Raw genomic sequence first — 72,089 nt, forward strand, 5'->3', positions numbered from 1 at the left:
CTTCACCTTTGCCAGGCCTGCCTAAGGCCTACCAGGACTTTTCTGATGTTTTTTGTAAAAAGCAAGCCGAGGTCTTACCTCCACACAGACCCTTTGACTGCCCTATTGACTTGCTTCCTGGTACTTCTCCGCCTCGTGGCAGGATTTATCCACTCTCTGCTCCAGAGACCCAAGCCATGTCCGAGTATGTTCAAGAAAATCTAAAAAAAGGATTTATCAGAAAATCTTCTTCTCCTGCTGGAGCAGGGTTCTTCTTCGTTGCTAAGAAAGATGGATCCCTACGTCCATGCATCGACTACCGTGGTTTAAATAAAATTACAGTTAAGAACCGTCATCCACTCCCCCTTATCTCAGAACTGTTTGACCGTCTGCGGGGAGCAAAAATTTTTACCAAACTCGATCTAAGAGGGGCTTATAATCTTATCCGTATACGTGAAGGAGACGAGTGGAAGACTGCATTCAACACCCGTGACGGACATTTTGAATATCTTGTCATGCCTTTCGGCCTTTGCAATGCCCCTGCAGTTTTCCAGGACTTCGTCAATGACATTTTTCATGACATGCTGTATACCTGTGTAGTAGTCTATCTGGATGACATTCTTATTTTTTCTTCCAACTCAGAGGAACATTGCCTCCATGTCCGTCTGGTGTTACAGCGCCTACGCAAGAATCATCTTTATGCTAAGAATGAAAAATGTCTCTTTGAACGTAGCAGTCTACCTTTCCTGGGATACATAGTGTCCAGCCAAGGCCTTCAAATGGATCCTGACAAGCTTTCTGCGGTTCTGGACTGGCCACGCCCCTCTGGACTGCGAGCTATCCAACATTTCCTTGGGTTCGCTAACTACTATCGTCAATTTATTCCCCACTTCTCCACCATCGTTGCACCTATTGTAGCATTGACCAAGAAAGACGCAAACCCGAGGTCCTGGCCACCAATGGCGGAGGAGGCCTTTAACCATCTCAAGGCTGCCTTCGCTTCTGCTCCTGTTCTGTCCAGGCCTGATCCCTCGAAGCCTTTTATCCTCGAAGTGGACGCTTCTTCTGTCGGTGCAAGTGCCGTTTTAACTTAAAAAAAGCGCTACTGGAAAAAATTGCACTTGCGTTTTTTTCTCCAAGACTTTCTCTCCGGCAGAAAAAAAATTAGATGGACTTTGTTTTTTGCCCGCTTCAATTTTGACATTCATTTTCGTCCAGCCGACAAGAACGTCAGAGCTGACGCACTATCGCGTTCCACCGATGTCTCCGAATCTGAAGCTCCTCCACAGCACATAATACCTCCTGAGTGTCTGATCTCCTCCGCTCCAACCACTCTTGTGCAAGTTCCTCCAGGGAAGACCTTTGTACCTCCACGCCTTCGCCTCAAAATTCTTAAATGGGGTCACTCTTCTCTTTTGGCCGGACATGCTGGTGCAGGTGCAGAAGTCTGTGCAGTTGATTTCCAGACACTATTGGTGGCCTTCCTTGGAGAAGAAGGTAACGGATTTTGTTCGGGCTTGTGCTACCTGTGCCCTTAACAAGACTCCACGCCAGAAGCCGGCAGGTCTCCTCTTTTCTTTACCTGTACCTGAACAGCCATGGTCCCATATTGTTATGGACTTCATCACCGATCTGCCAACATCCCGCAATAATAGTCATCTGGGTGGTCGTTGATCGTTTTTCTAAAATGGCTCATTTTGTCCCTCGGAAGGGACTTCCTTTTTTTCTTCATATTTTTCGCTTCCACGGGCTTCCCACACACATCGTCTCAGACAGAGGCGTCCAATTTGTTTCTAAATTTTGGAGGGCACACTGCAGTCAATTGAAAATCAAACTACATTTTTCTTCTGCCTACCACCCTCAATCCAACGGTCAAGTGGAGAGAGTAAATCAGATACTTGGTGACCACCTGCGACATTTTGTCTCCTCTCGCCAAGATGATTGGGTCGACCTTCTGCCCTGGGCTGAATTTTCATACAATTTTAAAAACTCTGAGTCTTCTTCCAAATCCCCATTTTTTGTGGTGTACGGCCGTCACAAGCTTCCCCCCCCTCCCCATCCCCACTCCCTCTGGGGTTCCTGCCGTGGATGAATTGATGCAAGATTTTTCTTCCATCTGGCGTGAGACTCAAAAGTCGCTTCTACTGGCCTCATCTCGTATGAAGAGACATGCTGACAAAAAGAGAAGGGTTCCTCCTGTATTCTCCCCTGGTGACAAGGTATGGCTTTCTGCTAAGTACATTCGATTCCGTGTACCCAGTTACAAGTTGGGCCCCCGATTTTTAGGCCCTTTCAAAGTAAAAAAACAAATTAACCCTGTCTCTTACCAACTTCACCTTCCCCCCCTCTCTCCGTATTCCTAACTCTTTCCATGTTTCTCTACTCAAGCCTGTTGTTTTTATCCATTATTCTCCCAAGGTCGTGGTCCCTACCCCTGTCTCCGGTTCCTCCGACATCTTTGCTGTAAAAGAAATTCTGGCATCCAAAACTGTCAGAGGTAAAAAAAAAATATATATATATTTTGATCAATTGGGAGAATTGCGGTCCTGAGGAGAGGTCCTGGGAGCCTGAGGCCAATATTCTTGATAAGGAGCTCATCCATAAGTTCCTAGAATCCAAAAAGAGGGGGAGACCTAAGGGGGGGTACTGTAACGCCGAGCGCTCCGGTTCCCGCATCCATCCCGGAGCGCTCACGCCTGCAGCGCCCCGGTCTGTCCCTCTGACCGGGAGCGCTGCTACAGTGCCGCCGGCGGGGATGCGATCCGCGTGGCGGCACAAGTCCGCCCCCAGGCCGCATCCCGTTCCACTTACCTCCCTCTGTCTTCTGTGTCCTCCCCACTCTTTAGGGCACGCCCGCGCCGGCTCTCTTAAATTTAAAGGGCCAGTGCACCATTAATTGGTGCCTGGCCCAATTACTGTAAAACGTATAAAACACCACTTCCTCTTCCTGTCCTTTGCCGAATCTTGTTGCCTAGTGCCTTGAGAAAGAGTTTCCTGAGTGTTCATTGCCTTTGTTCCCAGAACCCTTGCTGTTGCCCCTGATTACAAACTTTGCCGCCTGCCCTCACCTTCTTCTACGTCTGACCTTGCCTTGCCTTGTCCTTTTGTACCGTGCCATCTCAGCAGCCAGAGAGGTTAAGTCGCTACCGGGTGGAACTACCTGGGGGTTACCGCCGCAGCAAGTCCATTCCGCTCTGGTAAATACCAGTAACCCCTTAGACTCCGTTCCCCTGGTATGGCCCACGCCATCACCTCTCTAGCACAGAGGATCCACCTCCAGTGTCCTCACCATCCGCCAGCCCGGATCCTGACAACTAATTTGGGCCAGTTACTGTGAAAGGCCAGCCAAAGCTACACACTTGTTTTTGTAGCCTAAAACTGTTCTATGCCTAGTGGATTGTATTGTCCTCCTCTCATTAGTGTAAACTGAATGTACACCTACATGGTGTACAATTTTTTTTCCTGTTAAACTAATTTGGGCCAGTTACTGTGAAAGGCAAGCCAAAGCTACACACTTGTGACGCCGCATATGTTGACGCAGGGCTGTGGTGTCAACATTGGGACCCTGGTCATGCTTCACCTTCTGCTGACACATCTTGCATGTCGCCAGGTTAACATCCTCCGGATGCTTGATAAAAAACTGCCACACCACCGAGTAGCTTATTTTCCCCCCAACAGTCCACACTGACTGACTGTTACTGCCACCGACTCCAGGAACCCCAGCTCCACTACCTCCTGGGCACGTAGGCTGCAAAGCAGGTGGTCTACCCCGGGCATGTTAGGCTCCAGACTACCTACTGCTGCAACTATGCTTACTCCCAACCATGCTACCACCTTGCTGGCTCATCTGCTGCCTCACAGGCAACCTGCAACCCTCTTCTCCTGATGATGATGAAACCCCTTATTCACCCGACTCCCAAGTGCGATTGGCTTCATCATCATCGAGTTGTGCCTGCATGTCACTGATGTCCTCCTCCGATTCCTCAAAGGTGTCTGCTTCAAGAGCCTGAACGCTCGCAACACAACCTCCCACGCCACTCTTCTCATCACTACTTGGAAGCAGCAGATGTCCCCTCCAATTCTTGGCTGGGCAGTAGCTGTTGACTGTCCTCTAGTAGATTGTCCTCACTAAATAGTTGAGCTTAACCCACAGTATACGATACTTTTGTGGGGGAGGGAACAGCATAAAACAGAGGTAATTAGAGGACAGGGACTGCTCCCGAGCCACTTACTTTTGGGTGTACTACTCAGCGACTCTGTAGTGTTGCACAACAACTCTAAAGCTAATAGGAGCCAGTTAGAGTGAGCACTAAGAGCCATAGTCACCTGCTTTTAGTGCTTAATAATACTGTACTGGGCTGTACTACACAGCGATTCTGTACTGCAGCACTGGTGTGTACTACAACTCTCAAGTTAATAGGGGCCATTTAGGATGAGCACTATAAGCCATAATCACCAGCTTTTAGTGCCTAATAATACTGTACTGGGCTGTACTACACAGCGACTCTGTACTGTAGCACTGGTGTGTACTACAACTCTCAAGCTAATAGGGGCCAGTTAGGGTCACCTGATTTTAGTGCCTAATACAGGTTGTGGAACGTATTGTCGTCTCATAAGTGTAACCTTCTACTTACCTGGCAGGGGAGATACCATGATCACCAAGGTTTGAAAAATTCCCAGCATGTGGTAGAGATTTTGCATAGTATGATTGCAGTACTTTTCATTCTTATTAGAACCCTAATTCTCAAAAGAAAACCACCTTCTTCTGGAACTGCCTCGGAACATCGGAAGAAGGAGAAGATCTTGAAGACTCCAGCTCCGGGAGAAGCCGACGAAGACCTTCGAAGAAGCAAATCGGCGGTGAATTCCAGATCTTGGCGAAGACGAAAGCGGCGCAGAATCTCTTCAAAGAAGCTCGGCTCCTCTGAAGAAGATTTGCATATCTCCTCCCACCAGGAACAAATTTGCATAGCTACTCCCACCTGGGAAAGAAGACTTTACGAAGACTCTCCAAAAGAAGAAAAGAGCCTTCTGGCTGAAGCCATGGCCTCAACCAGCAAGTTGACCAAGAAGGAAGCTGCAGGGCAAAGCCTGGAGGCCCAACCCCAGCCACCTTCAACCTCAACCCCAGCAAGGCAGAAGAGCAGCAGAACCCCAATGAAGAAGCTTAAGCCCTGGAGCCCTGAAGCTCAAGCCAGTGGATGGAGGGTGCCGGACATGTTCCACTATGTGTTCTGCAAGAAGATGCTTGTGGAGCATGGCTTTTCCTCAGTGGACACCCTCGGCACAGCAACATTCATGTTCGGGATCTTTTACATTACCATCAGCACCTGTAGAAGATACTAGGAGGTGGTGAAAGCAGTGAGTCCTGGATCCCCTTTCTCTTGCTTTGTGGGCAACTGCCCTATCCAAAGAGAGGAGAGGCAGGTGATGGTCTCAATGCAGAACCCAGACCCCCCCGGCAAGGACATTTCAACGTTTCTGAGGCGCTTCTGCACCATGGTGACGGAGCCTACTCACATCCTGAAATCCCTCGGATTCTGGACCTGGACCTGCAAGTGGTCGTGGTCATCGGACTCAACAAGGACCCTTCCCCTCCAGAAGGATTACAACACCTTCCACCGACATTTTCCTTGGGCAACTCCACAGGACTTATTTTCTACCAGGACATGCCGTAGACCTGCAGGAGATGTGGCAAGAAGGGCCACGAGAGTAAGGACTGTAAGGAACATGCCTGCAGGTTTTGCCGAGTGACAGGTCACATGACGAAGGATTGTCCGGAGAGCAAGACTTGCAACCTCTGCGGACTGGCGGCTCACAGCTATAAGGGCTGCCCCCAGAGGGAGAGAAGATGGGCATTTGTGGCAGCGAAAGCACCAATGCCAGCCCCAGCTCCGGAGCCAGAGGCATATAAGTCCATATTTACCAAGGAGGTTAAGAAGGCGAAAGCCACCACTCCTGCCCCGGCCCACCCCTGGCCCGGCCCCTCCCGCCCCTGCCCTGTCCTGGCCCACTCCTGCCCCGGCCTCCCCTTCTCTGGCCTACCCTGCACGGCTCAACCCTGCCTGGCCCACCCCTGTGCCAGCCTCTCCCACCCCCACCCAGCCTCCTTTCTCTCCTGGCCCAGCAGCAACTAACCCCCCCCCTCCAGCTGCTGGTGCCTGCTCTTTGGAGGATTGTCCTGTACTTCCTCCCCCAGGTACCCAGCAGAGGAAAAGGAAAGGAAGGGACAACGCATCAGCCGAGTGCTACAAGAGGAAGATCATTGAGGCCTGCAAGAACCCCCAGTCTTCAGATTTTAGAAGAGGAAATGGAGCAGGTCCAAGTGGAGCAGGTCCAAGCAGAATCTATGGAGGAATTGCTGCAGGACCCAGAGGTCAAGGAAATTTTAGACACACCGGCCAATCCGGTCTACAACGTGTTCTTGGAAGGGTGCTGTGAGGAGCAGCAGGCTATGACAGGCACCAGAGAAGAGGATCCGCCCACCGGAGTGGTAACTAGGTATCTCTAACCTCTCTTTTTCATTCCCATGGCTGATCTTAACATCATTAATATTAATGTGAGGAGTATTAGAGATAATTTTAGATTTCAGACTGTGCTTACTTTCTTAGACTCTAAGAGGTGTGTTGTTTACATGCTGCAGGAATGTGCTTTGTCCTCTTCTAGGTCTTACAACTATCCGGTCAGGCAGTGGTCCCACGGCCCTTTCTACTGGTCTGGGGGGGGGGTGACTGTAGGTCTGCGGGGTAGGCCATCCTGATCAGGGGAGGAAACTTTGCACTCTGTGGCAGACTTCTTGTCGCAGATGGTTCCTGGGCGGGTGAGTACGTGTGGCTCATCAACGTGTATGCCTCCCCTGAGAAGAATGTTCGACTGGAGGTTCACCAGACCCTGTGAGTTCAGCTTTCCACCACTAGGGCAGTAGTGTTGGGTGGTGACTTCAACTGCCCCATTGAGGTGGACGGGCACAGTTCTGGAACATCCGCCAACCTGGACGTGATGTCCAAGCTGCTAATCGAGTTGGTGACAGAGGCATCCTTGCAGGACATTGTAGGGTTCACCGAGAATGGCTCCGTAAACTATATGTAGAGCCGGCCTGTTGGCTCGCTCGTTCTGGGATAGACTTCATCTTCACTTGGAGAGCAGTTAGAAAGGTGCCATACTCTGTGGTCCCCTGCTTCTTCTCTGACCACAGGGCCATTCGATTTCTGGGGACTCTGGGCTATGGATTTCCACCTGGCCCAGGCTCCTGGAAGTTGTATTGTGCCCTTTTGGCACAAAGGGAGGTCATGGAGGTACTTAGGGATGCGTACCTTGTATGGCGTAATTATAAATGTCTGTTTAACTGCCTCAGCGATTGGTGGGAATATGTTAAAGTCGAGTTTCGTGGTTTCTTTAAGGCAAATGGCAGACAACAGGCGTGTGAGAAGAAGTGGGACTTCAGGAGGCTGCAGCTTGAGTTGCGGTCACTGCAAGACCTGATCCAGTGCGTCTGGGACGTCAGGGAGGAGCTGGAGGAGACCAAAAAGAGCTTGAAAAGGGATCACCGCACCAGGACCAGATCACTACCAGGTCAAGTGCTCGCTCTACATGGAAGACGTGACCATCTTCTGCGCTGACCGGCGTTCGGTGACTGAACTCGTCCAGACCTGCGAGGACTTAGGCAAAGCTTTGGGGGCAAAAGTCAACTGCGGGAAGTTGGAAGCTATGCTCTTCGGGGAATGGCACCTGGCTTCTTCTGCCCCTTTACTGTTAAACCAGACTTCATCCAAATCTTGAGAGTCTGGTTCGGGAAGGAAGGAGCGGCCCTTAAGTCTTGGCAAAATCGACTGGCAAAAATGAACTCTAAGATCGGACTGTGGAGTTCTAGAAAGCTCTTGTTGGAGGGCAAAACACTGGTCTTGCGGAGTGAAGTTTTGCCTCTGCTCCAATACACTGCACAGGCCTGGCCTCCCCATGCCACCGTTTGCAAGGCCATAACTTGGACCGTGTTTCACTTCATCAGGGGAAAAGTGGACAGAGTCAAGCAGACTATGATGTATAAGGAGCCCCTCAAGGCTGGGAAAGAAATCCCTGATATCCCCACTTTGCTTTGGACTTCCTTTGCATGTGTCAGCGTGCAGCAGACTCTTGCAGAAAAGACTGGCTTAGCTGGCAGGTCCATGTCTCGTTTGTTTCTCTTGCTCCTCTGGAGACAGCTCAACTAGGACAAGGGGAGAGCTCCATTCCTTACAACTGGAACACTCCCTGGTTCTATGGGGACGTTGTCTGGTTTGTGAGGGAACACCAGCTGGACGGACTGAAACCTGATCTGTGGAAGCCAAAGATCATCTACAAGCTCATCCGAGCTAAGGATTTGTTGGAGCTCATTCCGGGGCTCCCCATGGCCACGGCAGAGACTGTCTGGACCAATGTGGCTTCAAAGCGTCTTACCAATGGACAGCCATTAGGGGAGGACTATCTCTTAGGTCGTTCATTCATGTTTGCGACCTGTGTAGAACCTGGTACTGCCCCCGGTGCCCCTATGTGGAGGAAACATCTTTGCACTTGTTTTGGCAGTGCCCCTTTGCGCAGGGTGTGTTGGATGCCCTGGAACACAAAGTCAAAGACTATGTACCTACGAACTGCCTATCGTACCATTCGAGGCTTTACGGTCTGTTTCCTGGGACCCACGACATGGAGGCCATCCAGGAGGCGTGGCGCCTTATGAACTGTTTTAACAACGCTGTGTGGCTTGCCAGGAACCGCCTCGTGATCAGCAGGGAGAATATGTCCATCCGGGACTGCCGCATGTTCATTCTGAGCCTGCTGAGAGACTATTCCATCTTGGACCCCTCTCCTTCCCCCATGTCCCCCTGAAGTTATAGCCCGGTAGTTTGGCCCTGTGATATGCCCTCTCCCTACCCCACATAGTCGCCCACTCCCCCTTGCCCCCAGCCCCGCCCCATAGCCCACGCCCCTACCCCGATCATGGATTGTATTGTTTGGTTTTCTCGATTTCTTGTGCTTTTCTCTTACAGGATTGAGCGGAGTGTTAGAGTAGCATGCTGTGCGATTTATAGCTTAGGGAAATTTTGCTGTGTATTGTACTGTCATGCTTTGTGTGATTGTAATTTATTGTATGACTTGTAATGACTGAATGATCAATAAAGCTCTTTCAATAACACTTGTTTTTGTAGCCTTATACAGTTTTAGGCGTAGTGGAGTGTATTGTCATCCTCTCATAAGTGTAAACTGTACGTACCCCTACTTGGTGTATGATTTTTTTTACATGTTAAACTAATTTGGGCCAGTTACTGTGAAAGGCCAGGCAAAGCTACACACTTGGTTTTGTAGCCTAATACAGTTGTAAGCATAGTGGAGTGTACTGTCCACCCCTCATAAGTGTGAACGGTAAGTACACCTACGTGGTGTACACTTTTTTTTTTCCTGTTAAACTAATTTTGGCCAGTTAATGTGAAAGGCCAGCCAAAGCTACACACTTGTTTTTGTAGCCTGATACAGTTGTAAGCGTAGTGGAATGTATTGTTCTCCTCTCATAAGCATAACATATACGCACTCAGCTGATGTATAAGTATGTCAGATAGAGAAGTGCCAGGGCGTGCACGCAGAGGTCGCAGCAGACTAGGGGCGTGTGCCAGCAGAAATAGCAACGAGAGGCCTGAGCTCAGCTAGCGGTTGTGTCTCGGCCAAAAACCCATCTGCCGTTATTGCTTGGTTAACTCGGTCATCCACTTCATCCCAAGTGACATCTGACACCCCCAGTCAACAGTTGGTCGGTTCCACAGACACAACCCTCAGTTGGCATGGCTCAGGAGCAGTCCCTGTCCTCCAATTGCCTCCTTACTATGCTGTTCCCTCCCCCACAGAAGTATTGTATGCTGTGGGTTCAGCTCCACTATTTAGTGAGGATGATCTACTAGAGGAAAGTCAGCAGTTACTGTCCAGCCCAGAATTGGAGGAGACATCTGCTGCTTCCTCCGCTAGGCGGGCAAGTAGTGAGGAGGAGAGTGGCGTGGTAGGTGGTGTTGCGATCATTAAGGAACCGGAGGAGGACATCAGTGACATTGCAGACACAACTCGATGATGATGAAGCCGATCGCACTTGGGAGTCGGGTGCAGAAGGGGCTTCATACTCATCAGGAGAAGAGGGTTGGAGGTTGCCTGTGAGGCAGCAGCTGAGCCAGCAAGGTGGTAGCATGGTTGGGAGTCAGCATGGTAGCAGCAGTAGGAAGTCTGGAGCCAAACATGCGCGGGGTAGACCACCTGCTTTGCGGCAGCCTACCTGCCCAGGAAGGAGTCGGCAGCAGTAGCAGTCAGTCAGTGCGGACTGTTGGGGGAAAAATCTGCTACTTGTCGGTATGGCAGTTTTTCATTAAGCATCAGGAGGATGTTAACCTGGCCACATGCAATATGTGTCAGCAGAAGGTGAAGTAAGACCAGGGTCCCAATGTTGACACCACGGCCCTGCGTCAACATATGCAGTGTCACCATAAAGCGGCCTGGGAGAACCATGGCTCCTATGTGGTGGTCCAGCCTGCTGCATCACCCAGTGGCACTCCGCTCCCTGTTTTAGCCAGCCAAGGCTCCACCACCTCAGCCGAAGGGAGCTGTCTGTCATACCCATCTTCTGTCGGTCCAGATGCTCCTGCTACTCCTACTTTGAGTCAGTCATTCCGGCAGCAATCCATCAGAGAAGCCATGTCCAAGGGACAGCAGTATGCGCCCATTTATCCAACAGTGCAGAAGCTGAATGTGCTCCTGTATAAATTGCTGGTGCTGCAGTCCCTCCCTTTTCAAGTGGTGGACTCTGCACCTTTTAGAGAACTGATAGCTTGTGCCGAGCCAAGGTGGAGAGTCCCAAGCCGTCATTTATTTGTGAAAAAGGCAGTACCAGCCCTCCACAATTATCCTTGAGCCTGTCGATGTGTACCAAAGTGCATGGCAGTGCTGACGTGTGGAGCTGTAACTATGGTCAGGAACAATACATGTCCTTTTCGGTCCACTGGGTGAATGTGGTTCCTGCACAGCCACACCAGCAACTTGGACAGGTCACGCCACTTTCGCATTCATGCTCTCCGTCCTGCAACAGTGTGCGACTCCTCATCCTCCGTGTCTTCAGCCTTCACTGCACAGACAAGTCTCAGTGCCCCTCCAGCATACGATGTGTGCAGGGCACAGCGGTGTCACACTGTTCTTCACATGGTTTGTCTTGGCAAACTAAGTCACACAGGGGAGGAAATGCTAAAAGCGATTCATCAAGAAATAGAATCATGGCTTTCTCCAAAAAAACTGGAAATGGGAACCATGGTGACCGACAACAGGAAGAACATATTGTCTGCGCTGCATCAAGGAAGCCTGCGTGGCACACGTGTTCAATCTGGTTGTCATGCAGTTCCTGAAGTGTTCCTCCCATCTGCAAGACATCCTAAAAATGGGAAGGAAACTTTGCATGCACTTCAGCCACTTATACACCGCAAAGCACACCCTCCGTGAGCTACAGCGTCAGAACAGAATCCCCAGCATAGTCTGATATGCGACGTTTACACCCATTGGAATTCCACCCTCCATATGTTGGACCAACTATAGGAACAGAGAAAGGCCATCAACGATTTCTTGATGATCCAAGCGGAAGGGGGACCCCCTGTGCAACCTGCCGTTTGTTCAGGTCCTTTGAGGAACCCACATTATTAGTCAGTCGCCAGGATTACAGGATGAATTACATCATTTCACTGCTTCATTTCCTATAACAGATGGTGGCGCCTACATCTCATGGCCACATGAGGCCTGTGGGGGCTGAACTGGAAGAGGACAGTGGAGCACAGGCAATGTGTAGCGAAATTGGGGATTTTCATAGTCATCTGACAGTAGAGGAGGAGCAGGAGTAACCTGTGGAGCTACAGGGTGATGAGGAAGACGCGACAGAGGACCCAGACACACTGTGGCAGTATGCAGTGGAGATAGAGGCACGGAGTCCCTCTGAGTCACTTGCACAAATGGCATGATGCATGCTCATTTGCTTGCGCAGTGACCGCTGAATTGTCACCATTCTGCAGCGGGATGACTTCTGGCTCTCCACCTCATTGGACCCTCGCTTCTGGCACAAAATGGGGGCCTTTTTTTTACACCCACTGAGAGGGAGGGCAAACTGACCTACTAAAGAGACATCCTACGTAGTCAGTTGGCCAATGCCTAGCTGCACCATCGTCCATCCTCTTGCCGGTCTGACTCCGGGGGGGGGGGGGGGGGGGGGCCCTCTGCACTCACATTCCACTGCCATGGCTGCTGGGGAGGGGTAAGCTGGCAGGAGCAGTACCAGCTCCATCAGCAGCAGCCTGAGTCTACAGTCGGTGATGAGTAGCTTTCTTTACCCACATAGTGAAGCAACTCATCAGCAGCAAGTTTGCCTTGAGCAGGACCTGAACCAGCAGGTGGTGGCATACCTTGATGTGACCCTGCCAACACACTTTTAAGATCTGCAGACAAGCTGGATTTGTGGACACAACTAGCAGAGTTTTCCCTGGAAAAGCTGTCCTGCCCGGCCAGTAGTGTGCCATCAGAGCAGGTGTTTAGTGTGGCGGGGCCATAGCAACCCCAATGAGAACTCGTCTGTCCACCAAAAATGTGGAAAGACTGACCTACTGACCTTTGTCAAGATGAATCAGGCTTGTATCAGCCAGGATTTCCACGCACCAATGTCTGATGCATGAGAGTAGATTAACCATGGTGCCTCACCAACACTTCACAAATGTGGATACTGCAAAATAAATTTAAGGTGCTGCTCCCCAGTTACAGAAATTCCTCCGCATCAGACCACAAGTAAATATTGAGGATTTGCACTAGCTAAAACTTTTTTTTAGGATAAAATATATGGACCCAATTTTTTTTTTTAATCTAACAAAAGGAAAGGTGTGCAAAAAACACCATGTGCCACCTACACCACCAAGTATTGATGTGATACGAAAGACCTCTAAAAGGTGGAAGGGAACAACATATGGTCCATTGTAACAGGTGGGAGTAAAAACTTTCCCTGTAAGGCCCCACTCTCACCCTATTAATTCCCTTCTTGCCAAGTGTTACTCGTCTTAAAAAGGGAGGCCCCACACAGGAACCTCTCCCTATTTCCATCTAAAAACACTGCAATTTCCCAGGGTTTTTAGGTGGAAATAGGGAGAGGTTCCTGTGTGGGGCTGTTCTTTATAGGGTGAGTAATACTTGCCAAGAAGGGAATTAATAGGGGGAGAATAATATAAAAGTTATATTTTAGTAATTCATACCCTCTATACTTGCACACCAACACTTTGACAAAAGAGACCATTTTCTTCTGCCCACATGCCTCAGCTACTATTCTGATCCTGCCACCCGCCTGATGCCACACATTTGATACCAAGTGCTCCTTCTTTCACCCACCTTCGTCACCGGGTACTGGTATTGCCAGCCACCACCCCACTCTGTCACCGGGTCACTTTCAGGACTCCTGATGCCGCGGATGCCTCCTCCAGGCTGTGTAATTCTGCTACTATATGTTCTACTCATGCTGATGCCACCTCCAGGCTGTGTCATTCTGCTATCATATGTTCTCCTCTTGCTGCCGCTACCTCCAGGTTGTGTTATTCTACCAACATATGTTCTCCTCTTGCTGCTGCTACCTCCAGGCTGTGTCATTCTGCCACTATATGGTCTCATCATGCTTCTGCCACCTCCAGGCTGTGTCATTCAGCCACTAAATGGTCTCCTCATGCTTCCACCACCTCCATGTTGTGTCATTCAGCCACTATGTGGTATCCTCATGCTTCCACCACCTCCAGACTGTGTAATTCTGCCACTATATGGTCTCCTCATGCTTCGTCCTCATCCAGGCTGTGTCGTTCTGCCTTCATGTGGTCTCCTCATGCTGCTGGCACATTAAATTAAAAATGTTATCTTCATCATGTACATAAAATCTTCAATTTACATTTAAAAAAAATATCTTTAATCTTTTCAATTGTGAGTCCCTGTGGTCTCGTCAGGCTGCTGCCACCTCTTGGCTCTGTCATTGTGCTGCCATGTGGTATCCTTGTTATATTGATCTTGTAGTCGTAATTATACACTATTGTAGCTGGAATTACCACGACTGCTGCTGCCACCTCTAGGCTCTGTAATTGTACTGCCATGTGATATCCTTGTTATATTGATCTTGTAGTCGTAATTATACACTATTGTAGCTGGAATTACCATGACTGCTCCCAACTCTAGGCTCTGTCAGTGTGCCGCCATGTGATATCCTTGTTATATTGATCTTGTAGTAGTAATTATACACTATTGGAACTGGAATTACCGAGACTGCTGCTGCCACCTCCAGACTGTGTCATTATGCCACCATTCGGTCTCCACTGGCTCATGTCAGCTTTTGTATAGCTATTCGACCCAAATAAATTCACATCAAACAAAAACATTTCAGAAAATTCAGCAATTGGGATAAATGAAATTTTTTCTAAAATTTGATCATCGCTAGTCCTCATATGTTATCTCTGGAATTACCACAAGAATGCAAAAAAGCTGGTTGGAGTAAGAAAATTAAGCCATATATGATTAAATGAAAACATTCAAAGTTTCATACGCAGTTTCGCAGTACCAGCCGTGTTTACTTACACGTGCATGGCTTGATATTTTCGACAAGCATTTCATACTGGCAGGATCTACAAAGTAGCCCAGGCCTGCACCACTGAGAGGGAGTACAAACTGACACACTACTCTAAAAGTGTGCCGTTCTGCGGCCTACATAGGCTGTTGCCACCTCCAGACTGGGTTGTAGTGTAGCCATATGGTCTCCTCATACTGCTGCCACATCCAGGCTCTATCATAGTGCCGCCCTATGGTCCCCTCATGCTGCTGCCACCTCCAGGCTGTGTCATTCTGCCACCATTTGGTCTCCACTGGCTCATGTCAATTTTTTATAGCTATTCGACCCAAATAAATTCATATCAAACTAAATTTTTGTCTGAAAATTCTGCTAATGGGACAAATGAAATTTTTTATAAAACTTGAGCATCGCTAGTCCTCATATGTTATCTATGGAATTACCACAAGAATCCAAAGAAACAGGTTGGAACAAGAAAATTAATCCATAACCGATTAAATGAAATATTTAAAGTTTAATACACAGTTTCGCAGTACCTGCCGTGTTTACTTCTACGTGCATGGCTTGATATTTTCGACAAGCATTTCATACTGGCAGGATCTACCCAGTAGCCCTCCCGTGTCAGGCCTGCACCACTGAGAGGGAGTACAAACTGGCACACTACTCTAAAATTGTGCTGGTCTACTTCATAAGGCCACCCTAGTGTGTCCCCATGCTGCTGCCATCTCTAGGTACTGTCATTGTGCCCCCATGTGATCTCCTTGTTATATTGATCTTGTAGTTTGACAGTAAACACTTTGGGCACCCGGGACACTCAGTCATGAGCCTGATGGGGGGGGGGCACTGAGAGGCACGGGCTGGGACAGGCGATAGCTGGCCTTGCGGCAGACCACCAGCTTGGTTTTAAGATACAAGTATGAGCTTTTTCACTGCAGCAACTTTTAGCAGTATGTGCATAGTCATCCAATGGCACAGAAGCTGAATGTACTCCTGTCCTAAGTTGCTGGTGCGGCAGTCCCTCCCTTTTCAAGTGGACACTCTGTGATGAACATGGGTTTGCGCTGAGAAACAGGGGCTGGGACAGGTGGTAGCTGGCTTCGCAGTGGACTGCCAGCTCGATTTTAAGATACAAGTGCAAGCTTTATCACTGCAGCAACTTATAGCAGTATGCGCCCACTCATCCAACAGCACAGAAGCTGATTGTGCTCCTGTCCCAAGTTGCTGGTGTTGCAGTCCCTCCCTTTTCAAGTCGACACTCCGTCATGAGCATGGGTGAGCGCTGAGAGGTAGGGGCTGGGACAGGCGGTAGCTGGCCTCGCGGCGGACCGCAGCTTGATTTTAAGATACAAGTATGAGCTTTTTCACTGCAGCAACTTATACACTGCAGCAATTATACACTATTGGAGCTGGAATTACCACAGCTGCTGGCACCAGACTTACCCTCCAATGGGTCCTCAAAAAATGATTTAAAGTTTGCTCATTCCAGTTACAAGGCTCTGTCATTGTGCCGCTGTGCGGCAGTGATTCTAATAGTGATCCCTGTAATCTGCATGTCACACTGAATAACAGTATTATATCACTAACACAGCACACTCCCTATGCGTGTTACAACAAGGCAAAGTGTTCTACACCCCTATTGAGGCTCTCTGTAACCCAGAAATAGCTGTTTTTAATAGCGATTTGCCGCAAATAAATTCGGATCAAACTAAAAAAAAAATGAAAATTCGACGAATCAGCAGAATTGAATTTTTATTCATCTCTAATGAGCATATCAGTGTTTACTCCCTACAGGTTTCCCCAGACTGACCTATTCATAAAGAAAGGCTGGATTCCTAGAGAGAACCATTTCAAGGGTGACAGTAAACTTATATCACTTTAGTGACAGCCTACACAAAACACTGCAAGTCACCCTTCTCTCCTAGACCCCCAAAAATAGCACTCACTCCTCTAGCTTACCATCTGCTCTGTATCTCTTCCCCATGAGACCAGGGCTTGGTGAAGCAGCCAAACAGCTTTACCCTCAGAGACATATGCCACACTCAATAGGTAACCCTCTTGTTGCACAGGACATTACCATTATCGCTAGCATCTTATATGGCCTTAACCAAAACCTGCACCACTCCTTGAGCCAATAGTGTTGAGCGCATATATTCGAATAGGGAATTTTTTCACTAATATCGGCACTTCGCGATTTCACGAATATTTTGCATATCGCTAATTATATTCGTTATGATGAATATTCATATTTTTTTCCTTTTTTTTTCACGGTACACATCAATGTTGTGTACTGTGCAAATAAAAAGTGATCATCCCTCCCTGCTTCCAGCTTGTGGTCCAAAGAAGGCGAATATGCAAATGTGAATTTTATGCGAATATTGGTACTGCCAGAGGACACTGTTCCCTCCCTCCCTTTTGCTTGTAGGCCAATGAGAAGGATGCAAATACAGTTGTCAGAGGTTAGCAACATCCCTAGCAACCAATAGGAAAGTAGTTAGTTGAAAGATATAATCGCACATGCGCATTTTGGGAATTTTATTACGATTATTGCATGGAAAAAAAGTTTACGAATATGCGAAATTCCCAATGACAGGCAGGGGGAAAATTTAAGGGAGATTATACAGTTCACCCCCCTCAACATGTTATCCAGCTCCCAGAAGCCCCTCTCTGCAGTATGTGAACTTACTAGATTGACCCCATTGTAAACAATTCCAGGTAATACGAGTATTTACGGTTTTATCTTAATATGCCTACAGTATACCTATATTCACTTTTTGTTTCTTTTATGTTTAGGGAGTTGACAGGCATGATTATATCATCTTAGAATAGACGTTTTCTCCATTGTAAGATACTATCTAAGTGCATGTGCAAATGGCTGAAGTTCTGCTGAACCAGGGGCATGAAAATATAGAGCATTTTACCATCTGCTCACCATGTATAATGAAGTCTAAGAGACCTGTACACAAAGTCTAGCACTTACAAGCTCTCAGAAAATTGGACCCTAATGTAAAGTGATTGCTAAAACACATTTCCTTCACTTGGAGCTATATTTTACATTTTTCACCATAAGGAAACATGTTAACGTTTTTTTTTTTTCATTCCGAGAAACCATTATATATCCCTGATTACCGCATATCTATTGTGGACTAAATCAGCAGGGAACTTTCCTAAAATAAAAAAATGCTCCTTCCAAAATGTACTTTGTAGTCACTGCCATTTGTGGGAAATTGAACAGCTATTTTCATTATCAGAAGAAAAGCCAAGGATAACAATAGGCAGCAGCTAAATGAGGATAATGGAAAGATAATAGGTGTCAGCACACATTTTCTACTCTATATCCGCTATGTAAACTGGATGATGTAAGATTATGTAAAATAAACTGCATTGTAATTACTACATATATTCATACTGCAGTGCAGCACAATGTATGTTTGTCGCCTTTCATTTTACATTTGTTTATGCTTCTCATCCTCACAAAAATATATTATTGGACAAACAGAACCCAGATCAGTACTTAAGACAGATTTGTAATACTATTGCATTTACGCCCCCATGATCATGGAAAGGGGACCCCTGCTCTCAGTGAGGAGAGTGTGCAGTAGATGGCACAGGCTTCATTCATTTCTATGGGAGCGCCAAAGAGAGCAGAGTAAAGCACTTGGTAATCTCCGGCGCTCCCATAGAAATGAATGGAATGCATGCAATCTACCGCACATGCTCCTGACTGAGAGCCGTGGTCCTGTTCCAGAGATCGCGGTGGTCCCAGTTTTCAAAAGGATAGGGGATAAGTTAGTTTTGACTGGACAATCCCTTTAACCCCTTAACGACGCAGGACGTATATTTACGTCCTGCGCCGGCTCCCGCGATATGAAGCGGGATCGCGCCGCGATCCCGCATCATATCGCGTGGGTCCCGGCGCTAATCAACGGCCGGGACCCGCGGCTAATACCACACATCGCCGATCGCGGCGATGTGCGGTATTAACCCTTTAGAAGCGGCGGTCAAAGCTGACCGCCGCTTCTAAAGTGAAAGTGAAAGTGACCCGGCTGCTCAGTCGGGCTGTTCGGGACCGCCGCGGTGAAATCGCGGCGTCCCGAACAGCTGATCGGACACCGGGAGGGCTCTTACCTGCCTCCCCGGTGTCCGATCGACGAATGACTGCTCCGTGCCTGAGATCCAGGCAGGAGCAGTCAAGCGCCGATAATGCTGATCACAGGCGTGTTAATGCACGCCAGTGATCAGCATTAGAGATCAGTGTGTGCAGTGTTATAGGTCCCTATGGGACCTATAACACTGCAAAAAAAATGTAAAAAAAAAGTGTTAATAAAGGTCATTTAACCCCTTCCCTAATAAAAGTTTGAATCACCCCCCTTTTCCCATAAAAAAAATAAAACAGTGTAAAAAAAATAAAAAATAAACATATGTGGTATCGCCGCGTGCGTAAATGTCCGAACTATAAAAATATATCATTAATTAAGCCGTACGGTCAATGGCGTACGCGCAAAAAAATTCCAAAGTCCAAAAAAGCGTATTTTGGTCACTTTTTATATCATTAAAAAATGAATAAAAAGTGATCAAAAAGTCTGATCAAAACAAAAATCATACCGATAAAAACTTCAGATCACGGCGCAAAAAATGAGTCCTCATACCACCCCATACATGGAAAAATAAAAAAGTTATAGGGGTCAGAAGATGACATTTTTAAACGTATAAATTTTCCTGCATGTAGTTATGATTTTTTCCAGAAGTGTGACAAAATCAAACCTATATAAGTAGGATATCATTTTAACCGTATGGACCTACAGAATAATGATAAGGTGTAATTTTTACCGAAATATGCACTGCGTAGAAACGAAAGCCCCCAAAAGTTACAAAATGGCGTTTTTTTTTCGATTTTGTCGCACAATGATTTTTTTTTCCGTTTCGCCGTGCATTTTTGGGTAAAATGACTAATGTCACTGCAAAGTAGAATTGGCGACGCAAAAAATAAGCCATAATATGGATTTTTAGGTGGAAAATTGAAAGGGTTATGATTTTTAAAAGGTAAGGAGGAAAAAACGAAAGTGCAAAAACGGAAAAACCCTGAGTCCTTAAGGGGTTAAATCAACTGGTGCCAGAAAGTTAAATTTGTAAATCACTTCAATTAAAAAATCTTAATCCTTCCAGTACTTTTTAGGGGCTGTATACTAAAGAGAAATCCCAAAAATAAATGCATTTCTTCTGATGTCATGACCACAGTGCTCTCTTCTCAATACAAATCACGGCATCTGTGGCATTGCAGTACTTCGAATGGATGATCGGATCGACCGCAGCGCTGCCGCGGTGATCCGATCATCCAGCATGGCGGCCGGAGGTCCCCTTACCTAGCTCCGGCCGTCTCCTGGGCTCTTCTGCTCTGGTCTGAGATTGAGCAGACCAGAGCAGAAGATCACCGATAATACTGAGCAGTGCTGTGTCCTATACATTGCACTGCACAGTATTAGCAATCAAAGGATTGCTATAGATAGTCCCCTATGGGGACATAAAAAGTGTTAAAAAAAAAAAGTTGAAAAATGTAAAAATAAAAAGTTAAAAAAAGGGAAAAATCCCCTCCCCCAATAAAAATGAAAATTGTCTGTTTTTCCCATTTTACCCCCAAAAAGCATACATTTTTTTTTAATAAACATATTTGGTATCGTCGTGTGTGTAAATGTCCAAACTATCAAAATATAATGTTAATGATCCCGTACGGTGAATGGCATAAACGTAAAAAATAAAAAAAGGGCCAAAATGCTGCTTTTTTGTCACATTTTATTCAAAAAAAATTTATAAAAAATGATCTAAAAGTTTTATATATGCAAATGTGACATCTAAAAAAAGTAGAGATGACGGCGCAAAAAATTTGCCCTCATACCGCCCTATATAGGGAAAAATGAAAAAGTTATAGGTGGTCAAAATAGGGAGATTTTAGATTACTGATTTTGTACAAAAAGTTTTAGATTTTTTTTAAGCGGTACAAAAATATAAAAGCATCTAGCCATGGGTATCATTTTAATCGTATTGACCCACAGAATAAAGAACACATGTCATTTTTACCGTAAATTGTACAGTGTGAAAACGAAACCCTCCAAAATGTGCAAAATTTTGGTTTTCATTGAAATTTCCTACCTAAAAAATTTTTTGGGGGGGTTCGCCATACATTTTATGATAAAATGAGAGGTTTCATTACAAAGTACAATTGGTCACACAAAAAAACAAGCCCTTATATGGGTCTGTAGATTGAAATATAAAAAAGTTATGAATTTTAGAAGGCGAGGAGGAAAAAACGAAAACGCAAAAATAAAATTGGCCTGGTCCTTAAGGTGAAAATGGGCTTGGTCATTAAGGGGTTAAGAAAACAGTAATTGACCCCTTAAACCTGATTGGAATGTCTTCATCAGACAAGACAAGCTTTTTTTAAATACCATATGAAGCCAATTTGAGGTACAGACTGCTTCCGGATTGTGGCACTTATTTAAACAGCAGAGTAAAGACCTACTGCTAAGAAAAACACTCTGGAGGTTAGCCTATTGTTTTGAAAGGTGTGCTTTGTAATACTGCTTCCCCACTTGCAGCAAATAGTGTTCATGCTGAGCTCTGCTGCTTGAACACTAGGTCGTAATGTTCTTAATATTCCAGATTTTTTTTTTACAGTGTGGCAAAGTGCATTATCATGCTAAAGGAGGCCACTGCTGTTAGAGAATACTGTTGCCATCATGGGGTGTACTTAGTCTGTACAATACTAAGGTAGGTGATGTGTGTCAAAATAACATCCCCATGAAAACCAATTAAGGGGATAGTTTTAAATTAGAGGGGAAAAGGTTTATGCAGTAATATCCAGAAGTATTACTTTACTGGGAGTTTAAAGGGGTACTCTGGTGGAAAACATATGTTTTTAAATCAACTGGTGCTGGAAAGTTAAACAGATTTGTAAATTACTTCTTTAAAAAAATCATAAGCCTTCCAGTACTTATCAGCTGCTGTATGTTCTAGAGGAAGTTGTATAGTTCTTTTCTGTCTGACCACAGTGCTCTCTGCTGACGCTCTTTTTATTATAAATATATAAAACTTAACAAAACAGAAAAACAAGCTTAACTAGCAATTACAAAACACAACACAACAAAACCTGCCTAACTGGCCAGCCCAACTTAACTAAACTAACAAAACACATAACATTATACCTACATATAAATTATCAAAAATACTATCACACACACACACATACCCACGCATTCTTTACATAAACATAAGCTTTACTTAGCTTTAACTAAAAACAACCAGACTTGGTAAAAACTCAACCGCACATTACATTCACAACTAACACACACCCCACCACCACCACCATCACCCCTTTATATATATATATATATATATATATATATATATATATATATATATACACTTTTTTTTTTACTAAATTAACATTTTTTTCCCTACACACATATATACACATATACACATATACATATATATATATATATATATATATATATATATACATACATATACACACCTTTTGTACACTACCATAATATAACCAATATTAAATTAAAGTAATATAAAAATGCTAACTAAATCTGATCTGACTGCCTATCCCCATCCCCTCAAATACAATAACCAATCCATACTATATAATAATATATACAATACGAATATTTAATTTATTTATCAATGATATAGAGGATGGCATTAACAGCTCTGTTTCTATCTTTGCAGATGACACCAAGCTTTGTAGCACGGTACAGTCTATAGAGGATGTGCATAAGTTACAGGATGACTTGGATAGACTAAGTGTCTGGGCATCCACTTGGCAAATGAGGTTCAATGTGGATAAATGTAAAGTTATGCATCTGGGTACTAATAACCTGCATGCATCGTATGTCTTAGGGGGGATTAAACTGGTAGAGTCACTGGTAGAGAAGGATCTGGGTGTACTTGTAGATCACAGACTACAGAATAGCATGCAATGTCAGGCTGCTGCTTCCAAAGCCGGCAGGATATTGTCATGTATCAAAAGAGGCATGGACTCAAGGGACAGGGACATAATACTCCCCCTTTATAAAGCATTGGTACGGCCTCACCTGGAATATGCTGTTCAGTTTTGGTCGCCTGTTCATAAAAGGGACACTGCGGAGTTGGAAAGGGTGCAGAGACGCGCGACTAAACTAATATGGGGCATGGAACATCTTAGCTATGAGGAGCGATTAAAGGAGTTACAATTGTTTAGTCTTGAGAAGAGACGTTTAAGGGGGGATATGATAAACGTATATAAGTGTATAAATGGCCCATACAAAAAATATGGAGAAAAACTGTTCCAGGTTAAACCCCCCCAAAGGACGAGGGGGCACTCCCTCCGTCTGGAGAAGAAAAGGTTTAGTCTAAAGGGGCGACACGCCTTCTTTACCGTGAGGACTGTGAATTTATTGAACGGTCTACCTCAGGAACTGGTCATATCAGGAACAATTAACAGCTTTAAAACAGGGTTAGATACATTCCTGGAACAAAATAACATTAATGCTTATGCAGAATTATAAAACTATATCCCTTTCCCTTATCCCCTTACACCCTTCCCTTCAATCCCCTGGTTGGACTTGATGGACGTATGTCTTTTTTTCAACCATACTAACTATGTAACTATGTAACCTAAATGCAAATACTTACATAAACTATATACACCAACAAATAAAATGATACACCTACAAAACACATGACATCCTACACTAGACTAACCCATCACCCACACAACCACCCACCTTGACATGGGTCAGAGTCCATAGTCCATGGATATCCAGTCCAGTCCACAACTGACCCATGCCATCCCCTCCAAACATCCACCAACCCCCCAATTCCCCCACCCAACCTAATCTATACCCAAACCAACTATACAAATACAACTTCATAACATAACATATACAAAACAATACAACCAACCTTAGGCCCAAGTTCGGTCGCCTGTAAGCCCTTTACGCAATCCATATTCTAAAAACAAAACAAAAAGACTAGGGTGTACATGCATAGCCCACCACCAGGAAGAAGGATGGCAATCCTGATGTTACTTTTTAAACTCTCTCCACTAACTTTTGGACTGACCCTGCACTCACCCTCTCTCTGTCCCTACATTGCTATCCCTAACCAGAAAAAGGGGTACTCTACCCAAGAGGTCTGGTACATAGGGCACATCAAATGAAAAACCTCTCCACAGGAGAGAAGCCCTGCTGGTACCAAGACTGCCATACTCCAAAGACCTGATCTTCCCGAGGTCACCGGTGATGTTCCTACAGACCTCCACCTCGGAGAGGACTTTCCGCTGTGTATATACTAGACACCGTGTGTTCCACGTTTAGTACCCAACTACTAAGCTGACTACAAATAAAGTGCCCTGGTCTCGGCCACCCAGTGTCCTGAATGCGCCATAAGCCCACTCCGGATAGGTAAGGCCGGCAAGTTGACTCCAGCCAATGGAAGTGCCCACCCGGTTGTAGACCCCTATATTTAAGGACAATGAAGCAGGAAGTGGTCCATGCTTTCCAGCGTGTCCTCGCACTCTTCTCAGGGACATCCCCGGTCATCAGAGCTCCTACACTTCAAATTGTCCTTTACATATAGCTTCCCCTGAAAGCAGCGCCAGGCCAAGTCCCAAAACTTCTGGGGGATCCTTTTCATGTTTAAAAGGTACAACCCCACCATCAGATCCCGACCTGGGCAGTCCCTGAGCACCAGAGGCTTCTGGAAGTGGGTCAACAGAACCCGTTTGTCAAGGAACTGCCTTGACTGGATCCTGATCTCCCACACTCCCAGACCCCACCGACATATCGCCTTCAGAGTTGGGGTAGCATAAGCCGGAAGATATCCGTGTGGTGTACGGAGGTCCTTCACTCGCCCTCCTGTTTCCTCCCATTCCTGGAAGAAAGGCTGAAACCATTCCCTGCAGGAGAGTACCCACGGAGGAGCCCTCTCTGACCAGAGGTTTGAGATGTTAGCTTTCAAGAAAGTGTTTGTTAAGAACACCACAGGGTGTACCACTCGGATGTTAATCCATCTGGACCTGGCGACTTCTTAGGGGCAAGCCCCTCGATCGATAATCTCACTTCCTCTTCCCTGATTTATTCTGCCAAAACATCAAAAGAGGGGTCTACCCCTGGCTCAGGAATGATTTCAGCCAGGAAAACCGACATCCTGTCTCTATCTAGATCCTTCCTTCCCAAGAGGTGCGAGTAGAAGGATCTGATGAACTCCAAGATCCCCGATCTGGACCGATTCAGAGATCCTGTACTATCAATCAGTCCTGAAATGAATTTACTACTCACTGACATCTTACAGTTTCTGTAAGGGTTGGGCGAGCGGTACTTCCCGAAATCATTCTCAAAAACCAAAGATGCGTGCCTATCGTACTGACACCTCATCAGCAAGGATTTCACTCAGGAGCTACCTCCAGTCGAGACGAGAAGCTCGAGTTTCCTCCTCAGACCCTGATACAAGCGATACCTGTTCAGGGACCTGAGGCTCGAGAGTTGGCGGAAGAACCCAGCAACCCACTTCTTGAATATCTCCCACCACTCCAGCTTATTACTACAAGAATCCAGTAAAGGTACCTGACTCTGAAGAAAATTCTCAAAGGACTGTCTTACCTCAGCTTCCACCAGGAGGGACAAATTCAGCTTCCAATAACCTTTACCCATCCGGGGGATCTCTGAAACATTTAGGGAAAACAAAATCATACAGTAATCGGAGAGCTCCACCTCAACCACGGACACTGCGGAAGAGACGGCTTCCTCCTTTTAATAAAACCTGTCTATTCTAGACCTGCGGCTACCTTGATGATAGGTGAAACCCGCGTGGCCCGAGGGGCTCCGGATGTGGGCGTCCTCTAGGCGAGCTTCTCTAGTTATGCTAATCAGTGCCACACTATCGCAAGTCAGTGGACCATTGGAGCCTCTCCTATCCTGGGACCTTGTGACATTTTTGAAGTCCCCTCCAAAGATCGCCTGCCGACTCGTAAAAAGAAAGGGCTTAATCCAGATAGGTCCATCTCCTTTCCCTCTACCTGGAGCGTCCTTTCTCCTCTCTTTAGTGCCTCCAGGAGGCGCCATTGCAACTGACCGTCACCATATCCAGGAAGTAAAGATCCCACTGAACCCCCAGCCGACATGCTGGCATGACTCCTGGCGACCGAGGGGGCAGTCGGACCAGACCCTGTCCCTACGGCCCCACCTAAACCACCTGCACTGCCACAAACATCACTATTATCCACACCACTACTACTCCTCTCATTCACTCCACTATCACTCCTCCCATCTGCACCACTCCCACTCATTCCACTACCACCCCGCCCATTCACTCCACTACCACTCCTCCCATCTGCCCCACCACCACTCCTCCCATTCAATCCACCACTACCACTCCCACTCACTCCACTACCACCCCTCCCATCTGCACCACTGCCACCCCGCCCATTCACTCCACTACCACTCCTCCCATTCACTCCACCATCACTCCCACATACACCCCTCTCATCCACAGCACTACTACTCCCATCCTTCACACACTTTGTAATGATATTGCTTTTGGTTTTATTAGCAGTGTTTTTGGGATCAGCCGCTGCTTCACCCACTACCTCTGGGCTGGCTAGGACATGCTTTAGCTAGATCTCTGTCGGCAATGCTGATTCCTCCTCCATACGGGATGTCACCGCAGATGTTAAATCCCAAGGCCGAGGCTGCCCCTCCAAGCGCACCTCTGCCCCTCCACCTGCCACTGACTTGCAGGGACCCCCCTCCCTCACAGGGGAAATCCCTACAGCGTCCACGCCACACACTGCGCCTGACTGCACGGGCTCAGCAGCGGGTCCCAGTGCCCGGACACTCCCCCCACCCTCTCAGGGGAGTGCCCCGCAGAGCTGATAACAACGCCAGGGACACCCACCATTAACCCATCCTGCTCTTCCCTACCAGCAAGATTCGTGACTGTAGCACCCATGGCCATGTTGGATGAAGCACTGTGCCCCCGTGCTGGTCCCGTTCCACAGCAGAAACGGGATCTGGCAGGGTGGGGGGCCCAGCAGTCTTACCAACTTTTCAGGTGGCCTAGACTTTTCCGGTGGCCCAGACTGTATAGGGGAGAAAACAAACATGACTTGCTCCTCAGCCTTTTTCTTCTTCCTGTTCTTTTTCTTCTTCTGGCTCTCCTCAGGGCCCAGGTCCTGGACAAAACTGAAATTTTCCAGACGGGTGGGGGACTCCTGCATCACTATGGACCGCAGGAGCCCCCCACCGACTGGGCCGCTGTCACCGCCATCACTACTGTCACTTTCCTCTGAGGTGGTTGGTAAGGCGACTTGGGCAGGGTTAATATATTCTGCACTTGGGGTGACAGAGGTCTTAGGGGTACACGGGGTATCACACATATCCCCCTCACTCTCATCACCCTCACTGCCACCATCTCCCTCACTACCTTCCTCCATCTTCTCCTCTGTATCACACAGGTGTTCTTCCTCCCCCTGGCTATCCTCTTCCACCTTCACAGGGGTCTGCATGATTTTATAGCGGTCCTCGTTTTTTAAGTCAAATAAATAAAATTCCTGGAATACCCCTTTAATGCTATGGCCAATCAGGGCTTTCTCAGCTCCACATTCTATGGGTTACATTTCAGTTTTGTTTTTTTAATCAATAGTTTGCTATTAGTATTTCCTATGGATCTTATCTACTACAAGTAAACGATTAGAAATTAAAAAAACAATAATTAAAAATAATATTATGTCATGAAAATTGTCTACATCATTACTTACTCTAAAAAAAATCATATTACAGATCAGATATTAGTGGCATTAGATATCACTGTCTTCTAAGCACCAGATGGGAGTTCTGTGTAGATCAGGAAGCAATTAGTGCCCAATTAAACCTAAGGAGTGGCATCCTCATGGGGTGGTCTCTAGAGGAATCCTATGTACACAGCCTGTCTGATACACGCAGAGGTGTTAATGTTATGGTCCAGCAGCTAGAAAGACATGATGATCCTCGTGTGCACAGGAGGTGACAGCTCATCCCATTAATAGAAGACATATATGAATTGCACCATTCTGTGGCTGATTCCAACCAGATGAGATGCAGACATAATGAAGTTCATCACCTGATCCCAGACAGCCGGCCAGCTGCACACGTATAGGTCCCTCGAGGAGATCTGATCCCAGGGATGGTTTTTTGTTACACCGAAGGCCGTAGTTGCGGAAGCTAACATGGATAACCTGATACAAAGAAAGAATTCCAAAGTCAACTATTTACATCTTTATTAACATTTGTGTCTGTTACTGATATGTCTCTAATTTTATTGTAAAACATCATATAAAACTACAGTCTCCATTTTTAAATATGTGGTGGCTCTAATAGAACATACAGTATGTTTGCAAAACTCTACTCCACATAGTACAGAGGCCTTTAAATGTATTACATATATAGTGCTCTATTTCCATTTTTTATACATAGATTTTACATGAGCCACCTTACCAGTTATCAGTAAACCTGCCATCCAGTACAACATTTGGACCCTTTGCTCTACAATGGCTTTTCTTTCAATAGCCCCCATAAGGCCTGTCTAGTAATTGTGAGCATTCAAACATATTAGCTCAATCCGTTACATATAATGGGATAACAGTAGCTGATTTAGGGGGAATTCACACGTACAGTATCCTGCGCATATTTAATGCACAGGATTTGATACACAGGATTTTATGCTGCAATTTCAAAGCAAACAAACATCCTACGCATTAAATCCAGGATACTGTATGTCTGAATAGACCCTTAAAGTGTATTCCCATCTCCAATAATTATTTTCCATTCACAGGAAAAGTGGGGTCAAGGGGGCTGATTCAGCCATTGCCACTATTGCCTCTTGAGAAAGCCGTTGTAACACCGAAACATGTAGAGGCCGGCAATAGAATGTTGTTTTAAATGATTCCCAGAGTGGACAAGCAATATAGAGGCAACTGCATTGCCACGCATTATATTCAATGGAGTGATAACTCCTAGATACGATTATCTGTGACATCTTGTTCCGTTCTGGCATCAGTTTTATACATTTTTTCTGGGAGGAAAACTTTTTAACAGTAACCAATATTAAAAGTTATGTTTTAGAGGTTGTCTAGATAGGGGTGTTTTACCCAGGGCTTTGGCCCTGGGGTTTGGTTGTTATTGTCATAGGGCCTGTGAGAAGGTGAAAGGCATTGTGGTGGATGGGCGATATGTGTTTCACCAAGGCTCTTGGCCTTGGTGAAGTAAGAGCCGGTATTCATTCAGTGTCTGTGCTGCAATGCATACTGACACTATGGCCGTAGTATGGATGGAAGGCTAATCCAGGACGGCTCTTACTGGGAATGACCAAGTGCAGGGTGGAGGTCATTCCCCACAATCCAGGCCACCTTTTATTGGCCTTAAAGGCAGCCTGCTTCACCAGCTGAAGGGGATTTGCTAGTTGCAGCTCACACTGCCAGAGAGAGCTGAGAGTGGAGGTCTTCCCTACGTTTGCTACAAGGTTGGAAGCTGGTGAACAGCCTGCCTGGAGGCCTAGAAAGACTTGATTGATGCCGCATGGCATGGACCCAGGTGTGAACAAACACCTAAAGAATGCAGGTGGACTTTTGTTACATTTTCCCTGGTTCTGCATTTAACCCCTTAACCCCTTAAGGACGAAGGACGTAAATGTACGTCCTGGTGCGATGGTACTTAACGCACCAGGACGTACATTTACGTCCTGTGCATAACAGCGGGCATCGGAGCGATGCCCATGTCATGCGCGGCTGATCCCGGCTGCTGATCGCGGGCGTCCGCCATTAACCCCTCAGGTGCCGGGATCAATACAGATCCCGGCATCTGCAGCAGTGCGCGATTTGAATGAATGATTGGATCGCCCGCAGCGCTGCTGCGGGGATCCGATCATTCAGAACGCCGCACGGAGGTCCCCTCTCCTTCCTCCGTCCGGCTCCCGGCGTCTCCTGCTCTGGTCTGTGATCGAGCAGACCAGAGCAGAAGATGACCGATAACACTGATCTGTTCTATGCCCTATACATAGAACAGATCAGTATTAGCAATCATGGTATTGCTATGAATAGTCCCCTATGGGGACTATTCAAGTGTAAAAAAAATGTAAAAAAATGTAAAAGTAAAAGTAAAAAAAAAGTGAAAAATCCCCTCCCCCAATAAAAAAGTAAAACATCAGTTTTTTCCTATTTTACCCCCAAAAAGCGTAATTTTTTTTTTAATAGACATATTTGGTATCGCCGCGTGCGTAAATGTCCGAACTATTAAAATAAAATGTTAATGATCCCGTACGGTAAATATATGTCCTGCGTCGTTAAGGGGTTAAAGACTGTTTGCTGTGTTCCAAGTGTGAATAAAACACTGAACTTTGATTTGAAAAGTACTATGTCCTTGCATCTATACTGCTACCGCACCTATGGGAGCTTGCTCTTCTGAGTGTTGCTGTGTAATAGGGGGCGTGAAAGAGGAGTTTCAAAAACAGGAGTTTGAAAGCAGGAGGTTGAGATCGCTGTGAGTGTTAATTTCTGAACCCACAAGGTCTACAAAAAATTTTAAGTGTAATTTTGACTGTCTGTTTTTGCCTATACATTTGTGAAATCGCCATAACTAGATGGCCTCCATGTTGGAAAATGCAGTCCAATGTACATCCTGTTCAATGTATGCAATCCTTGAACAACAGTTTGAGGGTGCATATTGTTGTGCGAGATGTGTGCTAGTTGTCCGTTTGGAAGCCCAGATCCTGCATCTAGAGGGGCGACTGGCAACAATGAGAAGCATTAACAACATGGAGAGGAGTCTCCTGCTCACTGAGCAGGCACTCTCGGGAATAGAGGTGGGGGAGGACAGTGGGACGGAGTTGCAGGACAGTCAGGCAGTTAGCTGGGTTACAGTTAGAAAGAGGAGTAGGGGAAAAAGTGTCAGGGAGGCTAGTCCTGATCTGGCACACCCCAACAAGTTTGCCCGCTTGGCAGATGAGGGGGATGCCATTACAGAGCTAGCAGAACTGCAGCAGGATACCGCCTCTGACCGCCAGGGGGGTGTCTGCTCCAGTAAGGAGGGAGGGAGGAGTACAGGGCAGGCCAGACAGGTACTAGTGGTGGGGGACTCAATTATTAGGGGGACAGACAGGGCAATCTGTCACAAAGTCCGGGATCGCCGAACAGTGTGTTGTCTGCCTGGTGCACGAGTTCGGCACATCACGGATCGGGTTAACAGGTTGCTGGGCGGGGCTGGAGAGGACCCAGCAGTCATAGTACATATTGGCACCAATGACAAAGTAAGAGGTAGGTGGTGTGTCCTTAAAAATGATTTCAGGGACTTAGGCCGCAAGCTTAAGGCAAGGACCTCCAAGGTAGTATTTTCTGAAATACTGCCAGTACCACGAGCCGAACCAGAGAGGCAGCAGGAGATCAGGGAGGTAAACAAGTGGCTCAGAAGCTGGTGTAGGAAGGAAGGGTTTGGGTTCATGGAGAACTGGGCTGACTTCGCTGTTGGTTACCGGCTCTACCGTAGGGACGGGCTGCACCTCAATGGGGAGGGTGCAGCTTTGCTTGGGGAGAAGATGGCTAGAAGGGTGGAGGAGTGTTTAAACTAGGGACTTGGGGGGAGGGAACCTACAGCAAAGAGGGGGAAGATAGTGTAGATAGAGAGGTGGGAATTATAAATGTACCTGGGGGTGGAGCGGAGGGAGGGGTTAGAATAGTTAATAGGAATAGGCTTCATAGGAAAATAAAACTTACACCCTTGAATCCCATTAACCCCAATAACATAATGGATGGAAATGTAAAGTATATGTTCACAAATGCCAGAAGCCTAGCAAATAAATTTGGGGAGCTTGAGGCCTTGATACTGGAGGAACATATTGATATAGTTGGGGTCACTGAGACATGGCTGGACTCCTCGCATGACTGGGCTGTCAATCTGCAGGGGTTTACATTGTTTCGCAAGGATAGAATGAACAGAAAAGGTGGTGGAGTCTGTCTGTATGTAAGAAGTGGTATGAAAGTCAGTGTGAACGATGCCATAGTGTGTGATGATTCTGAGGAGGTTGAATCACTGTGGGTAGAATTACAAAAGTAGGGAAATACTGAAAAAATAATATTTGGTGTAATCTACAGACCCCCTAATTTCACTGAAGAGATAGAAGTTCATAAACTTCATAAACAAATAGAGAGGGCCGCCCGGGCAGGTACAGTGGTAATAATGGGAGATTTTAACTATCCAGATATAGATTGGGATCCGGGGTTGGCTAAAACTACAAAGGGGCGACAATTCCTAAATTTATTGCAGGATAATTTTATGGGCCAGTTTGTGGAGGACCCAACAAGAAGTGATGCCTTGTTGGATCTGATCATTTCCAACAACGCAGAGCTGGTTGGTAATGTAACTGTGCGGGAAAACCTTGGTAATAGCGACCACAATATAGTTACTTTTGACTTAAAATGTAGAAAACAAAGACAGACTGGGAAGGCAAAAGCATATAACTTTAAAAAGGCAAACTTCCCTGGGCTGAGGGCTGCACTACAGGACATAGACTGGGGGGAGGTGTTCTCAAATACTGATACAGAAGGTAAATGGGACATCTTTAAATCAACTCTAAATAACTATACAGCTAAATATATACCAAAGGGGAACAAATATAAACGACTAAAACTAAATCTTACATGGCTGACAAATGATGTTAAAAGAGCAATAAACAACAAAAAAAAGCCTTCAAAAAATTCAAATCTGATGGGTCAGCTATAACATTTAAACAGTACAAGGAGCTTAATAAAATCTGTAAAAATGTAATAAAAACAGCAAAAATTCAAAACGAGAGACAGGTGGCCAAAGAAAGCAAAACTAATCCTAAATATTTTTTTAGATATATAAATGCAAAAAAACCAAGGATAGAGCATGTAGGACCCCTTAATAACGATAATGGGGAGGTAGTCACGAGCGATCAAGAGAAGGCGGAGCTACTGAATGGGTTCTTTAGTTCTGTATATACTAAGGAAGAAGGAGCTGACATTGGACAGGTCAGTGCTGGTAACACATCATGTAATGTACTGAACTGGCTTAATGTAGAGATGGTACAAGGTAAGTTAAGTAATATAAATGTAAGCAAATCTCCAGGGCCAGATGGATTGCACCCAAGAGTTCTTAGAGAGGTAAGTTCAGTAATATATGTACCCCTGTTCATGATATTTAGAGATTCTCTGGTGTCTGGTATTGTGCCAAGGGACTGGCGCAAGGCGAATGTGGTGCCAATCTTCAACAAGGGCTCTAGGTCTTCCCCAGGAAACTATAGACCGGTAAGTTTAACGTGCATTGTGGGTAAATTGTTTGAAGGACTTATAAGGGATTACATACAGGAATACATAGGGGATAATTGTATTATAAGTGATAGCCAGCATGGGTTTACTAAGGATAGAAGTTGTCAAACCAATCTAATTTGCTTTTATGAAGAGGTGAGTAGAAGCCTTGACAGAGGAATGGCTGTGGATATAGTGTTTCTGGATTTTGCCAAAGCGTTTGATACTGTCCCTCATAGACGTCTGACAGGTAAGTTAAGGTCTTTGGGTTTGGAAATTTTAGTTTGTAACTGGATTGAACACTGGCTCATGGATCGTACCCAGAGAGTGGTGGTCAATGATTTGTACTCTGATTGGTCCCCGGTTATTAGTGGTGTACCCCAAGGTTCAGTACTGGGCCCGCTGTTGTTTAATTTATTTATCAATAATATAGAGGATGGTATTAACAGCTCTGTTTCTATCTTTGCAGATGACACCAAGCTTTGTAGCACGGTACAGTCTATAGAGGATGTGCATAAGTTACAAGATGACTTGGATAGACTAAGTGCCTGGGCATCCACTTGGCAAATGAGGTTCAATGTGGATAAATGTAAAGTTATGCATCTGGGTACTAATAACCTGCATGCGTCGTATGTCTTAGGGGGGATTAAACTGGCAGAGTCACTGGTAGAGAAGGATCTGGGTGCACTTGTAGATCACAGACTACAGAATAGCATGCAATGTCAGGCTGCTGCTTCCAAAGCCGGCAGTATATTGTCATGTATAAAAAGAGGCATGGACTCGAGGGACCGAGACATAGTACTCCCCCTTTATAAAGCATTGGTACGGCCTCACCTGGAATATGCTGTTCAGTTTTGGTCGCCTGTACATAAAAGGGACACTGTGGAGCTGGAAAGGGTGCAGAGACGCGCGACTAAACTAATATGGGGCATGGAACATCTTAGCTATGAGGAGTGATTAAAGGAGTTACAATTGTTTAGTCTTGAGAAGAGACGTTTAAGGGGGGGATATGATAAACATATATATAAGTATATTAATGGCCCATACAAAAAATATGGAGAAAAACTGTTCCAGGTTAAACCCCCCCAAAGGACGAGGGGGCACTCCCTCCGTCTGGAGAAGAAAAAGTTTAGTCTCAAGGGGCGACACGCCTTCTTTACCATGAGAACTGTGAACTTATGGAACAGTCTACCTCAGGAACTGGTCACAGCAGGAAAAATTAACAGCTTTAAAACAGGATTAGATACATTCCTGGAACAAAATAACATTAATGCTTATGAAGAAATATAAAATCCCATCCCTTCCCCAATATCGCGCCACACCCCTACCCCTTAATTCCCTGGTTGAACTTGAAGGACATATGTCTTTTTTCGACCGTACTAACTATATGTAACTATTTGCAAGAGCGAGTCATCGAGCCATTCTTGGGTGTTTTTAGTGGTGTGTGTTTTGGGTCATTATCCTGTTGGAAACAATTCCAGGTGGGGGTGCAAGACCCCTTTGTGGTGCACCCTCCCTTTAAAACTTCACTTCTATTTTATCATCCTTTAAAATTCACATACTGATGAGGGAAAAAATTGGTTAAAAACCCAGCAGCACCCTTAACCATACTTATATTTGTGTAGGTGGAGTTCCAACTGAAAGCCTATTATAGCCCTCTGCCTTCTGTGCTACAGGGCCTCAGACACCCCTGATGACGTGACTGGTGTCATGAAACATCTAGGGGAGGCAGGTTAATATGGTTTTGATAACAGCAGTATCCTAATCCATGTGGTCCTGTTACACTGCAGGCACAGGGCTATAATAGGCTTTCAGCTGGAAGTCCACCTACACAAATAAGAGTGTAGTTGAGTGGCTAGGTTTTTAAACAATTTATTCCCTTACAAGTATGTGAATTTTAAAGGATAATAAAATAAAATGACATTTTAAAGGAAGGGTGTGCCACCTGGAATTGATTCTGGGTGTGGGGGTTGGATGTTTTGTATATTATTACCCCAGTGCTATCTCATGGGCATTGTTGAGAATTATCCTGTTGGAGCACCCATGGCCTATGACGGAGACCAAGCTTTCTGACACTGAGCAGCACATTTCATTCCAAAGTGCCTTGATAGTCTTAAGATTTCATTGTACCATGTACAGATTCAAGACAACCTATGCCAGATTGCTGAGGCGAAAGTCAATTGGATAGATAAGACAATAGGTCATTTTCTGATGACATATTCCCTTTAAGGTTACTGTGGGCCCATATACTATTAGGCCTCTGTGCAACTGTACAGATATCAGATAATGCATTAACATAACAATTTTGGACAGTTAAAACCTAGGTCTTGGATATTAAGAATTTTGGAATTGCAGAAAATTACATAAAGGGATTTAAGGGTCAAAACAAGGGAATTCTTATAGAGTGAACACTTAGCTTCCTTGTGGGGAATACAAATGATACCCAGGTCCTTTAGACTTTACCAAGTGCTATGGAATAGGATTGTTACATCTAAAGGGGTTATCCGGCCAAAGAGCAGCACCTGCATTCTATGCAGGGCTGCGTCTCCAGTATCTGAAAGCTCTGAAGACGCCTCCATTCATGTCTGTAGGAGGGGCATGAAAGGCATCACGCCCCCTCCCATAGACATGAATGGAGGGGCTTGGCATAACGTCACAAGGGGGTGTGGCATTACATCACCTCTCCAGTCCCGAAAACAAAGAGCTTTCCGAGACTGGAGATGCAGCCCTGCATAAAATGCGGGTGCTGCACGGAGATCGTGGGGGGGACCCAGCAGCGGGCCACCCACGATCAGACAACTTATCCCCTAGCCTTTGTATAGGGGATAAGATGTTTTTTGGCTTGATAACCCCTTTAAAGAGTAAAAGAAATGAGAATTACTGTCAGCAACAGCTATCAAATTATTATTTTTCCCAGTATTTGAGATTTGCCCTTTGGAGACCAACTATGGTTTAGGGCTAGATGTCATAGCCTAGTTTGTACCCTTCTTTATTGGCAACGGGAACATAGACTTTTGGGTTCATATGAAGGTAATGATTGTATGTCATTGGATGAATCAATTAGAAGGAAGTATATCTGTTGTGTAGAACGTGTGTTTAAAGCTCCGGGTTCATCAGAAGGCAAGCACAATATAATATAGTACACGGAGTACAGCAAGCATGAAAAATATTGACTTTATTATATTATAGCTATTAACTACATGGATAACTCAATTCAACTTTGTGAACTTCATTATCAATGGAATATCTTGGAATATATCATCACATAAGTTGAGTCTAATTTAGTTACAAAGACTGCCTTCCTTTGCTGCAATAAGCTAGAAAAATGAACCTCTCCGACTTAATAGCTGCATCAGGCACTGCAGCCATCATGATGACAAATACAGGAATTAAAGGGAACGTTTATTAGTAAGAACAAATCACAGGGAATACAGTTTTCTTAACATTCACCCGTTCTTTTACGGGAAATGTTAATCTTTGTTGCGTTAACTTCATAACTCGATGATGTGTTTCCACAACATAACAATCACAATCTAATGGATTTCCACTGAGAAGATGAGGAAATTAGAACATACGCTGAAACTGGGTTTAATACTTGTTTGCCTTTCAATGTAAGGTTTTTAATGTGGTCCTTGAGGAGTTTACCACAGATTGTAGGGAATCTGTCATCACCCACACTAAGCTGTTGGGACAGGGTGATACTGCTGGTGACACTAATGAGAATCATACTTACTGATCTTCTGTACTTAGCTCAATTGTTCTGTAATCCTTGATCTTCTGGATATGGTAATGAGGAGCTTGGAGCACAGGGGGCCGTTCCCAAACCTCTGTGCACAGTGACGTCTGATGTTCTGAAGATCTGTATGCACTGGCTTGTTCATTGTCCCTCCCCTCCCCCTGTGATGAGCCTGCTATGTTACAGAAAAGAGCTCCACCCTGCAGCATAACAGAACTCCTCTGCAATAACTGCGGCCACAGCCGTTATGTTGCAGAGTGGAGGTCCATTCTGCAGCATAGCAGGCTCAGCCCAGAGGAAGGAGATGTTGCAATATAGAAGCCAGCACTTACAGATCTTCAAAATACCAGACGTCATCATGCACGGGGAGGGGCTTAGGAACTCTCCCGTGCTCCAAGCAGTTTCATTAACATATTTAGAAGACCAGGAATTACTGAAGAAAAGAGCCACGGACAGAAGATCGTTAAGTATGATTTTCATCAGTGTCATCCGCAGAATAATCCTGTACCAAGAGGTTAGTGTGGGTGATACTGATGACAGAGTCCCTTTAAGGAGGTTTTCTTTAAATAATGTAACATTGCAGTTGTGTCTTTTTAATATCACCACTCCATTCACTACTAAGGGACTGGCAGAGATCATGCTCGGCTATAAGTGTCAGTCTCAAGCGTCAGGTGGAGAATGAAACAACTACCATGCCACTCACATGGGACTTTCGGGACCATCATTGTTGTTGGTGCCAATGGTCAGACCCTTAACAATCTCACATGTATAACTTTACTGTTATACTTTACTCTAGGTAACTAGGTGTCTCCCTACTTGTCCAGAGCACATTTCCCCTATCTCTTGCACAGACTTTGGACTCATAAGAGCCTGGCAGAAGTCCAAAATCAAGAAATGCAGCCTGGAGTACTGAGGGGTATGTGTGCAGCCTTAGACAATCATAGCTCATCTCACACACTGAACTGCTCTGGGCTGTGTGTAGCAAAGTGACGGACTGAGAAGAAAATATAGAGCAATATCAAGGTAGAAAACAAAAAAATGGTTGGTTTGGTGGTTTATCATGATGGGGGCAGTGAACTGGGAGGATTATAAAATTTAACATTATCATAAGAGATACTCTTTAAGTGTCACACAGGTGTTGGTGGTAAATGGCTCTACCTTGCTTTCAGGAATTGGCTACTTCCAGTTTCTGTGGCCTTTCTCAGACTCAAATCCCCAAGATGTGGGTGACTTATTTCCCTCCAACACATTGGTCATCCCACCGAATGCAGTACAGCCACGCTCCCTTTGATCACATGACTTGCCCAATATCCCCTGAAACACAAGCTGTGGATCTGTGTGATGATGAATGCACGCACATGTCCGCCAGTAACATCATCAGGGGGCTGGCTTTACACACAACACGCGAAGCACCAAAGCACCCTTTTAGCGCCTGACTTGTATTATATTGTCACATTGAGAAAACACTGGTTTTGTAGGCAGGAAAAAATGAACCTCTGTGGAAAAGAAAGAAAAAGAAATTTGATACCAACCACCAAACGAAGGTAAGTGAAGTATATTAGTAACTAGAATAACTTTGCTGTCATATATTCAAAGAACCAAAAATCCCAGAATACCCCTTTAAAGCACAGTCAGATATTTGACCTGAAACAAATGTCAGACTATATTAAACACCAATACAATAAATGACCCTTAAAATTAACAGCCAAAAACCTGAGTGTCAGTCAAAAAAATAATTTAGGTACAGTGCCCCTATAATTTGCCTAACCTGGATAGCCTGAAGAAAGAATCCATATGCAGTAGTATAGTAGTATACAGTAGTATAGCACAGTAGACAACCTTCAATACAATACTCAATAGCAAACTATCAGCAGTGGAGATACAAACATTGGTGAACTGTGCGTCTATCATTTATCTTCCCTTTACCTATAGATAGTAAAGGGGATTTTTCAAGCAGAAACATGCAGTTATTCACATTTCCTATCACAACTATACTAGCTATATAATAGCTTTTCTGTTCGCTGTTCCACATCTCCTGCTGGCAATTTCCTTGGTTCTATTTAAGTTAAATAAACACTTTTTGGCAGAAAAAGGATGTTAAATTGCTCGCATTTACTCACAGCTAGGATCTGTGTGTGGATGAATACTGCGCAGAATATAAGTCCTAGCTAAAGCCAAGTAACATAAAAAAGGAGAAGAAAAAACAAAGTGCTTTGAACAGTTTTTGGTTTTACACAAGTGCCCAAATTTCAGTGGCACAAAATTAACCCCTTAAGGACACAGCTCAATTTTGGCATTGAGGACACAACTAATTTCCGTTTATGCAATTCCCTTTTTTTTATGTTTTTCTATTATTTTTCAAATCACAGAACCATATGAGGGCCCTTTTTGTTTGCATGATCAATTGTACTTTGTAATGACACCTTTTGCCAGAAAATGGATGGCGCAAAAATAAAAATAAAAACATTATACTTGGCGGGATATTGAAATGAAAACTGCAATTTTGAAACTTTTGCGGGGTTTTGTTCTTGCGCATAAAAACTTGAAGCATCTTAACTGTTAGTAGTGTTCATCTTGCCCTGTTCACATGACGCATTTGTATACATTTAGCCGTAAGCAAAAAAAGCTCATTGTATACATTAACCCCTTCACGACGAGCGACGTACATGTACGGCGCCGCGAAGTACATACATGTACATCGCGGGGTTCCGGGAGCGCCGCGTCACCGGTAACGGTGATCGGACCGGGATGACTGCTGTTATCTAACAGCAGGCATCCCGGCACATCGCCGAGGGGGGTCCTGAGACCCCCCCATAACCGCGATGCGTGCAAATCGCAGATCAATTCAGACCAGCGATCTGCGCGATTCCGGGTCATACGGGTCACTGGTGACCCGGTGACCCGGAAAATAAGAGGGATCGGGGGTGTCCGAGACACCCTCGATCCCCCTAAAGGGATAGGAGTTTGGTGGCAGGGGTGCCACCCCTCCTATCCCTGCTATTGGTCGGCCGAGCGACCGACCGATAGCAGACCGGGGGAGGGGGGGTTAAATTTCGGTTCCCCCGCTTTGCCCACCTATCGGTGTCCGGGCAAAACGGGGGAATCGTCCAGGGATGGTTGGCGCCGAAGGTCCCTACCTGGATCCCGGAGCACGATCCTCCATGCGGGGATCCCCCACGTGCGGGGGTCCTGCTAGGTGAGTTGTTGCCTAGCAACATCCGGAGGGCCACAGTTTACAGTGGTCTCTAAACCGTGGCCCGCCAGATGTTGCAAAACTACAACTCCCAGCATGCCCAGACAGCTGTTTGCTGTGTGGGCATGCTGGGACTTGTAATTTTGCAATATTTAGAGGGGTTCAGGTTGTAGATCACTAAGTGGTCTCAAACTGTAGCCCTCCAGATGTTGCAAAACTACAACTCTCAGCATGCCCAGACAGCAGTTTGCTGTCTGGGCATGCTGAGAGTTGTAGTTTTGCAACATCTGGAGGGCCACAGTTTTGAGACCACTGGACAGTGATTTACAACTTGAACCCTTCTAAATCTTGCAAAACTACAACTCCCAGCATTCAGGAACAGCATAAGGCTGTCTTGGCATGCTGGGAGTTGTACTTGCGTGCCTCCAGCCATTGCATAACTACATCTCCCAGCATGCCCTTCCGCAATCAGTACATGCTGGGAGTTGTAGTTTTGCAACAGCTGGAGGCACACTGGCTGGAAAACCTTGAGTTAGGCTCTATGACCTAACTCAGTATTTTCCAAACTCAAGGTTTTCCAGCCAGTGTGCCTCCAGCTGTTGCAAAACTACAACTCCCAGCATGCATGGTCTGTCAGTGCATGCTGGGAGTTGTAGTTTTGACCCCCCTCCCGTGTGAATGTACAGGCTACATTCACACTGGCGGCAGATTACAGTGAGTTCCCCGCTACAAATTTGAGCTGCGGGAAATTTTTCGCCGCAGCTTCAAACTCCTAGCGGGAGACTCAGTGTAATCCGCCGCCAGTGTCAATGTACCCTAAAAACACTACACTACACTAACATAAAATAAAGAGTAAAACACTACATACACACACACACTGCCCCCCCCCCCACCACCCCCCTTCCCCAATAAAAATGAAAAACGTATTGTATGGCAGTGTTTCTAAGATGGAGCCTCCAGCTGTTGCAAAATGAAAACTCCCAGCATTTCTGGACAGCAATTGACTGTCCAGGCATGCTGGGAGTTTAGCAACAGCTGGAGGCACCCTGTTTGGGAATCACTTGCATAGAATACCCCTATGTCCATCCCTATGCAAGTCCCTAATTCAGGCCTCAAATGCGCATGGCGCTCTCACTTTGGAGCCCTGTCGTATTTCAAGGCAACATAATAGGGTCACATATGGGGTATCGCCGTACTCGGGAGAAATTGCCTAACAAATTTTGGGGGGCTTTTTCTCCTTTTACCCCTTATGAAAAGGAACAGTTGGGGTCTACACCAGCATGTTAGTGTAAAAAAATAATTTTTACACTAACATGCTGGTGTTGCCCTATACTTTTCATTTTCACAAGAAGTAAAAGGGAAAAACGCCCCCCAAAATTTGTAATGCAATTTCTCCCGAGTACAGAGATACCCCATATGTGGGCGCAAAGTGCTCTGGGGGCGCACAACAAGGCCCAGAAGGGAGAGTGCGCCATGTACATTTGAGGTGATTTGCACAGGGGTGGCTGATTGTTACAGCGGTTCTGACAAACGCAAAAAAATAAAAACACCCACATGTGACCCCATTTTGGAAACTACACCCCTTCAAGGAATGTACTAAGGGATGCAGTGAGAATTTACACCCCACAGGTGTCTGACGGATCTTTGGAACAGTGGTCCGTGAAAATGAAAAATTTTGCACAGCCCACTGTTCCAAAGATCTGTCAGACACCAGTGGGGGGGGGGTAAATGCTCACTGTACCCCTCATTATATTCTGTGAGGGGTCTAGTTTCCAAAATGGTATGCCATGTGGGGGTTATTTTGCTGCTCTGGCACCATAGTGGCTTCCTAAATGCGACATGCCCCCCGATCTTTTCTGCTATTAACCCTTTAAAAAATGTGAAATTTGGGGGAAAACCAACATTTTTGTGAAAAAAAATTTTTTTTTTTTACATATGTAAAAGTCGTGAAACACCTGTGGGGTATTAAGGCTCACTTTATTCCTTGTTATGTTCCTCAAGGGGTCTAGTTTCCAAAATGGTATGCCTTTTTATTTTGCCCCCCAAAAACAATTTCAGAAAAACGTACTCTCTAAAATCCCCTTGTCGCTCCTTCCCTTCTGAGCCCTCTACTGCGCCCGCCGAACACTTTACATAGACATATGAGGTATGTGCTTACTCGAGAGAAATTGGGCTGCAATTATAAGTATAAATTTTCTCCTTTTACCCCTTGTAAAAATTCAAAAACTGGGTCTACAAGAACATGCGAGTGTAAAAAATGAAGATTTTGAATTTTCTCCTTCACTTTGCTGCTTTTCCTGTGAAACACCTAAAGGGTTAAAACATTGACTGAATGTCATTTTGAATACTTTGGGGGGTGCAGTTTTTATAATGGGGTCATTTATGGGGTATTTCTAATATGAAGACCCTTCAAATCCACTTCAAACCTGAACTGGTCCCTGAAAAATTGCGCGTTTGAAAATTTTGTGAACAATTGGAAAATTGCTACTGAACTGTGAAGCCCTCTGGTGTCTTCTAAAAGTAAAAACTCATTAATTTTATGATGCAATCATAAAGTAGACATATTGTATATGTGAATCCCAAAAAAATGTATTTGGAATATCCATTTTCCTTACAAGCAGAGAGCTTCAAAGTTAGAAAAATGCAAAATTTTACATTTTTTCATCAAATTTGGGGATTTTTCACCAAGAAATGATGCAAGTTTGCACAAAAATTTACCACTATGTTAAAGTAGAATATGTCACGAAAAAACAATCTCAGAATCAGAATGATAACTAAAAGCATTCCAGAGTTATTAATGTTTAAAGTGACAGTGGTCAGATTTGCAAAAAAGAGCTTCGTCCTAGAGGTGAAAATGGGCTCCGTCCTTAAGGGGTTAAATGAAGGCTCTGACAAATGACTAACAGTGGCATTCTTCACCCATAGGCTATTTGGATAGTCACTGGGCAGATGGTGTATATGGGGAGTCTGTGATGAATACAGTCATGGCCATAAATGTTGGCATCCCTGAAAGTTTTCAAGAAAATGAAGTATTTCTCACAGAAAAGGATTGCAGTAACACAAGTTTTGCTATACGCATGTTTATTCCCTTTGTGTGTATTGGAACTAAACCAAAAAAGTTAGGAAAAAAAACCTAATTAGCATAATGTCACATCAAACTCCAAAAATGGGCTGGACAAAATTATTGACACCCTTAAGTTAATATTTGGCTGCCCACCCTTTCGAAAAAATAACTGAAATCAGTTGCTACCTATAACCATCAATAAGCTTCTTACACCTCTCAGCCAGAATGTTGGGCCACTCTTCCTTTGCAAATGGCTCCAGGTCTCTCTTATTGGAAGAGCGCCTTTTCCCAACAGCAATTTAAAGATCTCTCCACGTGTGTTCAATGAGATTTAGATTTGGACACATTGCTGGCCACTTCAGAATTCTACAGTGCTTTGTTGCCATCCATTTCTGAGTGCTTTTTGACGTATGTTTGGGGTCATTGTCCTGCTGGAAGACCCAAGATCTTGGACACAAACCCAGCTTTCTGACACTGGGCTGTTGGTAATCCTCAGATTTCATGATGCCTTGCACACATTCAAGGCACCCAGTGCCAGAGGCAGCAAAACAACCCCAAAACATCATTGAACCTCCACCATATTTCACTGTAGGTACTGTGTTATTTTATTTGTAGGCCTCATTCCATTTTCGGTAAACAGTAGAATGATTAGCTTTACCAAAAAGCTCTATCTTGGTCTATTCTGTCCACGAGACGTTTTCCCAAAAGGATTTTGGCTTACTCAAGTTCATTTTGGCAAAATTAAGTCTTGCTTTTTTAAGTTTCTGTGTCAGCAGTGGGGTCCTCCTGGATCTCCTGCCATAGTGTTTCATTTCATTTAAATGTTGACGGATAGTTCTTCCTGACACTGATGCTCCCTGAGCCTACAAGACAGCTGAAATATCTATGGAGCTTGTTTGGGGCTGCTTATCCCCCATCTGGACTCTCCTGCGTTGACACCTTTCATCAATTTAAAACTTTTCAGAACTCCTTGACGCTTAACTTTACAAATTGTAAGACAGAGGATGGACTACAGCCAGGGCCATCTTTAATTTTGATTGGACCCTGGGCAAACAATTTTCTTGCCCCCACCCCCCAGGATAAGTAATGTAGTTAGAGATGAGCAAATTTTTGTAAAAAAATAAAAGTTTGATCTGGCCGATTTACCTAATTTTCTCCAAAAAATTTGGTTCGGTCCCAATTTATTCAAGGCAAATCGCTATTATAAAAACGGCTATATCTGGCCTACAGTGAGGCTCAATAGGGATGTAGAACACTTTGCTTTGTCCTAACACACATAGGGAGTGTGCTCGTACTTGTATCTTAAAATAGAGCTGGCGGTCCTCCGCCAGGCGAATACCACCTGTTCCAGCCCCTGCCTCTGAGCGACCCCTGACTGTGAAAGTGTGGATGTTTCATTTAATCAGTTATGGTTCATTGTTATAGCTCTATCGATATTTTGAAATTTAAATTGAAATGTAAGATTTAATAATGAAATGTGTGGTTACAAAAGACTAAATCCAACAAGGAGTCACATTTCACATGTTTAGGCAATGTCCCAACAGCATGAAGAGACCATAGGGCCTCACAGTCCCTAAGATAAAAAGAAGAAATTTGAAATTTAAATTGAAAATTTATGGTAGCTATTGCTACCATAAAATGTTTAGGTAATATCCCAGCAGCATGAGGAGACCATATAGTGGCTCAATAACACAGCCTAGAGTTGGCAGCAGCATGAGGAGACTATAGAACCCCACAATCCCTAAGATTAAAAGGTGAATTTTCAAATTTAAATTAAAGATTAATGGTAGCTAGTGCTACCATAAAAATGTTTAGGTAATATCCCAGCAGCATGAGAAGATCATAAAGTGGCTGAATGAAACAGCCTGGAGTTGGCGGCAGGATGAGGAGACCATAGGGCCTCACAATCCCTAAGATTAAAAGATGAATGTTTAATTGTTAATTGAAGTTTTATGGTAGCTAGTGTTACCTTAAAAAATTTTAAGTAATGTACAAGTAGCATGAGGAGACCATTTTGTGGCTGAATGACACAGCAGGGAGTTGGCGACAGCATGAGGAGACAATAGGGCTTCACAATCCTGAAGCTTAAAAGATGAATTTTCAATTTTATATTGAAGTGACACAGCCTGTAGTTGGCGGCAGCATGAGGAGACCATATAGTGGCTGAATGACACAGCCTGGAACTGGCAGAAGAAAGAAGAGACCATGTAGTGGCTGAATGACACAGCCTGGAGTTGGCGGCAACAAGAGGAGACCATATAGTGGCTGAATGGCACAGCCTGGAGTTGTTGGCAGCAAGGGGAGACCATAAAGTGACTGAAAGACACAGCGTGGAGATGGCAACAGCATGAGGAGAACATAAAGTAGCTGAATGAGACAGCGTGGAGGTTGCAGCAGCATGAGGAGACCATATAGTGGCTGATTGACACAGCCTGGAGTTGGCAGCAGCATGAGGAGACCATAGAACCCCACAATCCCCAAGATTAAAAGGTGAATTTTCAAATTTAAATTGAAGATTGATGGTAGCTAGTGCTACCATAAAAATATTTAGGTAATGTCGCAGCAGCATGAGGAGACCATAAAGTGGCTGAATGAAACAGCCTGAAGTTGGCGGCAGGATGAGGAGATCATAGGGCCTCCCAATCCCTAAGATTAAAATATGAATTTTTTATTTTTTATTGAAGTTTTATGGTAGCTAGTGTTACCTTAACATTTTTTAAGTAATGTACAAGCAGCATGAGGAGACCATAGGAGCAAGGTCGGACGTAGCAGAAGGTCTGGGCAGGCAGCAACGGTTCGTAGTCAGGGGCAACGGCAAGGGTCTGGGTACACAGGCAATGGAACACACAGAAACGCTTTCTCAGGGCACAAGGCAACAAGATCCAGCAGGGACAGGAAGGGGAAGTGGGTTTATAAAGTGTAGGGAGTGTTAGGAACTAATTGGGCCAGGCACCAATTAATGGTGAACTGGCCCTTTAAATCTGAGAGACCCGGCGCGCGCGCGCCCTAGAGAGCGGGGTCGCGTGCGCCGGGACTGAGCAGGAGGACGGGGCAGGTGAGAGACACGGGGCGCGATCCGAGAGCGGGCACGTCCCGCACCTCGGATCGCGTCCCCTCCGGGAACATGGGTGCATATGGAGGCACGACGCTAGTGCTCCAGGGAAGCAGCGGGACCCGGAGCACTCGGCGTGGCAGTACGTATGTGGTATAGGGCAGAAAAATGTGCTACAGTACGCTTAGAAAATAATTTGTGTACAACACCAGCCAGTGAGTACTTTTGCCTGGCCTTGCACAGTATGTAGGCCCTTGAGACTTTAACAGGAACAAAATAGTATACCACTTAGATGTATGTATGTGGTATGCACTTATGAGGGGAGAAAAATATGCTATAGTACGCTTAAAAAAAGTATTTGTATACAACACAAGCCAGTGAATACTTTTGCCTGGCCTTTCACAGTATCTAGAGAAAGGAAGGAAGGCGCCTCATGTGCGGGATCAGTAGATCTTGCAGGTGGGGGTAGGGGAAGGTAATTCCCAAGCCGCTTACCAAAGTTGGTTGTGCGCCCACACACAACAAGGTTAGAAGCAGAAGAGATATGAAGGTAGGTCCACTGCAGCCCTCCTGGATAGGTATGGAATCAAAGGCGAATGACCAGGGAGTCAGGAGTTTGTCTGGCGCAGAGAGGAACCATCAGACAGCCAAGTAAAATCAATGGATTTATTAGATGCAACGCGTTTCGCTGCGCATGCGCAGCTTCATCAGGCATGACAAGGGGAGGCTAGTAACAGGTATATATACCTCCAGGAATTAACCATTAGAGTGCTTTTTGAAAAGAATTGTTATATAGAGTTACATATCCATATGACAATATATAAAAAAGATACACAAATAAATATAAACAGAAATCACAAAAATAATAATAAGACAGCAATATGAAAGCACAATGCAATCCTATAAATATATATATAAATATATATAACATGATTATAATTATCGCATGTGATGTGAATATGACACCAAAACGACTCAAGAAATCACTCTGCTAAATCGCCGGTGCGACACTCAACAACACAAGTTGAATATTATTTCAAAAAATATATATGGTATAAAGAGTCATGTCAATTGGTTCAAGAAATAGAAAAATTATTATTTAATTGTATATCGCTACCTTATTAAAAAATATAAAATAATAAAAAATAAGTGACAGTGCGATAAACCAAACCGCAACTGATAAGGGGGGAATGTATGAACACTACTTAGAAAATAGGATAAACTCAATTAACTAATGCGGTATTGAATACAGCAACCGGCGAAAACGCAGGGTGTGAATATTCGTACAAGAATCCGGATTAACAAACAATAAATGAATTAAAAATACAAAGATGTTTATATGGAAAAAAGAAGAAGAAAGGGAAATCAACAAAATTTAAATAATAAAACATAAAAAATGAATAAATAAATACACCGTGGGGCGCTCCAGGGTGAACAGTACAGAAGGAGCAAGGAAAAATCAAGGTATAATGTTTTCAAAATTAATCCATAAGGAACGATGGGAAATTTTTAAATCCCAAATTATCAAATTATTTAACTGTATCAATACATTCATTAAAACCTTGAGGGTGCAAAGTATGTAGTTTGTGAATCCAAAAGGATTCGCGATTATTAAGTCTTTGTATTCTATTAGGTAAATGAATGGGGATAGTTTCTAAAATAATTAATTTTAGAGTTTCTGTGTTTTTTTGATGATAAAGAGTGAAATGACGGGAAAGACTATGCAACAAAAAACCATGTTTTATGTTCCATCTGTGTTTGTTCATCCTGGAGCGCACCGTTTGTGTGGTACGGCCAACATATTGGCGATCGCAACCACAGGTTAATAAATAAATAGCAAAAGTGGTGTCGCAATTTAATGAATCCTTAATTTTGAATGTTTGTTGTGTAAAAAAGGAAGAAAAGGTATCAGTTTGGATAATCCATTCACAACAGAGGCAACGACTTTTTTTACAAGGAAAACAATATGGTTTAATAGAACAGGAATTCTGTGGTATACGATATTCGGAAAATCTGCTAGGGGCTAATAAATTGCTGAGATTTTTGGAACGTCTGTAGGTGACATTAGGGACTGGGGGAATTAATTGGTTTAAAATTTTATCATTTTGGATAATGGGCCAATTTTTAGTTAATATTTTTCTAATATTAGATGCCTCAATATTGAAATTCGTAACAAAATTGTATCTAAAGGGGTTAAGAAGCTGATTAGAGCTAGATTTTTTAGAAATAGATGTAACCAAATCAGATTGTTTTTTATCTTTCACCTTCAGATATGCCTTAGTAAGAAGCGATTTGGGATAGCCCTTTTGTATAAAGCGTTGTTTTAAAACCTCAGCTTGAGAGATAAAATCTGAATCAGAGGTGCAATTTCTACGAATTCGTAAATATTGGCCAAAAGGCACCCCTCTTAGCCAGCTTGGATAATGTGCACTGTCGAACTGTAAAAAACTGTTAATATCGACAGATTTGAAAAAAGTCTTCGTCGAAATAGTGCCATCGATTGTTTTATGGATGTCAAGGTCTAAAAATTGGATGGAATTTTCTGCATAATGCATAGTAAATTTAATACCCCATGTGTTAGTATTCAACTCTTGGACAAAGAGGTCAGCTTCATGTTTGGTACCTACCCAGATCAAAAAAAGGTCGTCTATATAACGACGAAAGAAAAAAACGGACTTAAAGGACAGGGACTGTGTCATGGCACAGTCCCTGTTCTTTAAGTCCGTTTTTTTCTTTCGTCGTTATATAGACGACCTTTTTTTGATCTGGGTAGGTACCAAACATGAAGCTGACCTCTTTGTCCAAGAGTTGAATACTAACACATGGGGTATTAAATTTACTATGCATTATGCAGAAAATTCCATCCAATTTTTAGACCTTGACATCCATAAAACAATCGATGGCACTATTTCGACGAAGACTTTTTTCAAATCTGTCGATATTAACAGTTTTTTACAGTTCGACAGTGCACATTATCCAAGCTGGCTAAGAGGGGTGCCTTTTGGCCAATATTTACGAATTCGTAGAAATTGCACCTCTGATTCAGATTTTATCTCTCAAGCTGAGGTTTTAAAACAACGCTTTATACAAAAGGGCTATCCCAAATCGCTTCTTACTAAGGCATATCTGAAGGTGAAAGATAAAAAACAATCTGATTTGGTTACATCTATTTCTAAAAAATCTAGCTCTAATCAGCTTCTTAACCCCTTTAGATACAATTTTGTTACGAATTTCAATATTGAGGCATCTAATATTAGAAAAATATTAACTAAAAATTGGCCCATTATCCAAAATGATAAAATTTTAAACCAATTAATTCCCCCAGTCCCTAATGTCACCTACAGACGTTCCAAAAATCTCAGCAATTTATTAGCCCCTAGCAGATTTTCCGAATATCGTATACCACAGAATTCCTGTTCTATTAAACCATATTGTTTTCCTTGTAAAAAAAAGTCGTTGCCTCTGTTGTGAATGGATTATCCAAACTGATACCTTTTCTTCCTTTTTTACACAACAAACATTCAAAATTAAGGATTCATTAAATTGCGACACCACTTTTGCTATTTATTTATTAACCTGTGGTTGCGATCGCCAATATGTTGGCCGTACCACACAAACGGTGCGCTCCAGGATGAACAAACACAGATGGAACATAAAACATGGTTTTTTGTTGCATAGTCTTTCCCGTCATTTCACTCTTTATCATCAAAAAAACACAGAAACTCTAAAATTAATTATTTTAGAAACTATCCCCATTCATTTACCTAATAGAATACAAAGACTTAATAATCGCGAATCCTTTTGGATTCACAAACTACATACTTTGCACCCTCAAGGTTTTAATGAATGTATTGATACAGTTAAATAATTTGATAATTTGGGATTTAAAAATTTCCCATCGTTCCTTATGGATTAATTTTGAAAACATTATACCTTGATTTTTCCTTGCTCCTTCTGTACTGTTCACCCTGGAGCGCCCCACGGTGTATTTATTTATTCATTTTTTATGTTTTATTATTTAAATTTTGTTGATTTCCCTTTCTTCTTCTTTTTTCCATATAAACATCTTTGTATTTTTAATTCATTTATTGTTTGTTAATCCGGATTCTTGTACGAATATTCACACCCTGCGTTTTCGCCGGTTGCTGTATTCAATACCGCATTAGTTAATTGAGTTTATCCTATTTTCTAAGTAGTGTTAATACATTCCCCCCTTATCAGTTGCGGTTTGGTTTATCGCACTGTCACTTATTTTTTATTATTTTATATTTTTTAATAAGGTAGCGATATACAATTAAATAATAATTTTTCTATCTCTTGAACCAATTGACATGACTCTTTATACCATATATATTTTTTGAAATAATATTCAACTTGTGTTGTTGAGTGTCGCACCGGCGATTTAGCAGAGTGATTTCTTGAGTCGTTTTGGTGTCATATTCACATCACATGCGATAATTATAATCATGTTATATATATTTATATATATATTTATAGGATTGCATTGTGCTTTCATATTGCTGTCTTATTATTATTTTTGTGATTTCTGTTTATATTTATTTGTGTATCTTTTTTATATATTGTCATATGGATATGTAACTCTATATAACAATTCTTTTCAAAAAGCACTCTAATGGTTAATTCCTGGAGGTATATATACCTGTTACCAGCCTCCCCTTGTCATGCCTGATGAAGCTGCGCATGCGCAGCGAAACGCGTTGCATCTAATAAATCCATTGATTTTACTTGGCTGTCTGATGGTTCCTCTCTGCGCCAGACAAACTCCTTTCACAGTATCTAGGCCCTTGAGGCTTTAACAGGAACAAAATGGTACACCACTTAGTTGTACGCATGTGGTATACACTTATGAGGGCAGAAAAATGCGCTACAGTATGCATAAAAAAGTATTTGTGCTCAACACCAGCAGTACACACCAATGCTGCAGCACACAGTCGCTGTGTGCTACACCCAAAATTGCACTCTCTATCTCAATATCCCTCCTAACCCTATCAGTGCTTCTAGGCAGAATTTGTGCTTACGCTGAATCACTTCTGTTCTTCTGTGCAACACACTGCTCTCTGTAATAGAACGCTGTAGACAGTGACTGAAAGGTAAATCGCTGCAGTAAAAATGCTTTTCTGTGAAACACACATTGCTCTCTGTCCCTCTCACAGAACGCTGACTTGACTAGAAGGTGAATCACTGCTGGAAAAAGCTTTTCTGTGCAACACACAGCGCTGTTTGTCCCTATCTATCTCTCTTCAGTGAAAGGCTGAAGTGACTGGCTGCAATATGGCTGCCGATTATATAGGGTTGTGACATCATAAGGGTCATAGGCTGCATCCTGCATGTGATTCAGGGCCATCCCGCCTACCCTTGTTCTCGCCTTCCCAGGATTCCTTGCCCCATGTCCTCACTTGTGGATCTGCTATTTTAGATGCCCCGGAGCCTGGACCGCACTAAATGGAGTTTAATTAAGCAATTTGCGTGATAGAATCACAACGATATTCACATTCATTGTGAATTGAATTTTTCCTGAAATTCGGAACTAATTCGGATTCGTTAGATTCGATTTGCTCATCCCTAAATGATATGTATGTACACAGTGACCTAACCAGCAGAATAGTGAGAACAGCTCTGGAGTATAATGCAGGATATACTGTAAGTCAGTACATGATAAGTAAAGTGACCCTACATTCACCGCAATAGTGACATCTTATACAAGGGGGTGACACCTATTGTGCAAAATCTAACTATTGCAGTAAATGCAGGGTCCCTTTACATTACTTATTGTGGAAGCAGCAGGTCACTCACCTGGTCTCCTAAGGAAACTTTGAGATTTGACTGTTGTGATTCTCTCCAGGTTCTGTTATATGAATGGCGGTGCTGGGGTATAATACAGGATATAAATTAGGATCAGTACAGGATAAGACGGACTGGCCCGTACGGGGATCGAACCCGCGACCTTGGCGTTATAACCTGTGCTGATAACGCCAAGGTCGCGGGTTCGATCCCTGTATGGGCCAGTCCATCTTCACTAACGTGGTCAGTACAGGATAAGTAATGTAATGTAATGTAAGGTACACAGTGACCCCACCAGCAGAATAGTGAGTGCAGCTCTGGAGTATAATTCAGGATGTGGATGTAACTTAGGATCAGTAGACTAAGTATATATCATATAGGACACTACATATATATGTACATATATACATATGGAAACTTTGAGAGCCTACCTCCTCGGTTATGGCTCTTAGAAGGTGTGGAGGAAAAAACAAAAACACAAAAATGAAAATTGTCTGTGTTCTCAAGGCCAAAATGGGCTGTGTCTTTAAGGGGTTAAAGGTGTATTCCAACACAATTTTATTTCTCCTTTGGGTAGGGGATAAGTGTGGGATTGCATGGGGTCCAACCGTTGGGACCCCTACGATCTATAGAATGGTGCCCGAATCTACCTGCTGATTGCCCCCATCATCAAAGACATATTGGTCTCTTGGCAATGGTGGCCCGCTCAGTCAATCACCAACCGAGGCGCGACAAAGCCTCGGCCAGTGATTGGCTGAAAGGGCCATCATTGCCGAGACCAATATTTCTTAAAAGATGGCTGGAGCGTTCAACGGGTAGATTCGGGGACCCAATCTGAAAAGCTCAAGGGGTTCCAGAGGTTAGAGTACCCTTTTAACCCTTTAATGACATGTGTTTGCTTTGGTGTTTAGTGTTTTCCATATACGGAGTGACCGTATACGTGCCTGAGGGTCATTTTTTTTTGCGCTGTGATCTGTAGTTTTTATTGGTATTATTTTTTGTTTTGACTGCTTTTATAAAAAGAAATTCTGGTATACGAACTGACCAAAAATCAGCATTTATGTTCTTTGGTATTTTTTTATGTTTACGCCATTCACTGTGCGGTTTCATTAACTTAATATTTTAATATTTCGCACATTTCCACACGTGGCGATACCACATGATTACTTACATTGTTTTATTTGAAAAATGGGACTTTATGGAAAAATGGGAAAAATGGGACTTTATTTGAAAAATGGTGACTTAAACTTTTTTTTTTGGGGGGGGGGGGGGCTTATAATATTTATTACGTTATCTGATTACCAGGTTCACACTGAAGAATTTCCAGATGAAATTTCTGCCAGACAACGCATTTCTGAGCGGATCCACAAAAAGATCTGCACGGTCCTAGTGCCGCCAAAAGGAATTGCTGGCGAAATTCCTTTTGGAGATTCAGCAGTGTGAACCACGCCATATACATGTGAGGAGGGGATTATAAATGTGAGAGGATAATTGTAATCCTCCCCTCACATATATGTATCATCTCCCCCTCACATGTATATTCCCCTCCCATGTATAATCTGAAATATCCCCTCACATGTATGATGTCATAATCATATTATATGTGAGGGGATTATACATGTGAGGAGGGGATGATACATACATGTGAGGGGAGGATTATACATGCATAATTTCCTTCCCTCCTCGCATCATTTAATAAATCCCCTCTCCCTCACATCACATATAATCCGGATCCAATACTGGTCCGTTGGTGGGTGACGCTGCCGCCTGGAAGCAGGCAGTGGCTGTGGTACAGTCCTGACACAAACTCATTGACTGCCTGGAGTGTCGGATTCCTCTCTGCTCCGTTCCTCTCCTCTCTATTATGTCCAGTGAAGTCGTACTCCCAGGCAGCCACTGTGGTACTCTTAAAGAGCCTCAGTGGCTGCCTGATGGCAGCCCTACCTGGACCAGTGGTGGGAGCTAGCTGCTTCTGCGTGGGGCTAAAGGGCTAGCTTCTTTGGGTCCCCAGGAATGACAGGGCCCAGCGTTAAAGATAGCCCTAGTTACGGTTTAGGAGTCAGAAGAATGGATGCTTGGGCACTGCACTGTGTTTTATAGCAGCTTAACTGAATTTAGCAATCTTCATGTGCTTCCTTAGTACGTGCTGATGAAAATAACTAAGGCAGATGTATGTAAATGTTCTCTGGTTCTCATGCTCTCATTCCAATATTAATGAAACTAGTGAGCATCTTTGCAGGCTAGTTCACTGTGGTGCAAGGTGCAAAATTTTGACTTTAATTTACTCTGTGGTTGCTTCCATGACACTATGAAAAGACACATCCACGAAAGTCATCCTGATATGGTAGAAAGGTATCACTGACCCAGTCATAGGGCAATTGAAATTTCAGCGTAATGCAGAGAGGCCCTTGTTTTGCTCTCTCCTCACTTTCAAATACAACATTCTCCCTCCAGTGTTCTTCCTCTTGGAGACAAGAATTTTGTATCACAAATGTATATCTTCACTGCATGGACAGGAACATGAGCAGGAACAGTGACTTGATTGTAGACCTAGGTATGTGACCTGTGGCCTTGGTGTAGGTATGTCTAGCAATAGCAGGGGCTAGTGATACACTTTGCTGGCTGACTACAAGTATCAGTAAGTGGAGAGCTAGGAAATGCTCACATGGCTATGACCTGAGCCAGAATAACTGGTTCACGGCTTTCCCTGGAAGAGAGAGGCTGGACTAAGGATTTTCTCTTTGGCTAGGAGTAGCACCTGACCAAACTACCATTCAACGGTATACAGCATAAGCAGAAGTGTTAACTCTTGACACTATGCAAGACCTCAGTGTATACATTAAGTGCAATGCAGAACAATACATTTGCAAAATCCTTCAATACCTGATACACATTTTAGGCAATAAGCAAATCTTTTAGACTATGTTCACATGACGGAATGTTCGCACAGAGAATCTGTGTGCGGACATTTTGCAAACTGCGGGGCAACGGCATAATATGCCGGTACTAGGATCGCACAGGGATGCACCGTCTCATAGACGGCTATGTATTCCGTGCAGACTCCGCACAAAGAATGAACGTGTTTATTTTTTGTGCAGGCAAGGAAAATGTTATTTCCGTGCCGGAAACATCAATAAATTGTTAAATTATTACATATTCAGGACATCTTTTTATAGCTTCCTAATAATGCATATGAATGTGTGCCAGTCTGCCTTGCATTAACGACAAACTTACCATCTCATATGGCAAGTGCGGCAAAGCTCACTCGGTCGCCCTTCCCGGACAGAACCGGACCTTGGTTCACGTGTAAATGAGAAGAAATAGATGTCAAGCTCGGATGTCAAGCAATACGAAATTTCTTTATTCAGCCATAATGCAAAGTGATGACAGGTGATGCGTTTCGGCCGCAATCAACGGCCATAGTCTTACAAACATAGAGTGCAAATGGATCTCTTTTATGGAGGGGAAGAGTGGGGATCCGCCCATGGGAAACCATCCCAGGGTTTAACCCACTGTTCCCCTGCACATAACACACATTATAAAAACGCATGAAAATGTGAATAGTGACCAAAACATTTTTTTAAAACATGAAAAACATGTAAAAAAAAAGAATTATTTGTATACAAATATATAAAAATTTGTAGTTACTCCAAATTATGTCGGACTCATATACATATATATGTGTGTGTAGCAGCACCAGACAATTTTTGTTTTTTCATTAATAAAATTAACTGGTAAATACCAACTATTTCTCTTTAAATTTATATACATTATTTGGCAGGTGCCGCATCACACATAGATAAAAAAAAACATCTTACTTTATCATAAGTCCTGCATATACAATCAATAGAATGATATTTCAATATATATCAATCATATTATATTGAACAACCGGCCAACCTTGATTATATGGATATAACTAAAAGGGGGTATGTGAATTTATGAATGAATCCTAATGTGAGATGACGGAAGGGAAGAACATTTTATAGTGCAGAATTACATCTTGTCTTAAATTAAGACCGGATGGATTTCTGGTTTGCAATTTTATAATCCAGAATACTTCCCTATCTAATAATTTTTGTTTAATGTTACCTCCTCTCACATTCTGGGTAACCCTTTCAATCCCCTGAAGGCTAAGACCAGAAAAATTACCCTCATGGTTTTCGGCAAAATGCCTACTTACCATGGAAAGATGTCTAGATTGAAAATGGGGTATATCTGACAGGTGTTTTCTGATCCTCGCCTTCAGGGGATTGGTGGTACATCCTACATATTGTAACTGGCAAATCTCACATGTCATAAGATATACTACATTATTCATATTGCAATTTATGTATTCTGACATATTGTAAGTTTCTTTAGTTACAGTGGAAGAAAATGTTCCACTGCTTTTCATGATCTTACAGCATATGCACTTAAGATGTCCACATTTAAAGTTCCCTTTAGTGTTCAACCAAGTGGGTTTCTTGATTTCCCTGGAACTCTATAAACTGGGGGATACACATTGACCTATGGTTTTCGCCCTACGTGACACACATTTATATCCATGTTCAAATGTTTTGATATATTGGTTATCATTGGCTACCATAGGAATGTATTTTTTCACAATTTTGCAGACTTGTTTGAAATTCTGCCTGTATGTTGTGGAAAAGATCAATGGTTTGATTTCTTTATTTTTAGTTTGGTTTCTGGAAGTATTTTTGCCATAAATCAAATCTGTTCTGTTTTTATTCCTGGCAATATTTCATGCTCTGTCCAAAGACAATTTATGGTACCCCCTTTGTTTTAACCTTTCTGATATATCTTGAGCCTCCCGTTCGAACATTTTAGGTGTAGAACTATTCCTCCTGGCCCTGATCATTTCTCCCACCGGTAGGTTTTTTACAACATGGGGGGGATGGCACGAGACGAGCTAGGATCAGAAAACACCTGTCAGATATACCCCATTTTCAATCCAGACATCTTTCCATGGTAAGTAGGCATTTTGCCGAAAACCATGAGGGTTTCAAAGGGTTACCCGGAATGTGATAGGAGGTAACATTAAACAAAAATTATTAGATAGGGAAGTATTTTGGATTACAAAATTGCAAACCAGAAATCCATCCGGTCTTAATTTAAGACAAGATGTAATTCTGCACTATAAAATGTTCTTCCCTTCCATCATCTCACATTAGGATTCATTCATAAATTCACATACCCCCTTTTAGTTATATCCATATAATCAAGGTTGGCCGGTTGTTCAATATAATATGATTGATATATATTGAAATATCATTCTATTGATTGTATATGCAGGACTTATGATAAAGTAAGATTTTTTTTATCTATGTGTAATGTGGCACCTGCCTAATAATATATATAAATTTAAAAAGAAATAGTTGGTATTTACCAGTTAATTTTATTAATGAAAAAACAAAAATTGTCTGGTGCTGCTACACACATAAATATGTATATGTGTTCGACATAATTTGGAGTAACTACAAATTTTTATATATTTGTATACAAATAATTCTTTTTTTTTTTTACATGTTTTTCATGTTTTAAAAAAAAATTTGGGTCACTACTTACCATCTATACAGTATGTTGGGATTATTTTTCATATACACAGAATACTTGATTAGATATTAACGATTGTCAAATTGAGGAATATCTAACACTCCCAGTTTTATTACAAAATATTTCATATTCTTGTTTATTTATTTTGTTTATTTATTTATTTTCTTAAGTTCTATTATCTAGAACTGATTGTACAACTGGGGATAATTCTCAATTGTTGAATCCTTGTGTCATGCAGTACATCTCACCTTGTGCCGCAAACAAGTATGTTGGGTTACAGAATGCTTAACACATGCTGTTAGAATGTGATGGATTGAGCCCCTGAAGAAACTTATGAATCACCTTGGATAGGGAAACATGTTGGGACAGAGTTTATTAATAGGACATGGCAGTTCTAAAGGTAGGTGCAAAATAAAACAAGCCTTGGAGGGTGTTGATGCCCTTTTCAGGAAGGAGCCTCTGCCATAGATGGCACATTCTTATGACAGGTTTTCTTTAAGAAGCCAATAAAGAAGATGGGGAAATACATTCAAAAGATGGGGACAATTCTAAATACACTCTGAAGATCTAGTCTTGCAAGGTGATCTGGTCTTGTGATCCTCCTTCATTAATGCAATCCTTCTTTTTACCAGATTCAGCATAAAAAATTGGCAAATGTTCACCATTGTACCATAGCAAATTTATCCTAAAGTTCACAAGTTTGGATGTACATACTAGCTCTTTATGGTACTCTGTCATGGGGTAATTCTTCTGTACCTTCCTAGATAAAGAAAACCAGGCAGAAAGCAAGGCAGTTCAGGGAGATTGCTTGCTGTACATAAACACATGGAGGGAGATTTGTCAAAAACTGTGCAGAGGAAAAGTTGACAAATTGCCCATAGCAACCAATCAGATCGCTTCTTTCATTTTTGAAAAGGCCTCTGAAAAATAAAAAAAAGCATTTTGATTGGTCACTATGGACAACTGGTCATTTTTGCCAGGCCCTGCCTCCATTATGCAAAGACTAATAAGGGGCTATCTTCAGAATGGTGGAATTTTAATTTGGTTCACTGCACTATAACCTAGTGTATTGGGTTTAGTGCAAGTGAACCAGCTGTCAAAGGTACAAACAATTTAGTCCGTGTCTGTATTCTGTTACAAAAATACAAACAATTTTTCATTTTTACGTTTGCTTTTACTTGAAATATTTCTTTCAATTATGGAGCTGAATCCTCAATACCTTAATAGTTTATAATGTCATTGATATCCTGGAAAAATAAATGTCTCTGCTCATTGGGTAAATCTATTACTGCATCTTGGCTCAATTCTGTAAGTAGCAATTGCTGAATGCCCATTATTGGAACCCATCACTCAAATCAATGATACTGTTTATCTCAACAGGTTTTCAAGTGGCCGATCCTTAAAACGTAATGGGGAACCGAAAACTCCTGCAGCTTTCCACTTGGCTTGTTTTACTGCACTGAAGTATTTTTAAAACACAGCAATCCTAAAAAGAGAAAACAGTGAAGCAGCAGGTGGCTGACAGAACCTTCTAGAAGTTGAGGACTTGTTCAGATAAAGTGATCCCATAAACTGCTGAACATCAGAACATTTAGTCCTAGCCGTACAGAAAATATAAGATATGTTGAAGTAAAAGTCCTCCTTTAATTGGCTTTGGAGGGTGTTTTCTGAATCTAGAAAACTACGCTTGTGAAGTAGCATTAAAACATTCTAATGTATGCAGCTCTTGAAAGAAACTTGTCACCCTAAAAATGCCAATTTACTGACAGCATGTTATAAAGCAGGAGGAAATTATAAGAATTATATTTATCTTGGTGGGAATAGATTCAGTAGAACTTGTCATTTATTGATTGAAACATCTTAACTTTCATGCTTATGAGTGGACGGTACCATTATTAATTGACTCTGTCCACTTTATCAGCTGGCTACCACTCAGTCCCGGAGCATCATTTACCAGTAGGGGCCTAATATTAACCAGCTCTTCCCAGTTCTTCTGGTATTGGTGGGTAATAATGGGAAGTTAGCATTAGCGGTTATACTGGCTAACACAAAGCCCTGGCTTAGTAATGGACACCGTCTATCAGGCAGCTTCCACTACTTTGCCAAAAATACAAAAAAGAGTAATGCAGTTTACTCACTACGGGACAACCCGAGCCTGGATCCATTCACTTGTACCCATATAGGTGTCTTCAGCCGGGAATAAACCCTGACATTTTATGCATCTGCTGAGCTGGATCTTGCTTCCTTTTTTTCTGTTTGCCAAAAATAAGTATCTAATTAAAACAAACACAAGGCATAAAAAATAAACTTAAAATGATTTATTAAAATAGAAATAACCTGGAAAAAAAATGTAATCATATTTTTTTCTCTTCTTGTCCTGAAGGTTTGTTTAAAAAAAAATAGAAAGAAAGAAACAGAAATAAACTAAAAAAAAATTACTATATATGCCTTTCCAGGGTCTTCAGTCCACACAGCTGGATAAATTCTCTGCTTCTGGGTGGGAATCCCCATAGCTGTAGACAATTGGCGGAAAGCCAACACTGTAAATAGTAGCCCGGCCCTGGAAATCTATTACAGTAAGCTGGGGATGCATAAAGCATGTAAGTACTAAGCAGCTTTGGCTAAGAAAACCAGCGAATCTTCGCCTTTGCTCAAAAGCAAATATTTCCTAAAGTTCAGACTGAAACCAGGTTCTCCAGGTTCGGTTTGCTCAACACAACTTGCAAGTTATACTGCATATTTCCCCTCACTGTTTTCAGCTCTTCTTGCTCTATAACAAGATGTCAATAGGATTTAATTGTGACAGGTTCCGTTTTAATTTCGAGCCATTATTGCACTGCTAGCTACTGGATTCCTGTTTAAATTATTTTTTATTGATTTTCAAACACATAAATACAAGTAAGAATATTAATATTTATATTCTAAGCATGTGTAACATTTAAACATCGAACAATGTTTAAATAGAGATAAGAAGAAAAAGGAAAACATTTTATCATTATTTCTAGTATATTAGTGTTACGCGTCACTTTACTCATAACATAAATAATTTACTTTCATTTATCAGGTTCATTAATATTTTGTAAGTTATCTATAATGTAGGAAACTGCTATAAAACACAACATGGATATTTTTTCCCAGTTAAAACTTTCCATATAATAACTCTTCTAATGTATAATAACTAGAATATATGAATTATATGTAATTATAATTATTGTTGGTCCAACTCCTGATACCACATGTTCCAATATGTTAAAATGGTTGTTAGCTGTTTTAAAAGATATTCCGTTGTTTTCAAAGTTTACATGCAGTACCTTCAAAGAAAAGATTATTCTCTCCGTCTCCCTACCAGCCTTGTCCGCTCTTCCTCCATTAACGTACCATTGCATATTTTTAAGTAGTGTGAGAATGGCTACTGAATTCCTAACCCCTTTTGCTTTTATTGCACAAGTTACAATGCAGACATTACAATACAGTCAACGCCTGTCCACAGCACCAAGGTCACCATGAACAGGACAGCACAACACCCCAAAATGTAATACAGTCATACAGTGCAATCACTGGAAGATAATGTCTGATGTCACAAGAACAGCAGAGGAGAATTATCAAAACCTGTGCAGAGGAAAGTGGAGCAGTTGTCTATAGCAACTAATCAGATTGCTTGTTTAATTTTTATAGGGCTCTGAAAAATAAGCAATCTGGTTGCTATGGGCAACTGGTCAACTTTTCCTCTACTCATGTAATCTTCCCTAGCATTCTTTAAAGGGGTACTCCACTGGGAAAACATTTTTTTTAATCAACTGGTGCCAGAAAGTTAAACAGATTTGTAAATCACTTCTATTTAAAAATCTTAACCCTTCCAGTACTTATCAGCTGTTGTATGTTCCAGAGGAAGTTATTTTTGAATTTTCTTTCTGTCTGACCACAGTGCTCTCTGCTGACACCTCTGTCCATTTTAGGAACTGTCCAGAGCAGGAGAAAATACCCATAACAAACCTATCCTGCTCTGGACAGTTAATAAAAATAGACAGAGGTGTCAGCAGAGAGCACTGTGGTCAGAAAGGAAATTTCCTGTGGAACATACATTTCCTGTGGAACATACAGCAGCTGATAAGTACTGGAAGGATTAAGATTTTTAATTAGAAGTAATTTACAAATCTGTTCAACTTTCTGAAACCAGTTGATTAAATTTTATTTTTCAGGGGAGTACCTCTTTAAGTTAAATGTGAAGTATGTTTTGATGTACAACTTATAACAGTCTACTATTGAAGGCTAAATAGGACTCTGTTCACATTGCAGTTTAGAAAGGCTCCTAGCATATACCTGAACATATTCAAAGGCTTCTATTCATTCAACATATGGCAAAATAGTATCCTTTTGGCATATGCCGGGCCACATGTGTCAGCATACTTTTTTTTGTTTTGCTTGGAATTGCGTACTAGGCTATACATGGTTTTCTATTAGAGGTATACAGTTAAGAACATTCAGAACAGTATCCTTCTCATGAGCACAACATCCTCTACAAACAGCTCATAAGCAGGGGTGCCAGTAATATATCAGTACCTCATCCTGACCATGTACATCTCATTTTTATGTGTCTAGCACCTTTATTAATTTATTTTATTACACTCCGCCCCCTCCCTCAGTATGCTACTGTATCTGCTAACATCTCCCCTAGCATTAGAAAAACTACAACTCCCAGCATGTCCTCACTGACAGTAGCGGGACACAAGCTGACAGTGGGAGGATTTTTCCTCCAGCTGTGAGACCTGCACTCACAGCTGTCAATCAAGGAAGTGTGTCCATGACATAGGTGATGACGCATGGACACAGCAGGACTAGTATGTGTCCAAGCAGGCAGGGGGGCAGTTGTTTGACTGACTTTATCAGTATGAAATACTGAAAAATTTCTAATGAAAGCAATTGCAAAACCCCTTGGTTTTGCATGCTTTACAACATATCAACAAAAAGTTTTTGTATCTGACAGTGCCCATTTAAGCTTGGATAACCCCTTTAATGGATTCTCAAAGGAACAGTTGGTAGTCAATGATGGAAGCAGCTGAAGAATTGAATGAACCCTCATGAACAATTTCATAGCTCAAGGGAGTGTTTCCACTATACTGACATTATATTGGAATCTGCTGGTTATCCGATTCCCTGTTATATTCTGCACACCGGTTTTAAAGGCGCAGACTTGTCAGGCAATATAGCAGCTTGAAGTTTATTTTTTCAATTAAGATAAATGCCTTACTGAATATTGAAGTTTGATCAACAGAAATTAAGTCCATATACGTACAAGAAATGTAAGTAAAACAGATGTCATTGGTCTAATACATAAGGATAAAACAGTAAAAAAAAAATTACAAAAAAACTGTAGACTTCAAATAACCCTGTATGACAAAGACCAAGAAAGAACGGAATCATAGGGGAAGATTTATCATGAAATGTCTATTTTAGATCAAATTTCCACCTTTGACTATACTTTGACTAGCGTGTGCCTTATTCATCAATAATGCGGAGCGTAATGATGAATTAGAAAAGTTGTCTAACGTACACCTTTTCTAAAAAAGAGTCAGACCAACAACCAGAGGCCTAGGTTTTCAACCCGTGGCACACGTACCCATAGAGGTACGCCACGGGTTGAGCGTTGGTATGGCGCCGACAAATACGGGCTATGCACTGGCAAGTACTTGTCAGCGCATAGCCAGGAAAACCTCCAGCTGTTGCAAAATTACAATTCTCAGCATGCAGTGACAGAAGGGCATGCTGGGCCTTGTAGTTATGCAACAGCTGGAGGCACGCTACTATAACTTTCAGCATGCCCTTTGGCTGTCCGTGCATGCTGGGGGTTGTAGTTATGCAACAGCTGGAGGCACACTGGTTGCAAAACACAGAGTTCGTTACATAACTCAGTGTTTCCCAACCCGTGTGCCTCCAGCTGTTGCAAAACTAAAACTCCCAGCATGCACTGACAGACCATGCATGCATGCATGCATGCATGGTCTGTCAGTGCATGCTGGAAGTTATCGTTTTGCAACAGCTGGAGGCACACAGGTTGGGAAACACTGAGTCAGACAACAGATATTGTTTCTCTGACTGTGTGCCTCCAGTTGTTGCAAAACTACAACTCCCAGCATGCCCAGACCACCGAAGGACATGCTGGGAGTTGTAGTTTTGTAACAACTGGAAGAGAACAGATTGGGGACCACTGTGTAGTGGTCTCCAAACTGTGGCCCTCCAGATGTTGCAAAACTTCAACTCCAAGCATGCCCAGACTGCCTAGGCATGCTGGGGAGTTGTAGTTCGGCAACATCTGCAGGGCCACATGTCACAGAACTACAACTCCCAGCATGCTTGGACTGTCTGGGCATGCTGAGAGTTCTAGTTTTGAAGCATTTAGAAGAGCACAGATTGCATCTAGCATCTAGAAGAACACAAACTGTGGCCCCCCAGATGTTGCAAAACTACAACTCCCAGTATGCCCAGATAGCCAAAGGCTGTCTGGGCATGCTGGGAGTTGTAGTTTTGAAACTCCTAGAAGCAGTATGTGCCGCAGCTCTCGGGATCCTCTTCACCGGCCCTGTCCGACGTCTAGGGGAGGGCAGAGCGGGGGATCTGAACTTTCACCCTACGTCAGCCGAGACACTGTGATCGCTGACCAGGAACATCCATAGATGGTCCTGGGGTCCTAGCAGTAGTTGTCCCCTGCTGGTAACAGCGGGACTTCTGCCAGTTAACTCATGTGATGCCACGCATCGACGGGTTAACTGAATGCCCTCCATAGACGGCGGAATGTGCGAAGGACCTGCGCAATTCACCGTCTATAGACGGGATTCTGCGGGAAGGGGTTAAGCGTTGAATTGTGGAAGGTAGAAATTATTCTCACGCCTACTGGTAGATGGTGTAGCTTTGTGCCTAAAAATGTACCTTGCGCACAAAATAGCGACTTTTGACAAAAGTTGCAAATGATAAATACGTGACCACTGCATGGTCAAAACGAAAAAGTTCTACGGGTAGGCAAAAAGAGTGAAACTGTCTATATCAAAAGGAGCATAAAAGTCTCAAAATATGCTGCTTGCGAATGACCAATTTCTGTAAGTGACCCCTCGTTTTAATGCCGTTCACCCCCACTATCTGTGCAATACATATGGATATAAGATGACAAGGAAGTCTTTGGCACTTTAAAGCTACATAAAACGCCTCACCGTGTTCACACTGATATGCTATACATGGATGAATAACCTGGCGCAATATCCACATAAAACGCCTCACCGTGTTCACACTGATACGTTATATATGGATGAATAACCTGGCGCAATATCCACATAAAACGCCTCACCGTGTTCACACTGATATGCTATACATGGATGATTAAACCTGGCGCAACATCTATGGATTAAGTGCAATATACCAAGTGATGAGACACATCCAGCACCTGTAAATACGTGGACACTCATATATAACAAACAACTACGGACAAACGTTAAAGTGTGTTCACACATCACCAAAGGGAACATTGCATGTAGCACACCATCTATTTTAACAAATAGCACCGTATGCAGTGAACTATTATCAGCTTTATTGACATAAATTGCGGGGTTTGTACGAACGTTCACTATGGTCTGAATACCGAACATCAAGTGTGAACAGTGACATTCAATGGTGGAAAAAGACTGTGGCTTTAATGTTGGGGAGCTCATCTGCATCAAATAGTGAGGAGAGGTGAGCAATATAATTTTGGGTTTTTTCACGTGGTGTGATTTTTTCAAAGGTTTTTTCATTTATTTTTTTAATGAATACAATAAAATATTGACATTTTAAAAGGTTCCCTATTTCTCTATTTTTGATATTTTTCACCCCCACTATAACCCAGTTAATTGGATTTAGTTTGGGTAAACAACCTTTCAGTTTGTATATGTTCAGCAGATATTGACAATTAATAGATATACTCATACATACATACATAAAAAAACACACAAACATTTACATATTACAACCTGTATTAGATCTGTCTCCTGGCTTAGCAGATCTATTACACTGGTCCTGGGAGGCTGTGGAGGAGTCAGGAACTCAGAAGGCAGTTTTTTTTATATTATAATGTGTTATTTTAAAGTCTATGGAAACACAATAAGCAATGTGCACTGAATTAAAATTATATTATATTTAAAAACACTGAAACTGTTTATTTTTAATGGCCTTTTATTTTTATTTTTTATTTTGTAATGTGAACCCAACCTTAACCCCTTAAGGACATGTGCCGTAAATGTACGGTGCGGTAGCGAGGTACTTCGTGCAGAGCACTGTACATTTGTGGCAGAGCTATGAAGCGAGAGCAGGAGTTGGGTTCGCTTCATGCACGGCGGGTCCCGGCAGCTGTCAGCAGTCGCGGACCCGCCGTAATGGCGGACATCAGCGATGGAGCTGATGTCCGTCATTAACCCCTAGATGCCATGATCAATACAGATCACGGAATCTGCGGCAGTGCGGCACTTAAAATGGCTGATCTAATCTCCCGTGGCAATTCCGTGGGGATCTGATCAGTCAAGATTGTGGATGGAGGTCCCCTCACCTGCCTCAGTCTGTCTCCTGGGGTCTTCTGCATTAATCTACCTTCCAGCAGACCAGAGCAGAAGATCGCCGATAATACTGATCAGTGCTGTGCCTATGGGCTAACCAAAACGTGTAACATAAATGTTAAAAAAAGTTTTAAAAAAATTGAAAAAGCCCCTCCCCCAATAAAGATTTAACCCCTTAACAACGCAGGACGTAAATGTACGTCCTGGTGAGGTGGTACTTAACGCAACAGGATGTACATTTACGTCCTAAGCATAAACGCGAGCATCGGAGCGATGCCCGGATCATGCACAGCAGGTCCCAGCTGCTGATCGCAGCCAGGGACCCGCCCATAATGGCGGACATCCGCGATCCTGTGGACGTCCGCCATTAACCCCTCAGATGCCGTGATCAATACAGATCACAGGATCTGCAGCATCGCGGTCAGTAAAATGGATGATCAGATCGTCCGCGGCGTTGCCGCGGCGATCCGATCATCCAGCATCCAGAACCTGCCTCCGCTGCCTTCCCGGCGTCTTCTGCTCTGAACTGCCTTCCCGCAGACAAGAGCAGATGACCCATAATGCTGATCAGTGCTATGTCCTACACATAGCACTGAACAGTATTAGCAATCGGGTGATTGCTATAAATAGTCCCCTATGGGGACTATTAAAGTGTAAAAATAAAAGTAAAAAAAAGTTAAAAAATTTGAAAAACCCCCTCCCCCAATAAAAACGTAAATTGTCCCATTAAAAAATATTTTATATACATATTTGGTATCGCCACGTGCATAAATATCTGCAATATTAAAATAAAATATTACTGATACCGTACGGTGAACGGCGTGAACGTAAAAAAAAAGTCCAAAATAGATGCTTTTTTATAACATTCTATTCCCCAAAAAATTTATAAAAAATTGATTCAAAGTTCTATATAAGCAAATATGGTATCAATAAAAAGTACAGATCACGGCGCAAAAAATGAGCCCTCATACCGCTGCTTATACGGAAATATGAAAAAGTAATAGGTCTTCAAAATAGGGGGATTTTAAACATACTAATTTGGTTAAAAAGTTTGCGTTTTTTTTAAGCGCAACAGAAATAGAAAAGTATGTTATCATGGGTATCATTTTAATTGTATTGATCCAAAGAATAAAGAACACATGTCATTTTTACCGTAAATTGTACAGCGTGAAAACAAAACCTTCCAAAATTAGCAAAATTGCGTTTTTCTTTTTAATTTCACCACACAAATAGTATTTTTTTGGTTGCATCATACATTTTATGGTAAAGTGAGTGATGGCATTACAACGGACAACTGGTCGTGCAAAAAACAAATCCTCATACTAGTCTGTGGATGAAAATATAAAAGAGTTAGGATTTTTTGAAGGCGAGGAGGAAAAAACAAAAACATAAAAATGTAATTGTCTGCGTCCTTAAAGGGGTACTCCGGTGAAAACCTTTTTTCTTTTAAATCAACTGGTGGCAGAAAGTTAAACATATTTTTATATTACTTCTATTAAAAAATCTTAATCCTTCCTGTACTTATTAGCTGCTGAATACTACAAAGGAAATTCTTTTCTTTTTGGAATGCTCTCTGATGACATCACGACCACAGTTCTCTCGGCTGACGCTATTAGAATAATAATAACGCTTTATTTATTGTTGTCCTTAGTGTGATTTGAACCCCAGCACTGCAAGGCAGCAGTGCTAACCACTGAGCCACCATGCTGCCCTTAGCATACATCTGCTATGCATCTGCTATGCATGGTTGCTAAAATGGATAGAGATGTCAGCAGAGAGCACTGTGTTTGTGATGTCATCAGTGTTCCAAAAAGAAAGGAATTTCCTCTGTAGCATTCAGCAGCTAATAAGTACTGGAAGGATTAAGATTTTTTAATAGAAGTAATTTACAAATATGTTTAACTTTCTGCCACCAGTTGATTTAAAAGAAAAAAGGTTTTCACCGGAGTACCCCTTTAAGACCCAAATTGGCTGTGTCCTTAAGGGGTTAAATCACCCCTTTTCCCCATTTTATAAAAAAAAAAAGAATAAAAAATTATAAATAATAAACATATTTGGTATTGCCGTGTGCGTAAATGTCCTAAATATAAAAATATAATGTTAATGATCCCGTACGGTGAATGGCAAAAATGTAAAAAAAAGTAAAAAATTTCTGCTCTTTCTGCATCACATTGCACATTTTTTTTATAAAAAGTGATCAAAAAGTCACATATACGCAAAGTGAGCCTCACACATACCTGTATGCGTAAAAATGAGAAAGTTAGAGGTGGTCAAAATAGGGCAATTTTAAACATACTATACAGTATTAGAAAAGTATGTAATCATGGATATCACTTTAATCGTATTGACCCAGAGAATAAGGAAAACATGTAATTTTACTGTAAAGTCTACGGCGTGAAAACGAAACCTAAGCAAATTTGTGATTTTCGTTTAAATTTCCTTATAAAAAAAATGTCTTCAGTTTAGCATACATTTTAGGGTAAAATGAATGATGTCATTACAAAGTACAACTGGTGATGCAAAAAACAAGCCCTCATATGGGTCTGTGAATGGAAATATAAAAGGATTTTAGAAGGCGAGGAGGAAAAAACAAAAAAATTTAATTAGCTGTCATGACAAACGGGGAGTGAGCCCTAAGCTAATAAAACTCTCCCTGCCTACTTGCCCATCCACCCGAAACAGCGGATCGACAACAATGGTGTCGGTCCTTACCTGAGCTAAAGTGCAATAGGCGTAAAAACAAATAATAATACACATAGTCGGTCTCAGGCCAGAAACATAACAGAAAAAAACCCTAACAACCAGATATACCAGACAGAATATAAACTGACAAACAGGGTAGAATATAGTGTACTATCAAACAGTGCAGAAACCAGAATCCAGATAAACGGTAGACATGAATAAATGACAAGGTATGGAAAAAGTAAACAACAGAAACCAGAATATGCAGGGGATGAACAGAAGAAATGAATGTTAAACACTAAACTGATCAGGAACATAGAAAACTGTTCACACTGGGACACAGAACTAAAACACACTGGACACCCCACTCCACAAAAGGAGACAGCAATAATAACTCCAAATAGACTTCTAGCCAGTGGGCACACTCCAGAGTGTGATCAGTATACTGGCCTAGAAGGAAACAGAAATATAATACACGGAACACTTACATAAACGGATGAAGTTCGGAGGACACAGATCAGTGAGTAAGCACAGAGGACACTACAGACCACTGGTAAAGCAAAGAGGAAACACTAGATCAGTGATTATGTACTCTATGATCAGTGCATGTACTATAAACTCAAAAGATCAGTTATAATGAACTCTATAAAAACAGATACAAGAAAAGCAAACTTGACAACATGAAGGGACACAGATCAGGATACAAAACAGGATATATTCAAAACCAAACTTCCCAACATGAAGGGACACAGGTCAGGATTCTCACAATGTGAACACAGACAAAGAAACAAGGCAAAAGCAGAACAGACATACAATAATCCTAAAAACCAACAACTGTACCACAGACTAAAATCAATAATAAACAGGACTATTAACCATGGTAACAAACTAAGAAATATCACAATATAAATACAAGGTGCATAATTAAGCAGACATGCTCAGAATTGCGCAATAGCTAATCTGCATAATAAAACAGTCAGAATAGATCAGTCACCACCAACCAGAGTGCAGCAAAGCTTGGGTTAAAATAGCCATGCCCAAGTTGCAATTGGCTCAGAGCATTAAGTATTCCCCAACCAGGGAGAATAGCAAACTGCTCAGACCAAAACTAGCCTCTGAAAAGACCCCAAGAACAGAAAAACACAAAGATACAAAAACGGACATTACATTAGCTGGGTCCTTTGTCAGGAATGGGCAGGGAAGTGGTGCACACTACACTTGCCCACTCCCCTGTCCCTGCCTACTTACGTACCTGCCCTCAACTACAGGTCCGTAACCACGAAGACAGTCCCTTCCTATAATTGTGAGGGGCTAATTTGTCAAAATAATAAACTACAGTAACACAGACTCAAGTCAGGGGACAGTAGGATACAGACAGACTAACAAAGAAAGACTAAATACTCCCACAATAAGTCCAATGTGAACTATCCGCGTCTGAAGCCATTAGATGTCACAGTACAAAATCGCTAATACCAAAGAGAATAGTCAGAGAGAGGAGCCAAAAGGTTCAAAAAGCCAGATATAACAAATACAGAAGAAAGCTAGCAAGAATACAAACTGAGCTCTATAGCAAGCACTGACTGGGAGTAGACTGCAAGCTTATATGGAGCCGGAACAGGTGCTCCAATCAAGGTCAGCTGGCCAATCCAGAGAGCTGGGCATAACCCAGCAACAAAAAACAACAAAGAACCTGTCAGAACCTTTTAACACTATAGGTTCTGACATCCCTAAGGCCAAAATGGGCTGTGTCCTAAAGGGTGTTATTCAATATAAGGTGACATTAGTAATGAACTGTTATACAGTAATGGACATGCTTACCAAGGATCTGTGCTTGTGTTGGTGGTAAATGGCCGTGTCCTGTGTCCCATCACGCTGCTGGCTACTTTTTGTTTCTGTGGCCTCCCTCAGACTACAATCCCCAAAATCCTTTGTTTCAAGGTGTGAGGTGACTTATTTTGTTCCCACACATCAAACCCATTGCAGCACAGCACAATAGCTGTGATGATCAAGGTACGCATATGTGCACCAGTAACTTCAACAGGGGTCTGGGTTCACACACAACAGACAAAGCAGACGAGCACCCTTTTAGCACCTGACTTGAGATGTATTGTCTCGAGCCACAGAGAAGGCTGGGAAAGGTTTGAGACAAGATTTATTTTTTTGGCTGCAAAAAAATGAACTTCTGGGAAAAATAAAGGCAAAGAAATTTGAAGTATATTAGTAACAAGACTAACTTTGCTGCCTCTTTCTAACTTTCAGAGAACCAAAAATCGCAGAATACACCAAATACACCAAAGGTGGTGCCCTGAATTGTGAATCGCATCTATGGTCCATTTCATCTCATTGCAGTCTAATAGTATTGATAAGCATAGTGTCAGTGTTCTCCTTGCCATCAAAAAATCACAATGGAAAATGAACAAACCCCATTACATGATAAGAGTGAAAGCCATGGTAATAATGTAAATAGAGTCTAAGACTATACCCAAACTGGTTTCATACTTCTTATTCAGAAAATATTCACATAGAGGGCTTGTGCACTAACAATGCCCTGCAGATAGATATGCTTATATAATTGATATATAACTATTAAATGGTGAAATAGAATTTACACTTAAGAAAAGAAAATGACCCAGTTACCTATTTTTCAAAAAACATTTTTGTTAGAAATGTAATATATAAACTGTTAACAGTGAGAATACTCTCAATATTCATCATTTATTAAAGGTACAGTCCAATTGGCATCTTGTCATTAAAACAGGGGCAATGTGGAGATCCCCGACATTGACAGATTTGTAAAATGTACTGTATTTTCTACTTTTAAGCATGAAATGAGCGCACACATCTACCTAGACAGGCATTCTATAAATCAGGCCACTGTATCTCATTGAGAAAATTGACAAGGTGACAAAATCAAAACAGAAAATAAATTATGGCTACAATTGACTCATAGATTGTTCTTTCTGCTTTATTATTGCATGTGGATTTTGCTCTGGATGCATCTTTCCCGAAGCCTTAAGGGACATTTCATTGTCCTCATATACAGAGTACGATTTGATTGATAGACAAACTCATAAATCAAACGTAGAAAAAAATGTCCCCTTTCAATAAAAGTTATGTGATATTTTTCAACCTAAGCCACACATTAGTGGGAATCAAAGGAGGTCATTGACCTTGTATGAGATGAAGGTTACTTTATGTTGATGGCGTCGAGCTGTCAGCGTATAAATCCACAATGGATGTGTTATATGTGAAATAACACAACAGTCTATTCCAAATCTGATTTCAGAAACGAAACATTTCTGAAGCTCGTGTATGTTCTATTATTTTACACCTGAGAAAGAAAATCGAATGTGCAGGAATAAATCAAAGGGGAAATGCAGGTTATAAGAATAATTTGATACTGCAACAAAATTCACAGAACCCTAGAATTCATAGTGTTAGGCTGCTTTCACACTATAAAATTCATTCAAGTCTATGGGATTTTTTGATTATCCG

Source organism: Hyla sarda, chromosome 1, assembly GCF_029499605.1.
Source record: "Hyla sarda isolate aHylSar1 chromosome 1, aHylSar1.hap1, whole genome shotgun sequence".
Lineage (NCBI taxonomy): Eukaryota > Metazoa > Chordata > Amphibia > Anura > Hylidae > Hyla > Hyla sarda.